At 45.0% G+C, this 72,089-nt stretch overlaps 1 protein-coding gene across 1 annotated transcript; it reads left to right on the top strand.

Moving 5' to 3' along the window:
• Positions 1-31,612: 31,612 nt before the first annotated feature.
• On the top strand, positions 31,613-66,397 carry LOC106570335 (stonustoxin subunit beta-like). The gene is made up of 6 exons (XM_082976321.1): positions 31,613-31,800; positions 49,987-50,160; positions 56,677-56,842; positions 62,881-63,054; positions 63,344-63,390; positions 64,403-66,397. The coding sequence occupies exons 3-6, from the start codon at positions 56,790-56,792 to the stop codon at positions 64,954-64,956; spliced, it is 828 nt and encodes a 275-aa protein (XP_082832447.1). The 5' UTR covers positions 31,613-31,800; positions 49,987-50,160; positions 56,677-56,789; the 3' UTR covers positions 64,957-66,397.
• The last annotated feature ends 5,692 nt before the right edge of the window (positions 66,398-72,089 follow it).

Here is a 72,089-nt window from a genome sequence, read left to right as displayed (position 1 = left end):
CAGAGTTCCCCTATCCAGAGTTCTACAGGGGTCCACCTAGTGGTATCCACACTGAGTTCCCCTGTCCAGAGTTCTATAGGGTCCACCTAGTGGTATCCACACAGAGTTCCCCTGTCCAGAGTTCTATAGGGTCCACCTAGTGGTATCCACACAGAGTTCCCCTGTCCAGAGTTCTATAAGGGTCCACCTAGTGGTATCCACGCAGAGTTCCCCTGTCCAGAGTTCTATAGGGTCCACCTAGTGGTATCCACACAGAGTTCCCCTGTCCAGAGTACTACAGGGTTCCACCTAGTGGTATCCACACAGAGTTCCCCTGTCCAGAGTTCTATAGGGTCCACCTAGTGGTATCCACACAGAGTTCCCCTGTCCAGAGTTCTATAGGGTCCACCTAGTGGTATCCACACAGAGTTCCCCTGTCCAGAGTTCTATAGGGTCCACCTAGTGGTATCCACACAGAGTTCTCCTGTCCAGAGTTCTACAGGGGTCCACCTAGTGGTATCCACACAGAGTTCCCCTGTCCAGAGTTCTATAGGGGTCCACCTAGTGGTATCCACACAGAGTTCCCCTGTCCAGAGTTCTACAGGGGTCCACCTAGTGGTACCCACACAGAGTTCCCCTGTCCAGAGTTCTATAGCGGTCCACCTAGTGGTATCCACACAGAGTTCCCCTGTCCAGAGTTCTACAGGGGTCCACCTAGTGGTATCCACACAGAGTTCCCCTGTCCAGAGTTCTATAGGGTCCACCTAGTGGTATCCACACAGACTTCTCCTGTCCAGAGTTCTATAGGGGTCCACCTAGTGGTACCCACACAGAGTTCCCCTGTCCAGAGTTCTATAGGGTCCACCTAGTTGTACCCACACAGAGTTCCCCTGTCCAGAGTTCTATAGGGGTCCACCTAGTGGTATCCACACAGAGTTCCCCTGTCCAGAGTTCTATAGGGTCCACCTAGAGGTATCCACACAGAGTTCCCCTGTCCAGAGTTCTATAGGGTCCACCTAGTGGTATCCACACAGAGTTCCCCTGTCCAGAGTTCTAAAGGGGTCCACCTAGTGGTATCCACACAGAGTTCCCCTGTTCAGAGTTCTATAGGGGTCCACCTAGTGGTATCCACACAGAGTTCCCCTGTCCAGAGTTCTATAGGGTCCACCTAGTGGTATCCACACAGAGTTCCCCTGTCCAGAGTTCTATAGGGTCCACCTAGTGGTATCCACACAGAGTTCCCCTGTCCAGAGTTCTATAGGGGTCCACCTAGTGGTATCCACACAGAGTTCCCCTGTCCAGAGTTCTATAGGGGTCCACCTAGTGGTATCCACACAGAGTTCCCCTGTCCAGAGTTCTATAGGGTCCACGTAGTGGTATCCACACAGAGTTCCCCTGTCCAGAGTTCTATAGGGTCCACCTAGTGGTATCCACACAGAGTTCCCCTGTCCAGAGTTCTATAGGGGTCCACCTAGTGGTATCCACACAGAGTTCCCCTGTCCAGAGTTCTATAGGGTCCACCTAGTGTTATCCACACAGAGTTCCCCTGTCCAGAGTTCTATAGGGTCCACCTAGTGGTATCCACACAGAGTTCCCCTGTCCAGAGTTCTACAGGGGTCCACCTAGTGGTATCCACACAGAGTTCCCCTGTCCAGAGTTCTATACGGGTCCACCAAGTGGTATCCACACAGAGTTCCCCTATCCAGAGTTCTACAGGGGTCCACCTAGTGGTATCCACACTGAGTTCCCCTGTCCAGAGTTCTATAGGGTCCACCTAGTGGTATCCACACAGAGTTCCCCTGTCCAGAGTTCTATAGGGTCCACCTAGTGGTATCCACACAGAGTTCCCCTGTCCAGAGTTCTATAAGGGTCCACCTAGTGGTATCCACGCAGAGTTCCCCTGTCCAGAGTTCTATAGGGTCCATCTAGTGGTATCCACACAGAGTTCCCCTGTCCAGAGTTCTATAGGGTCCACCTAGAGGTATCCACACAGAGTTCCCCTGTCCAGAGTTCTATAGGGTCCACCTAGTGGTATCCACACAGAGTTTCCCTGTCCAGAGTTCTAAAGGGGTCCACCTAGTGGTATCCACACAGAGTTCCCCTGTCCAGAGTTCTATAGGGGTCCACCTAGTGGTATCCACACAGAGTTCCCCTGTCCAGAGTTCTATAGGGTCCACCTAGTGGTATCCACACAGAGTTCCCCTGTCCAGAGTTCTATAGGGTCCACCTAGTGGTATCCACACAGAGTTCCCCTGTCCAGAGTTCTATAGGGGTCCACCTAGTGGTATCCACACAGAGTTCCCCTGTCCAGAGTTCTATAGGGGTCCACCTAGTGGTATCCACACAGAGTTCCCCTGTCCAGAGTTCTATAGGGTCCACGTAGTGGTATCCACACAGAGTTCCCCTGTCCAGAGTTCTATAGGGTCCACCTAGTGGTATCCACACAGAGTTCCCCTGTCCAGAGTTCTATAGGGGTCCACCTAGTGGTATCCACACAGAGTTCCCCTGTCCAGAGTTCTATAGGGTCCACCTAGTGTTATCCACACAGAGTTCCCCTGTCCAGAGTTCTATAGGGTCCACCTAGTGGTATCCACACAGAGTTCCCCTGTCCAGAGTTCTATAGGGTCCACCTAGTGGTATCCACACAGAGTTCCCCTGTCCAGAGTTCTATAGGGGTCCACCTAGTGGTATCCACACAGAGTTCCCCTGTCCAGAGTTCTATAGGGTCCACGTAGTGGTATCCACACAGAGTTCCCCTGTCCAGAGTTCTATAGGGTCCACCTAGTGGTATCCACACAGAGTTCCCCTGTCCAGAGTTCTATAGGGGTCCACCTAGTGGTATCCACACAGAGTTCCCCTGTCCAGAGTTCTATAGGGTCCACCTAGTGTTATCCACACAGAGTTCCCCTGTCCAGAGTTCTATAGGGTCCACCTAGTGGTATCCACACAGAGTTCCCCTGTCCAGAGTTCTACAGGGGTCCACCTAGTGGTATCCACACAGAGTTCCCCTGTCCAGAGTTCTATACGGGTCCATCAAGTGGTATCCACACAGAGTTCCCCTATCCAGAGTTCTACAGGGGTCCACCTAGTGGTATCCACACTGAGTTCCCCTGTCCAGAGTTCTATAGGGTCCACCTAGTGGTATCCACACAGAGTTCCCCTGTCCAGAGTTCTATAGGGTCCACCTAGTGGTATCCACACAGAGTTCCCCTGTCCAGAGTTCTATAAGGGTCCACCTAGTGGTATCCACGCAGAGTTCCCCTGTCCAGAGTTCTATAGGGTCCATCTAGTGGTATCCACACAGAGTTCCCCTGTCCAGAGTTCTATACGGGTCCACCTAGTGGTATCCACACAGAGTTCCCCTGTCCAGAGTTCTATAGGGTCCACCTAGTGGTAACCACACAGAGTTCCCCTGTCCAGAGTTCTACAGGGGTCCACCTAGTGGTATCCACACAGAGTTCCCCTGTCCAGAGTTCTACATAGGGTCCACCTAGTGGTATCCACACAGAGTTCCCCTGTCCAGAGTTCTATAGGGTCCACCTAGTGGTATCCACACAGAGTTCACCTGTCCAGAGTTCTATAGGGTCTACCTAGTGGTATCCACACAGAGTTCCCCTGTCCAGAGTTCTATACGGGTCCACCTAGTGGTATCCACACAGAGTTCCCCTGTCCAGAGTTCTACAGGGGTCCACCTAGTGGTATCCACACAGAGTTCCCCTGTCCAGAGTTCTATAGGGTCCACGTAGTGGTATCCACACAGAGTTCCCCTGTCCAGAGTTCTATAGGGTCCACCTAGTGGTATCCACACAGAGTTCCCCTGTCCAGAGTTCTATAGGGGTCCACCTAGTGGTATCCACACAGAGTTCCCCTGTCCAGAGTTCTATAGGGTCCACCTAGTGGTATCCACACAGAGTTCCCCTGTCCAGAGTTCTATAGGGTCCACCTAGTGGTATCCACACAGAGTTCCCCTGTCCAGAGTTCTATAGGGTCCACCTAGTGGTATCCACACAGAGTTCCCCTGTCCAGAGTTCTATAGGGTCCACCTAGTGGTATCCACACAGAGTTCCCCTGTCCAGAGTTCTATAGGGTCCACCTAGTGGTATCCACACAGAGTTCCCCTGTCCAGAGTTCTATAGGGGTCCACCTAGTGGTATCCACACAGAGTTCCCCTGTCCAGAGTTCTATAGGGTCCACCTAGTGGTATCCACACAGAGTTCCCCTGTCCAGAGTTCTATAGGGGTCCACCTAGTGGTATCCACACAGAGTTCCCCTGTCCAGAGTTCTATAGGGTCCACCTAGTGGTATCCACACAGAGTTCCCCTGTCCAGAGTTCTATAGGGTCCACCTAGTGGTATCCACACAGAGTTCCCCTGTCCAGAGTTCTATAGGGTCCACCTAGTGGTATCCACACAGAGTTCCCCTGTCCAGAGTTCTATAGGGGTCCACCTAGTGGTATCCACACAGAGTTCCCCTGTCCAGAGTTCTATAGGGTCCACCTAGTGGTATCCACACAGAGTTCCCCTGTCCAGAGTTCTATAGGGTCCACCTAGTGGTATCCACACAGAGTTCCCCTGTCCAGAGTTCTATAGGGGTCCACCTAGTGGTATCCACACAGAGTTCCCCTGTCCAGAGTTCTATAGGGTCCACCTAGTGGTATCCACACAGAGTTCCCCTGTCCAGAGTTCTATAGGGTCCACCTAGTGGTATCCACACAGAGTTCCCCTGTCCAGAGTTCTACAGGGGTCCACCTAGTGGTATCCACACAGAGTTCCCCTGTCCAGAGTTCTATACGGGTCCACCAAGTGGTATCCACACAGAGTTCCCCTATCCAGAGTTCTACAGGGGTCCACCTAGTGGTATCCACACAGAGTTCCCCTGTCCAGAGTTCTATAGGGTCCACCTAGTGGTATCCACACAGAGTTCCCCTGTCCAGAGTTCTATAGGGTCCACCTAGTGGTATCCACACAGAGTTCCCCTGTCCAGAGTTCTATAAGGGTCCACCTAGTGGTATCCACGCAGAGTTCCCCTGTCCAGAGTTCTATAGGGTCCATCTAGTGGTATCCACACAGAGTTCCCCTGTCCAGAGTTCTATAGGGTCCACCTAGAGGTATCCACACAGAGTTCCCCTGTCCAGAGTTCTATAGGGTCCACCTAGTGGTATCCACACAGAGTTTCCCTGTCCAGAGTTCTAAAGGGGTCCACCTAGTGGTATCCACACAGAGTTCCCCTGTCCAGAGTTCTATAGGGGTCCACCTAGTGGTATCCACACAGAGTTCCCCTGTCCAGAGTTCTATAGGGTCCACCTAGTGGTATCCACACAGAGTTCCCCTGTCCAGAGTTCTATAGGGTCCACCTAGTGGTATCCACACAGAGTTCCCCTGTCCAGAGTTCTATAGGGGTCCACCTAGTGGTATCCACACAGAGTTCCCCTGTCCAGAGTTCTATAGGGGTCCACCTAGTGGTATCCACACAGAGTTCCCCTGTCCAGAGTTCTATAGGGTCCACGTAGTGGTATCCACACAGAGTTCCCCTGTCCAGAGTTCTATAGGGTCCACCTAGTGGTATCCACACAGAGTTCCCCTGTCCAGAGTTCTATAGGGGTCCACCTAGTGGTATCCACACAGAGTTCCCCTGTCCAGAGTTCTATAGGGTCCACCTAGTGTTATCCACACAGAGTTCCCCTGTCCAGAGTTCTATAGGGTCCACCTAGTGGTATCCACACAGAGTTCCCCTGTCCAGAGTTCTATAGGGTCCACCTAGTGGTATCCACACAGAGTTCCCCTGTCCAGAGTTCTATAGGGTCCACCTAGTGGTATCCACACAGAGTTCCCCTGTCCAGAGTTCTATAGGGTCCACCTAGTGGTATCCACACAGAGTTCCCCTGTCCAGAGTTCTATAGGGGTCCACCTAGTGGTATCCACACAGAGTTCCCCTGTCCAGAGTTCTATAGGGTCCACCTAGTGGTATCCACACAGAGTTCCCCTGTCCAGAGTTCTATAGGGGTCCACCTAGTGGTATCCACACAGAGTTCCCCTGTCCAGAGTTCTATAGGGTCCACCTAGTGGTACCCACACAGAGTTCCCCTGTCCAGAGTTCTATACGGTCCACCTAGTGGTACCCACACAGAGTTCCCCTGTCCAGAGTTCTATAGGGTCCACCTAGTGGTATCCACACAGAGTTCCCCTGTCCAGAGTTCTATAGGGTCCACCTAGTGGTATCCACACAGAGTTCCCCTGTCCAGAGTTCTATAGGGTCCACCTAGTGGTATCCACACAGAGTTCCCCTGTCCAGAGTTCTACAGGGGTCCACCTAGTGGTATCCACACAGAGTTCCCCTGTCCAGAGTTCTACAGGGGTCCACCTAGTGGTATCCACACAGAGTTCCCCTGTCCAGAGTTCTATACGGGTCCACCTAGTGGTATCCACACAGAGTTCCCCTATCCAGAGTTCTACAGGGGTCCACCTAGTGGTATCCACACTGAGTTCCCCTGTCCAGAGTTCTATAGGGTCCACCTAGTGGTATCCACACAGAGTTCCCCTGTCCAGAGTTCTATAGGGTCCACCTAGTGGTATCCACACAGAGTTCCCCTGTCCAGAGTTCTATAAGGGTCCACCTAGTGGTATCCACGCAGAGTTCCCCTGTCCAGAGTTCTATAGGGTCCACCTAGTGGTATCCACACAGAGTTCCCCTGTCCAGAGTACTACAGGGGTCCACCTAGTGGTATCCACACAGAGTTCCCCTGTCCAGAGTTCTATAGGGTCCACCTAGTGGTATCCACACAGAGTTCCCCTGTCCAGAGTTCTATAGGGTCCACCTAGTGGTATCCACACAGAGTTCCCCTGTCCAGAGTTCTATAGGGTCCACCTAGTGGTATCCACACAGAGTTCTCCTGTCCAGAGTTCTACAGGGGTCCACCTAGTGGTATCCACACAGAGTTCCCCTGTCCAGAGTTCTATAGGGGTCCACCTAGTGGTATCCACACAGAGTTCCCCTGTCCAGAGTTCTACAGGGGTCCACCTAGTGGTACCCACACAGAGTTCCCCTGTCCAGAGTTCTATAGCGGTCCACCTAGTGGTATCCACACAGAGTTCCCCTGTCCAGAGTTCTACAGGGGTCCACCTAGTGGTATCCACACAGAGTTCCCCTGTCCAGAGTTCTATAGGGTCCACCTAGTGGTATCCACACAGACTTCTCCTGTCCAGAGTTCTATAGGGGTCCACCTAGTGGTACCCACACAGAGTTCCCCTGTCCAGAGTTCTATAGGGTCCACCTAGTTGTACCCACACAGAGTTCCCCTGTCCAGAGTTCTATAGGGGTCCACCTAGTGGTATCCACACAGAGTTCCCCTGTCCAGAGTTCTATAGGGTCCACCTAGAGGTATCCACACAGAGTTCCCCTGTCCAGAGTTCTATAGGGTCCACCTAGTGGTATCCACACAGAGTTCCCCTGTCCAGAGTTCTAAAGGGGTCCACCTAGTGGTATCCACACAGAGTTCCCCTGTCCAGAGTTCTATAGGGGTCCACCTAGTGGTATCCACACAGAGTTCCCCTGTCCAGAGTTCTATAGGGTCCACCTAGTGGTATCCACACAGAGTTCCCCTGTCCAGAGTTCTATAGGGTCCACCTAGTGGTATCCACACAGAGTTCCCCTGTCCAGAGTTCTATAGGGGTCCACCTAGTGGTATCCACACAGAGTTCCCCTGTCCAGAGTTCTATAGGGTCCACCTAGTGGTATCCACACAGAGTTCCCCTGTCCAGAGTTCTATAGGGTCCACCTAGTGGTATCCACACAGAGTTCCCCTGTCCAGAGTTCTATAGGGGTCCACCTAGTGGTATCCACACAGAGTTCCCCTGTCCAGAGTTCTATAGGGGTCCACCTAGTGGTATCCACACAGAGTTCCCCTGTCCAGAGTTCTATAGGGTCCACGTAGTGGTATCCACACAGAGTTCCCCTGTCCAGAGTTCTATAGGGTCCACCTAGTGGTATCCACACAGAGTTCCCCTGTCCAGAGTTCTATAGGGGTCCACCTAGTGGTATCCACACAGAGTTCCCCTGTCCAGAGTTCTATAGGGTCCACCTAGTGTTATCCACACAGAGTTCCCCTGTCCAGAGTTCTATAGGGTCCACCTAGTGGTATCCACACAGAGTTCCCCTGTCCAGAGTTCTACAGGGGTCCACCTAGTGGTATCCACACAGAGTTCCCCTGTCCAGAGTTCTATACGGGTCCATCAAGTGGTATCCACACAGAGTTCCCCTATCCAGAGTTCTACAGGGGTCCACCTAGTGGTATCCACACTGAGTTCCCCTGTCCAGAGTTCTATAGGGTCCACCTAGTGGTATCCACACAGAGTTCCCCTGTCCAGAGTTCTATAGGGTCCACCTAGTGGTATCCACACAGAGTTCCCCTGTCCAGAGTTCTATAAGGGTCCACCTAGTGGTATCCACGCAGAGTTCCCCTGTCCAGAGTTCTATAGGGTCCATCTAGTGGTATCCACACAGAGTTCCCCTGTCCAGAGTTCTATACGGGTCCACCTAGTGGTATCCACACAGAGTTCCCCTGTCCAGAGTTCTATAGGGTCCACCTAGTGGTAACCACACAGAGTTCCCCTGTCCAGAGTTCTACAGGGGTCCACCTAGTGGTATCCACACAGAGTTCCCCTGTCCAGAGTTCTACATAGGTCCACCTAGTGGTATCCACACAGAGTTCCCCTGTCCAGAGTTCTATAGGGTCCACCTAGTGGTATCCACACAGAGTTCCCCTGTCCAGAGTTCTATAGGGTCTACCTAGTGGTATCCACACAGAGTTCCCCTGTCCAGAGTTCTATACGGGTCCACCTAGTGGTATCCACACAGAGTTCCCCTGTCCAGAGTTCTACAGGGGTCCACCTAGTGGTATCCACACAGAGTTCCCCTGTCCAGAGTTCTATACGGGTCCATCAAGTGGTATCCACACAGAGTTCCCCTATCCAGAGTTCTACAGGGGTCCACCTAGTGGTATCCACACTGAGTTCCCCTGTCCAGAGTTCTATAGGGTCCACCTAGTGGTATCCACACAGAGTTCCCCTGTCCAGAGTTCTATAGGGTCCACCTAGTGGTATCCACACAGAGTTCCCCTGTCCAGAGTTCTATAAGGGTCCACCTAGTGGTATCCACGCAGAGTTCCCCTGTCCAGAGTTCTATAGGGTCCATCTAGTGGTATCCACACAGAGTTCCCCTGTCCAGAGTTCTATACGGGTCCACCTAGTGGTATCCACACAGAGTTCCCCTGTCCAGAGTTCTATAGGGTCCACCTAGTGGTAACCACACAGAGTTCCCCTGTCCAGAGTTCTACAGGGGTCCACCTAGTGGTATCCACACAGAGTTCCCCTGTCCAGAGTTCTACATAGGTCCACCTAGTGGTATCCACACAGAGTTCCCCTGTCCAGAGTTCTATAGGGTCCACCTAGTGGTATCCACACAGAGTTCCCCTGTCCAGAGTTCTATAGGGTCTACCTAGTGGTATCCACACAGAGTTCCCCTGTCCAGAGTTCTATACGGGTCCACCTAGTGGTATCCACACAGAGTTCCCCTGTCCAGAGTTCTATAGGGGTCCACCTAGTGGTATCCACACAGAGTTCCCCTGTCCAGAGTTCTATAGGGTCCACCTAGTGGAATCCACACAGAGTTCCCCTGTCCAGAGTTATATAGGGTCCACCTAGTGGTATCCACACAGAGATCCCCTGTCCAGAGTTCTATAGGGTCCACCTAGTGGTATCCACACAGAGTTCCCCTGTCCAGAGTTCTATAGGGTCCATCTAGTGGTATCCACACAGAGTTCCCCTGTCCAGAGTTCTATAGGTTCCACCTAGTGGTATCCACACAGAGTTCCCCTGTCCAGAGTTCTATAGGTTCCTACTAGTGGTATCCACACAGAGTTCCCCTGTCCAGAGTTCTATAGGGTCCACCTAGTGGTATCCACACAGAGTTCCCCTGTCCAGAGTTCTACAGGGGTCCACCTAGTGGTATCCACACAGAGTTCCCCTGTCCAGAGTTCTACAGGGGTCCACCTAGTGGTATCCACACAGAGTTCCCCTGTCCAGAGTTCTACAGGGGTCCACCTAGTGGTACCCACACAGAGTTCCCCTGTCCAGAGTTCTATAGGTTCCACCTAGTGGTATCCACACAGAGTTCCCCTGTCCAGAGTTCTACAGGGGTCCACCTAGTGGTATCCACACAGAGTTCCCCTGTCCAGAGTTCTACAGGGGTCCACCTTGTGGTACCCACACAGAGTTCCCCTGTCCAGAGTTCTATAGGGGTCCACCTAGTGGTACCCACACAGAGTTCCCCTTTCCAGAGTTCTATAGGGGTCCACCTAGTGGTATCCACACAGAGTTCCCCTGTCCAGAGTTCTATAGTGGTCCACCTAGTGGGATCCACACAGAGTTCCCCTGTCCAGAGTTCTATAGGGTCCACCTAGTGGTATCCACACAGAGTTCCCCTGTCCAGAGTTCTATAGGGGTCCACCTAGTGGTATCCACACAGAGTTCCCCTGTCCAGAGTTCTATAGGGTCCACCTAGTGGTATCCACACAGAGTTCCCCTGTCCAGAGTTCTATAGGGTCCACCTAGTGGTACCCACACAGAGTTCCCCTGTCCAGAGTTCTATACGGTCCACCTAGTGGTATCCACACAGAGGTCCCCTGTCCAGAGTTCTATAGGGTCCACCTAGTGGTATCCACACAGAGTTCCCCTGTCCAGAGTTCTACGGGGTCCACCTAGTGGTATCCACACAGAGTTCCCCTGTCCAGAGTTCTACAGGGGTCCACCTAGTGGTATCCACACAGAGTTCCCCTGTCCAGAGTTCTATACGGGTCCACCTAGTGGTATCCACACAGAGTTCCCCTATCCAGAGTTCTACAGGGGTCCACCTAGTGGTATCCACACAGAGTTCCCCTGTCCAGAGTTCTATAAGGGTCCACCTAGTGGTATCCACGCAGAGTTCCCCTGTCCAGAGTTCTATAGGGTCCATCTAGTGGTATCCACACAGAGTTCCCCTGTCCAGAGTTCTATACGGGTCCACCTAGTGGTATCCACACAGAGTTCCCCTGTCCAGAGTTCTATAGGGTCCACCTAGTGGTAACCACACAGAGTTCCCCTGTCCAGAGTTCTACAGGGGTCCACCTAGTGGTATCCACACAGAGTTCCCCTGTCCAGAGTTCTACATAGGTCCACCTAGTGGTATCCACACAGAGTTCCCCTGTCCAGAGTTCTATAGGGTCCACCTAGTGGTATCCACACAGAGTTCCCCTGTCCAGAGTTCTATAGGGTCTACCTAGTGGTATCCACACAGAGTTCCCCTGTCCAGAGTTCTATACGGGTCCACCTAGTGGTATCCACACAGAGTTCCCCTGTCCAGAGTTCTACAGGGGTCCACCTAGTGGTATCCACACAGAGTTCCCCTGTCCAGAGTTCTATACGGGTCCATCAAGTGGTATCCACACAGAGTTCCCCTATCCAGAGTTCTACAGGGGTCCACCTAGTGGTATCCACACTGAGTTCCCCTGTCCAGAGTTCTATAGGGTCCACCTAGTGGTATCCACACAGAGTTCCCCTGTCCAGAGTTCTATAGGGTCCACCTAGTGGTATCCACACAGAGTTCCCCTGTCCAGAGTTCTATAAGGGTCCACCTAGTGGTATCCACGCAGAGTTCCCCTGTCCAGAGTTCTATAGGGTCCATCTAGTGGTATCCACACAGAGTTCCCCTGTCCAGAGTTCTATACGGGTCCACCTAGTGGTATCCACACAGAGTTCCCCTGTCCAGAGTTCTATAGGGTCCACCTAGTGGTAACCACACAGAGTTCCCCTGTCCAGAGTTCTACAGGGGTCCACCTAGTGGTATCCACACAGAGTTCCCCTGTCCAGAGTTCTACATAGGTCCACCTAGTGGTATCCACACAGAGTTCCCCTGTCCAGAGTTCTATAGGGTCCACCTAGTGGTATCCACACAGAGTTCCCCTGTCCAGAGTTCTATAGGGTCTACCTAGTGGTATCCACACAGAGTTCCCCTGTCCAGAGTTCTATACGGGTCCACCTAGTGGTATCCACACAGAGTTCCCCTGTCCAGAGTTCTATAGGGGTCCACCTAGTGGTATCCACACAGAGTTCCCCTGTCCAGAGTTCTATAGGGTCCACCTAGTGGAATCCACACAGAGTTCCCCTGTCCAGAGTTATATAGGGTCCACCTAGTGGTATCCACACAGAGATCCCCTGTCCAGAGTTCTATAGGGTCCACCTAGTGGTATCCACACAGAGTTCCCCTGTCCAGAGTTCTATAGGGTCCATCTAGTGGTATCCACACAGAGTTCCCCTGTCCAGAGTTCTATAGGTTCCACCTAGTGGTATCCACACAGAGTTCCCCTGTCCAGAGTTCTATAGGTTCCTACTAGTGGTATCCACACAGAGTTCCCCTGTCCAGAGTTCTATAGGGTCCACCTAGTGGTATCCACACAGAGTTCCCCTGTCCAGAGTTCTATAGGTTCCACCTAGTGGTATCCACACAGAGTTCCCCTGTCCAGAGTTCTATAGGGTCCACCTAGTGGTATCCACACAGAGTTCCCCTGTCCAGAGTTCTACAGGGGTCCACCTAGTGGTATCCACACAGAGTTCCCCTGTCCAGAGTTCTACAGGGGTCCACCTAGTGGTATCCACACAGAGTTCCCCTGTCCAGAGTTCTACAGGGGTCCACCTAGTGGTACCCACACAGAGTTCCCCTGTCCAGAGTTCTACAGGGGTCCACACAGAGTTCCCCTGTCCAGAGTTCTATAGGGTCCACCTAGTGGTATCCACACAGAGTTCCCCTGTCCAGAGTTCTATAGGTTCCACCTAGTGGTATCCACACAGAGTTCAACTGTCCAGAGTTCTATAGGTTCCACCTAGTGGTACCCACACAGAGTTCCCCTGTCCAGAGTTCTATAGGTTCCACCTAGTGGTATCCACACAGAGTTCCCCTGTCCAGAGTTCTACAGGGGTCCACCTAGTGGTATCCACACAGAGTTCCCCTGTCCAGAGTTCTACAGGGGTCCACCTTGTGGTACCCACACAGAGTTCCCCTGTCCAGAGTTCTATAGGGGTCCACCTAGTGGTACCCACACAGAGTTCCCCTTTCCAGAGTTCTATAGGGGTCCACCTAGTGGTATCCACACAGAGTTCCCCTGTCCAGAGTTCTATAGTGGTCCACCTAGTGGGATCCACACAGAGTTCCCCTGTCCAGAGTTCTATAGGGTCCACCTAGTGGTATCCACACAGAGTTCCCCTGTCCAGAGTTCTATAGGGGTCCACCTAGTGGTATCCACACAGAGTTCCCCTGTCCAGAGTTCTATAGGGTCCACCTAGTGGTATCCACACAGAGTTCCCCTGTCCAGAGTTCTATAGGGTCCACCTAGTGGTACCCACACAGAGTTCCCCTGTCCAGAGTTCTATACGGTCCACCTAGTGGTATCCACACAGAGGTCCCCTGTCCAGAGTTCTATAGGGTCCACCTAGTGGTATCCACACAGAGTTCCCCTGTCCAGAGTTCTACAGGGGTCCACCTAGTGGTATCCACACAGAGTTCCCCTGTCCAGAGTTCTACAGGGGTCCACCTAGTGGTATCCACACAGAGTTCCCCTGTCCAGAGTTCTATACGGGTCCACCTAGTGGTATCCACACAGAGTTCCCCTATCCAGAGTTCTACAGGGGTCCACCTAGTGGTATCCACACTGAGTTCCCCTGTCCAGAGTTCTATAGGGTCCACCTAGTGGTATCCACACAGAGTTCCCCTGTCCAGAGTTGTATAGGGTCCACCTAGTGGTATCCACACAGAGTTCCCCTGTCCAGAGTTCTATAGGGTCCACCTAGTGGTATCCACACAGAGTTCCCCTGTCCAGAGTTCTACAGGGGTCCACCTAGTGGTATCCACACAGAGTTCCCCTGTCCAGAGTTCTATAGGGTCCACCTAGTGGTATCCACACAGAGTTCCCCTGTCCAGAGTTCTATAGGGTCCACCGAGTGATATCCACACAGAGTTCCCCTGTCCAGAGTTCTATAGGTTCCACCTAGTGGTATCCACACAGAGTTCCCCTGTCCAGAGTTCTATAGGGTCCACCTAGTGGTATCCACACAGAGTTCCCCTGTCCAGAGTTCTATAGGTTCCACCTAGTGGTATCCACACAGAGTTCCCCTGTCCAGAGTTCTATAGGGTCCACCTAGTGGTATCCACACAGAGTTCCCCTGTCCAGAGTTCTACAGGGGTCCACCTAGTGGTACCCACACAGAGTTCCCCTGTCCAGAGTTCTACAGGGGTCCACACAGAGTTCCCCTGTCCAGAGTTCTATAGGGGTCCACCTAGTGGTATCCACACAGAGTTCCCCTGTCCAGAGTTCTATAGGTTCCACCTAGTGGTATCCACACAGAGTTCCCCTGTCCAGAGTTCTATAGGTTCCACCTAGTGGTATCCACACAGAGTTCCCCTGTCCAGAGTTCTATAGGGTCCACCTAGTGGTACCCACACAGTGTTCCCCTGTCCAGAGTTCTATAGGGGTCCACCTAGTGGTATCCACACAGAGTTCCCCTGTCCAGAGTTCTATAGGGTCCACCTAGTGGTACCCACACAGAGTTCCCCTGTCCAGAGTTCTACAGGGGTCCACCTAGTGGTACCCACACAGAGTTCCCCTGTCCAGAGTTCTATAGGGGTCCACCTAGTGGTACCCACACAGAGTTCCCCTGTCCAGAGTTCTATAGGGGTCCACCTAGTGGTATCCACACAGAGTTCCCCTGTCCAGAGTTCTATAGGGTCCACCTAGTGGTACCCACACAGAGTTCCCCTGTCCAGAGTTCTATAGGGTCCACCTAGTGGTATCCACACAGAGTTCCCCTGTCCAGAGTTCTATAGTGGTCCACCTATTGGGATCCACACAGAGTTCCCCTGTCCAGAGTTCTATAGGGTCCACCTAGTGGTATCCACACAGAGTTCCCCTGTCCAGAGTTCTACAGGGGTCCACCTAGTGGTATCCACACAGAGTTCCCCTGTCCAGAGTTCTATAGGGTCCACCTAGTGGTATCCACACAGAGTTCCCCTGTCCAGAGTTCTATAGGGTCCACCGAGTGATATCCACACAGAGTTCCCCTGTCCAGAGTTCTATAGGTTCCACCTAGTGGTATCCACACAGAGTTCCCCTGTCCAGAGTTCTATAGGGTCCACCTAGTGGTATCCACACAGAGTTCCCCTGTCCAGAGTTCTATAGGTTCCACCTAGTGGTATCCACACAGAGTTCCCCTGTCCAGAGTTCTATAGGGTCCACCTAGTGGTATCCACACAGAGTTCCCCTGTCCAGAGTTCTACAGGGGTCCACCTAGTGGTACCCACACAGAGTTCCCCTGTCCAGAGTTCTACAGGGGTCCACACAGAGTTCCCCTGTCCAGAGTTCTATAGGGGTCCACCTAGTGGTATCCACACAGAGTTCCCCTGTCCAGAGTTCTATAGGTTCCACCTAGTGGTATCCACACAGAGTTCCCCTGTCCAGAGTTCTATAGGTTCCACCTAGTGGTATCCACACAGAGTTCCCCTGTCCAGAGTTCTATAGGGTCCACCTAGTGGTACCCACACAGAGTTCCCCTGTCCAGAGTTCTATAGGGGTCCACCTAGTGGTACCCACACAGAGTTCCCCTGTCCAGAGTTCTATAGGGGTCCACCTAGTGGTATCCACACAGAGTTCCCCTGTCCAGAGTTCTATAGGGTCCACCTAGTGGTATCCACACAGAGTTCCCCTGTCCAGAGTTCTATAGGGTCCACCTAGTGGTATCCACACAGAGTTTCCCTGTCCAGAGTTCTATAGGGGTCCACCTAGTGGTATCCACACAGAGTTCCCCTGTCCAGAGTTCTATAGGGTCCACCTAGTGGTATCCACACAGAGTTCCCCTGTCCAGAGTTCTATAGGGTCCACGTAGTGGTATCCACACAGAGTTCCCCTGTCCAGAGTTCTATAGGGTCCACCTAGTGGTATCCACACAGAGTTCCCCTGTCCAGAGTTCTATAGGGGTCCACCTAGTGGTATCCACACAGAGTTCCCCTGTCCAGAGTTCTATAGGGTCCACCTAGTGTTATCCACACAGAGTTCCCCTGTCCAGAGTTCTATAGGGTCCACCTAGTGGTATCCACACAGAGTTCCCCTGTCCAGAGTTCTACAGGGGTCCACCTAGTGGTATCCACACAGAGTTCCCCTGTCCAGAGTTCTATACGGGTCCACCAAGTGGTATCCACACAGAGTTCCCCTATCCAGAGATCTACAGGGGTCCACCTAGTGGTATCCACACTGAGTTCCCCTGTCCAGAGTTCTATAGGGTCCACCTAGTGGTATCCACACAGAGTTCCCCTGTCCAGAGTTCTATAGGGTCCACCTAGTGGTATCCACACAGAGTTCCCCTGTCCAGAGTTCTATAAGGGTCCACCTAGTGGTATCCACGCAGAGTTCCCCTGTCCAGAGTTCTATAGGGTCCATCTAGTGGTATCCACACAGAGTTCCCCTGTCCAGAGTTCTATAGGGTCCACCTAGAGGTATCCACACAGAGTTCCCCTGTCCAGAGTTCTATAGGGTCCACCTAGTGGTATCCACACAGAGTTTCCCTGTCCAGAGTTCTAAAGGGGTCCACCTAGTGGTATCCACACAGAGTTCCCCTGTCCAGAGTTCTATAGGGGTCCACCTAGTGGTATCCACACAGAGTTCCCCTGTCCAGAGTTCTATAGGGTCCACCTAGTGGTATCCACACAGAGTTCCCCTGTCCAGAGTTCTATAGGGTCCACCTAGTGGTATCCACACAGAGTTCCCCTGTCCAGAGTTCTATAGGGGTCCACCTAGTGGTATCCACACAGAGTTCCCCTGTCCAGAGTTCTATAGGGGTCCACCTAGTGGTATCCACACAGAGTTCCCCTGTCCAGAGTTCTATAGGGTCCACGTAGTGGTATCCACACAGAGTTCCCCTGTCCAGAGTTCTATAGGGTCCACCTAGTGGTATCCACACAGAGTTCCCCTGTCCAGAGTTCTATAGGGGTCCACCTAGTGGTATCCACACAGAGTTCCCCTGTCCAGAGATCTATAGGGTCCACCTAGTGTTATCCACACAGAGTTCCCCTGTCCAGAGTTCTATAGGGTCCACCTAGTGGTATCCACACAGAGTTCCCCTGTCCAGAGTTCTACAGGGGTCCACCTAGTGGTATCCACACAGAGTTCCCCTGTCCAGAGTTCTATACGGGTCCATCAAGTGGTATCCACACAGAGTTCCCCTATCCAGAGTTCTACAGGGGTCCACCTAGTGGTATCCACACTGAGTTCCCCTGTCCAGAGTTCTATAGGGTCCACCTAGTGGTATCCACACAGAGTTCCCCTGTCCAGAGTTCTATAGGGTCCACCTAGTGGTATCCACACAGAGTTCCCCTGTCCAGAGTTCTATAAGGGTCCACCTAGTGGTATCCACGCAGAGTTCCCCTGTCCAGAGTTCTATAGGGTCCATCTAGTGGTATCCACACAGAGTTCCCCTGTCCAGAGTTCTATACGGGTCCACCTAGTGGTATCCACACAGAGTTCCCCTGTCCAGAGTTCTATAGGGTCCACCTAGTGGTAACCACACAGAGTTCCCCTGTCCAGAGTTCTACAGGGGTCCACCTAGTGGTATCCACACAGAGTTCCCCTGTCCAGAGTTCTACATAGGTCCACCTAGTGGTATCCACACAGAGTTCCCCTGTCCAGAGTTCTATAGGGTCCACCTAGTGGTATCCACACAGAGTTCCCCTGTCCAGAGTTCTATAGGGTCTACCTAGTGGTATCCACACAGAGTTCCCCTGTCCAGAGTTCTATAGGGTCCACCTAGTGGTACCCACACAGAGTTCCCCTGTCCAGAGTTCTATAGGGGTCCACCTAGTGGTACCCACACAGAGTTCCCCTGTCCAGAGTTCTATAGGGGTCCACCTAGTGGTATCCACACAGAGTTCCCCTGTCCAGAGTTCTATAGGGTCCACCTAGTGGTATCCACACAGAGTTCCCCTGTCCAGAGTTCTATAGGGTCCACCTAGTGGTATCCACACAGAGTTTCCCTGTCCAGAGTTCTATAGGGGTCCACCTAGTGGTATCCACACAGAGTTCCCCTGTCCAGAGTTCTATAGGGGTCCACCTAGTGGTATCCACACAGAGTTCCCCTGTCCAGAGTTCTATAGGGTCCACGTAGTGGTATCCACACAGAGTTCCCCTGTCCAGAGTTCTATAGGGTCCACCTAGTGGTATCCACACAGAGTTCCCCTGTCCAGAGTTCTATAGGGGTCCACCTAGTGGTATCCACACAGAGTTCCCCTGTCCAGAGTTCTATAGGGTCCACCTAGTGTTATCCACACAGAGTTCCCCTGTCCAGAGTTCTATAGGGTCCACCTAGTGGTATCCACACAGAGTTCCCCTGTCCAGAGTTCTACAGGGGTCCACCTAGTGGTATCCACACAGAGTTCCCCTGTCCAGAGTTCTATACGGGTCCACCAAGTGGTATCCACACAGAGTTCCCCTATCCAGAGATCTACAGGGGTCCACCTAGTGGTATCCACACTGAGTTCCCCTGTCCAGAGTTCTATAGGGTCCACCTAGTGGTATCCACACAGAGTTCCCCTGTCCAGAGTTCTATAGGGTCCACCTAGTGGTATCCACACAGAGTTCCCCTGTCCAGAGTTCTATAAGGGTCCACCTAGTGGTATCCACGCAGAGTTCCCCTGTCCAGAGTTCTATAGGGTCCATCTAGTGGTATCCACACAGAGTTCCCCTGTCCAGAGTTCTATAGGGTCCACCTAGAGGTATCCACACAGAGTTCCCCTGTCCAGAGTTCTATAGGGTCCACCTAGTGGTATCCACACAGAGTTTCCCTGTCCAGAGTTCTAAAGGGGTCCACCTAGTGGTATCCACACAGAGTTCCCCTGTCCAGAGTTCTATAGGGGTCCACCTAGTGGTATCCACACAGAGTTCCCCTGTCCAGAGTTCTATAGGGTCCACCTAGTGGTATCCACACAGAGTTCCCCTGTCCAGAGTTCTATAGGGTCCACCTAGTGGTATCCACACAGAGTTCCCCTGTCCAGAGTTCTATAGGGGTCCACCTAGTGGTATCCACACAGAGTTCCCCTGTCCAGAGTTCTATAGGGGTCCACCTAGTGGTATCCACACAGAGTTCCCCTGTCCAGAGTTCTATAGGGTCCACGTAGTGGTATCCACACAGAGTTCCCCTGTCCAGAGTTCTATAGGGTCCACCTAGTGGTATCCACACAGAGTTCCCCTGTCCAGAGTTCTATAGGGGTCCACCTAGTGGTATCCACACAGAGTTCCCCTGTCCAGAGTTCTATAGGGTCCACCTAGTGTTATCCACACAGAGTTCCCCTGTCCAGAGTTCTATAGGGTCCACCTAGTGGTATCCACACAGAGTTCCCCTGTCCAGAGTTCTACAGGGGTCCACCTAGTGGTATCCACACAGAGTTCCCCTGTCCAGAGTTCTATACGGGTCCATCAAGTGGTATCCACACAGAGTTCCCCTATCCAGAGTTCTACAGGGGTCCACCTAGTGGTATCCACACTGAGTTCCCCTGTCCAGAGTTCTATAGGGTCCACCTAGTGGTATCCACACAGAGTTCCCCTGTCCAGAGTTCTATAGGGTCCACCTAGTGGTATCCACACAGAGTTCCCCTGTCCAGAGTTCTATAAGGGTCCACCTAGTGGTATCCACGCAGAGTTCCCCTGTCCAGAGTTCTATAGGGTCCATCTAGTGGTATCCACACAGAGTTCCCCTGTCCAGAGTTCTATACGGGTCCACCTAGTGGTATCCACACAGAGTTCCCCTGTCCAGAGTTCTATAGGGTCCACCTAGTGGTAACCACACAGAGTTCCCCTGTCCAGAGTTCTACAGGGGTCCACCTAGTGGTATCCACACAGAGTTCCCCTGTCCAGAGTTCTACATAGGTCCACCTAGTGGTATCCACACAGAGTTCCCCTGTCCAGAGTTCTATAGGGTCCACCTAGTGGTATCCACACAGAGTTCCCCTGTCCAGAGTTCTATAGGGTCTACCTAGTGGTATCCACACAGAGTTCCCCTGTCCAGAGTTCTATACGGGTCCACCTAGTGGTATCCACACAGAGTTCCCCTGTCCAGAGTTCTATAGGGGTCCACCTAGTGGTATCCACACAGAGTTCCCCTGTCCAGAGTTCTATAGGGTCCACCAAATGGTATCCACACAGAGTTCCCCTGTCCAGAGTTCTATAGGGTCCACCTAGTGGTATCCACACAGTTCCCCTGTCCAGAGTTCTATAGGGTCCACCTAGTGGTATCCACACAGAGTTCCCCTGTCCAGAGTTATATAGGGTCCACCTAGTGGTATCCACACAGAGATCCCCTGTCCAGAGTTCTATAGGGTCCACCTAGTGGTATCCACACAGAGTTCCCCTGTCCAGAGTTCTATAGGGTCCACCTAGTGGTATCCACACAGAGTTCCCCTGTCCAGAGTTCTATAGGTTCCACCTAGTGGTATCCACACAGAGTTCCCCTGTCCAGAGTTCTATAGGGTCCTACCTAGTGGTATCCACACAGAGTTCCCCTGTCCAGAGTTCTATAGGGTCCACCTAGTGGTATCCACACAGAGTTCCCCTGTCCAGAGTTCTATAGGTTCCACCTAGTGGTATCCACACAGAGTTCCCCTGTCCAGAGTTCTATAGGGTCCACCTAGTGGTATCCACACAGAGTTCCCCTGTCCAGAGTTCTACAGGGGTCCACCTAGTGGTATCCACACAGAGTTCCCCTGTCCAGAGTTCTACAGGGGTCCACCTAGTGGTATCCACACAGAGTTCCCCTGTCCAGAGTTCTACAGGGGTCCACCTAGTGGTACCCACACAGAGTTCCCCTGTCCAGAGTTCTACAGGGGTCCACACAGAGTTCCCCTGTCCAGAGTTCTATAGGGTCCACCTAGTGGTATCCACACAGAGTTCCCCTGTCCAGAGTTCTATAGGTTCCACCTAGTGGTATCCACACAGAGTTCCCCTGTCCAGAGTTCTATAGGTTCCACCTAGTGGTACCCACACAGAGTTCCCCTGTCCAGAGTTCTATAGGTTCCACCTAGTGGTATCCACACAGAGTTCCCCTGTCCAGAGTTCTACAGGGGTCCACCTAGTGGTATCCACACAGAGTTCCCCTGTCCAGAGTTCTACAGGGGTCCACCTTGTGGTACCCACACAGAGTTCCCCTGTCCAGAGTTCTATAGGGGTCCACCTAGTGGTACCCACACAGAGTTCCCCTTTCCAGAGCTCTATAGGGGTCCACCTAGTGGTATCCACACAGAGTTCCCCTGTCCAGAGTTCTATAGTGGTCCACCTAGTGGGATCCACACAGAGTTCCCCTGTCCAGAGTTCTATAGGGTCCACCTAGTGGTATCCACACAGAGTTCCCCTGTCCAGAGTTCTATAGGGGTCCACCTAGTGGTATCCACACAGAGTTCCCCTGTCCAGAGTTCTATAGGGTCCACCTAGTGGTATCCACACAGAGTTCCCCTGTCCAGAGTTCTATAGGGTCCACCTAGTGGTACCCACACAGAGTTCCCCTGTCCAGAGTTCTATACGGTCCACCTAGTGGTATCCACACAGAGGTCCCCTGTCCAGAGTTCTATAGGGTCCACCTAGTGGTATCCACACAGAGTTCCCCTGTCCAGAGTTCTACAGGGGTCCACCTAGTGGTATCCACACAGAGTTCCCCTGTCCAGAGTTCTACAGGGGTCCACCTAGTGGTATCCACACAGAGTTCCCCTGTCCAGAGTTCTATACGGGTCCACCTAGTGGTATCCACACAGAGTTCCCCTATCCAGAGTTCTACAGGGGTCCACCTAGTGGTATCCACACTGAGTTCCCCTGTCCAGAGTTCTATAGGGTCCACCTAGTGGTATCCACACAGAGTTCCCCTGTCCAGAGTTGTATAGGGTCCACCTAGTGGTATCCACACAGAGTTCCCCTGTCCAGAGTTCTATAGGGTCCACCTAGTGGTATCCACACAGAGTTCCCCTGTCCAGAGTTCTACAGGGGTCCACCTAGTGGTATCCACACAGAGTTCCCCTGTCCAGAGTTCTATAGGGTCCACCTAGTGGTATCCACACAGAGTTCCCCTGTCCAGAGTTCTATAGGGTCCACCGAGTGATATCCACACAGAGTTCCCCTGTCCAGAGTTATATAGGTTCCACCTAGTGGTATCCACACAGAGTTCCCCTGTCCAGAGTTCTATAGGGTCCACCTAGTGGTATCCACACAGAGTTCCCCTGTCCAGAGTTCTATAGGTTCCACCTAGTGGTATCCACACAGAGTTCCCCTGTCCAGAGTTCTATAGGGTCCACCTAGTGGTATCCACACAGAGTTCCCCTGTCCAGAGTTCTACAGGGGTCCACCTAGTGGTACCCACACAGAGTTCCCCTGTCCAGAGTTCTACAGGGGTCCACACAGAGTTCCCCTGTCCAGAGTTCTATAGGGGTCCACCTAGTGGTATCCACACAGAGTTCCCCTGTCCAGAGTTCTATAGGTTCCACCTAGTGGTATCCACACAGAGTTCCCCTGTCCAGAGTTCTATAGGTTCCACCTAGTGGTATCCACACAGAGTTCCCCTGTCCAGAGTTCTATAGGGTCCACCTAGTGGTACCCACACAGAGTTCCCCTGTCCAGAGTTCTATAGGGGTCCACCTAGTGGTATCCACACAGAGTTCCCCTGTCCAGAGTTCTATAGGGTCCACCTAGTGGTACCCACACAGAGTTCCCCTGTCCAGAGTTCTACAGGGGTCCACCTAGTGGTACCCACACAGAGTTCCCCTGTCCAGAGTTCTATAGGGGTCCACCTAGTGGTACCCACACAGAGTTCCCCTGTCCAGAGTTCTATAGGGGTCCACCTAGTGGTATCCACACAGAGTTCCCCTGTCCAGAGTTCTATAGGGTCCACCTAGTGGTACCCACACAGAGTTCCCCTGTCCAGAGTTCTATAGGGTCCACCTAGTGGTATCCACACAGAGTTCCCCTGTCCAGAGTTCTATAGTGGTCCACCTATTGGGATCCACACAGAGTTCCCCTGTCCAGAGTTCTATAGGGTCCACCTAGTGGTATCCACACAGAGTTCCCCTGTCCAGAGTTCTACAGGGGTCCACCTAGTGGTATCCACACAGAGTTCCCCTGTCCAGAGTTCTATAGGGTCCACCTAGTGGTATCCACACAGAGTTCCCCTGTCCAGAGTTCTATAGGGTCCACCGAGTGATATCCACACAGAGTTCCCCTGTCCAGAGTTCTATAGGTTCCACCTAGTGGTATCCACACAGAGTTCCCCTGTCCAGAGTTCTATAGGGTCCACCTAGTGGTATCCACACAGAGTTCCCCTGTCCAGAGTTCTATAGGTTCCACCTAGTGGTATCCACACAGAGTTCCCCTGTCCAGAGTTCTATAGGGTCCACCTAGTGGTATCCACACAGAGTTCCCCTGTCCAGAGTTCTACAGGGGTCCACCTAGTGGTACCCACACAGAGTTCCCCTGTCCAGAGTTCTACAGGGGTCCACACAGAGTTCCCCTGTCCAGAGTTCTATAGGGGTCCACCTAGTGGTATCCACACAGAGTTCCCCTGTCCAGAGTTCTATAGGTTCCACCTAGTGGTATCCACACAGAGTTCCCCTGTCCAGAGTTCTATAGGTTCCACCTAGTGGTATCCACACAGAGTTCCCCTGTCCAGAGTTCTATAGGGTCCACCTAGTGGTACCCACACAGAGTTCCCCTGTCCAGAGTTCTATAGGGGTCCACCTAGTGGTATCCACACAGAGTTCCCCTGTCCAGAGTTCTATAGGGTCCACCTAGTGGTACCCACACAGAGTTCCCCTGTCCAGAGTTCTACAGGGGTCCACCTAGTGGTACCCACACAGAGTTCCCCTGTCCAGAGTTCTATAGGGGTCCACCTAGTGGTACCCACACAGAGTTCCCCTGTCCAGAGTTCTATAGGGGTCCACCTAGTGGTATCCACACAGAGTTCCCCTGTCCAGAGTTCTATAGGGTCCACCTAGTGGTACCCACACAGAGTTCCCCTGTCCAGAGTTCTATAGGGTCCACCTAGTGGTATCCACACAGAGTTCCCCTGTCCAGAGTTCTATAGTGGTCCACCTATTGGGATCCACACAGAGTTCCCCTGTCCAGAGTTCTATAGGGTCCACCTAGTGGTACCCACACAGAGTTCCCCTGTCCAGAGTTCTATAGGGGTTACTTTCAGTTTCGGACTAACAGTTTTGTTTACTGACAACTGGGTTTAGAGACTGACAGAGAGACAGACATCAAATACTCATGATCTTTGACCTCCAATCATTTCAGGCTTTTGTCACAGAAATTGCATGTTAACATTTTACATGGCATATTATAGGCATTAAAATCCATTAATAAAGCCCTTGACCATTTTAAATAATAGTACTTAAAATGTACAGTGTATGATATGCAGCTTACAACAACTACAGGTGATATTATTGTGGTCATGTGGTCCAACAACAACTACAGGTGACATTATTGTGGTCATGTGGTCCAACAACAACTACAGGTGACGTTATTGTGGTCATGTGGTCCAACAACAACTACAGGTGACATTATTGTGGTCATGTGGTCCAACAACAACTACAGGTGACATTATTGTGGTCATGTGGTCCAACAACAACTACAGGTGACATTATTGTGGTCATGTGGTCCAACAACAACTACAGGTGACATTATTGTGGTCAGGAGGTCCAACAACAACTACAGGTGACATTATTGTGGTCATGTGGTCCAACAACAACTACAGGTGACATTATTGTGGTAATGTGGTCCAACAACAACTACAGGTGACATTATTGTGGTCATGTGGTCCAACAACAACTACAGGTGACATTATTGTGGTCATGTGGTCCAACAACAACTACAGGTGACATTATTGTGGTCATGTGGTCCAACAACAACTACAGGTGACATTATTGTGGTCATGTGGTCCAACAACAACTACAGGTGACATTATTGTGGTCATGTGGTCCAACAACAACTACAGGTGACATTATTGTGGTCATGTGGTCCAACAACAACTACAGGTGACATTATTGTGGTCATGTGGTCCAACAACAACTACAGGTGACATTATTGTGGTCATGTGGTCCAACAACAACTACAGGTGACATTATTGTGGTCAGGAGGTCCAACAACAACTACAGGTGACATTATTGTGGTGATGTGGTCCAACAACAACTACAGGTGACATTATTGTGGTCATGTGGTCCAACAACAACTACAGGTGACATTATTGTGGTGATGTGGTCCAACAACAACTACAGGTGACATTATTGTGGTCATGTGGTCCAACAACAACTACAGGTGACATTATTGTGGTCATGTGGTCCAACAACAACTACAGGTGACATTATTGTGGTCATGTGGTCCAACAACAACTACAGGTGATATTATTGTGGTGATGTGGTCCAATAACAACTACAGGTGACATTATTGTGGTCATGTGGTCCAACAACAACTACAGGTGATATTATTGTGGTCATGTGGTCCAACAACAACTACAGGTGATATTATTGTGGTCATGTGGTCCAACAACAACTACAGGTGACATTATTGTGGTGATGTGGTCCAACAACAACTACAGGTGACATTATTGTGGTCATGTGGTCCAACAACAACTACAGGTGACATTATTGTGGTCATGTGGTCCAACAACAACTACAGGTGACATTATTGTGGTGATGTGGTCCAACAACAACTACAGGTGATATTATTGTGGTGATGTGGTCCAATAACAACTACAGGTGACATTATTGTGGTCAGGAGGTCCAACAACAAGTACAGGTGACATTATTGTGGTCATGAGGTCCAAAAACAACTACAGGTGACATTATTGTGGTCATGAGGTCCAAAAACAACTACAGGTGATATTATTGTGGTGATGTGGTCCAACAACAACTACAGGTGATATTATTGTGGTCATGTGGTCCAGTTTAAACTGTCACTCCAACACTAAACATGTTCAAATGGTTGAGTAGTGTACACATGTAACATATGCTATGATCCCTTATTGATGTCACCTGTTAAATCCACTTCAATCAGTGTAGATGAAGGGGAGGAGACAGGTTAAAGAAGGATTTTTAAGCCTTGAGATAAGTGACACATTTCCAAGACAAAATATTGAAGTGCCTTTGAAGGGGATATGTAGTAGGTGCCAGGTGCACCGGTTTGAGTGTGTGAAGAACTGCAACGCTGCTGGGTTTTTCACACTCAACCGTTTCCTGTGTGTATCAGGAATGGTCCCCCACCCAAAGGACATCCAGACAACTTGACAAAACTATAGGAAGCATTGGAGTCAACATGGGCCAACATCCCTGTGAAACACATTTGACACCTTGTAGAGTCCATGGCCTGACAAATTGAGACTGTTCGGAGGGCAAAGGGTGCTACTCAATATTAGGAAGGTGTTCTTAATGTTTTATTCACTCAGTGTATATATTTTAACATGGTTACTATTTACAGGAACAGACTGGCCCAAAGTGGTGTATGTGTGTGTTACTCCATGTATTTAAATCAGTGGTGGTCAGTGGTATTTAAGATTTGGGAGGACACATTTTTGTTTCATGACCTTGGCCTTATTTCTATTACAGCATATTGGATGACTGTCATTCATATTCCTTTCACCCATTCAATGTAACAGCTATACAGTTGAAGTCGGAAGTTTACATACACTTAGGTTGGAGTCATTAAAACTATTTTTTCAACCACTCCACAAATGTAATGTTAAGAATCTCAAATATAAAATATATTTTGATTTGTTTAACTTCTATGGGCTAGGTGGGACGTGACCGTCCCAACTGCGGGACACACTATTCAACAGCCGAAATACAAAACTCTCATAATTTCATTTTCTCAAACAATCAACTATTTTACACCATTTTAAAGATAAACTTCTCGTTAATCTAACCACATTGTCCGATTTCAAAAAGGCTTTACGGCGAAAGCATAACATTAGATTATGTTAGGACATAAACTTCACAAGAAAAACCACACAGCCATTTTCCAAGCAAGGACATGCATAACAAAAACCAAAAATACAGCAAAAATATTCACTAACCTTTAATGATATTCATCAGATGGCACTCAGAGGACTTCATGTTACACAATACATGTATGTTTTGCTCGATAAAGTTCATATTTATATCCAAAAACCCCATTTTACATTGGCGCGTGATGTTCAGAAAATGTATTCCCACCAAAACTCCGGTGAATGTGCACATCAATTTACAAAAATACTCATCATAAACGTTGATCAAATGTACAACAGTTATTGAAAGAATTATAGATATACTTCTCCTTAATGCAACCGCTGTGTCAGATTTTAAAATAGCTTTACGGAGAAAGCACATTTTTCAATATTCTGAGTACATAGCTCAACCATCAAAGCAAGCTATACAGATAGTTCTGGGGTCAACTAAACTCAGAATTAGTATTATAAATATTCTCTTATCTTCGTCAGAATGCACTCCGAGACTCCTACTTCCACAAGAAATGTTATTTCTGTTCGAAATACTCCATATTTATGTCCAAATACCTCCGTTTTGTTCGTGCGTTCAGATCACTATCCAAAGGCACAACGCGCGAGCGTAAACCCAGACACGAAAGTCAAATAGTTCCATTACCGTTCGTAGAAACATATCAAACGTTGTTTACAATCAATCTTTAGGGTCTTTTTAAGATAAAACGTCGATAATATTCCAACCGGACGATAGCGTATTCATTACAGAGGAAAAAGAAGGAGGGGCGTGCTGGCGGGCTCGCGCATCACCAAGTCCTTTGTCCTCAGGCAGTCCACTCATTGACTGAGCTCCTATTTTCTGCCCAGTAACAGAAGGATGAAACACATTTCTAAAGGCTGTTGACAGCCAATGGAAGCCTTAGGAAGTGCAACGTGACCGACAGACACTGTAGTTTCGATAGGGATTCAAAAGAAGAACTACAATTCTCAGATTTCCCACTTCCTGGTTGGATTTTTCTCAGGTTTTTTGCCTGCCATATGAGTTCTGTTATACTCACAGACATCATTCAAACAGTTTTAGAAACGTCAGAGTGTTTTCTATCCAAATCTACTAATAATATGCATATCCTACCTCCTGGTCCCGAGTAGCAGGCAGTTTAATTTGGGTATGTTTTTCATCCGGCCGTGAAAATACTGCCCCCTATCCCGAAGAGGGTCTCCATCACACCGTGAGTGTTGCTTTACCACTCTCCATCACACCGTGAGTGTTGCTTTACCACTCTCCATCACACCGTGAGTGTTGCTTTACCACTCTCCATCACACCGGGAGTGTTGCTTTACCACTCTCCATCACACCGGGAGTGTTGCTTTACCACTCTCCATCACACCGGGAGTGTTGCTTTACCACTCTCTATCACACCGGGAGTGTTGCATTTACCACTTTGTTTGTTCACTGTTCCAAACAGGCTAGTCTTCTTTGCAATCAACTTGTCTGACAGGGAAATTGATGTGAAAAAGCTGTCCATGGTCACAATTCTGCCTTTGCCCATGTAAGGCTCCATGTGTCTCAAAACCACAATCAGGCCCGCTGGTCATATATAGAAATCAAAATGTTTTTCCTGCATGTGACTCTGATAAAGAGATGCTCCTTTCCCTGCATCTGTCAATTACAAGGTGTGCCCATCTCTTCATGTAAAATTTGGCAATTGATAGGCCTAATATTGTCACTCATCAGATTGTTGTCCATTTAATCTGGTCTATAGGCTAACTCTTATTATGTGTGAAATTAGTTTTGGTATAGTTTAGGTGTAGTTTTGATGGGCCTGCTGTGCAGGCTGACTGGCATCAGTTTGTTTCCCGCTCATCAACTTGGATAGAGTCAAAGATATGTTTTGCATTATTCTAAAATCCTACTGCAACTCATAGCATGTTTTCGTTTCCCTTACAATACATTTGATTAGTAATTTAGTTATAGTATATAAAACAGTCTCATAACAGCTTCTTTTTACAAAGTAAAACATAAAAGAGAATGTTTTATAAAATTATTTGCTGTTGATTTCAATTTATTTTATTTCACCTTTATTTAACCAGGTAGGCCAGTGGAGAACAAGTTCTCATCTGATAAATAGGCATAACACAAACTCATCATTACACTATTGTTATAAATTAAATCAACCTCTTCACCCTCCTTACCATTCAGTTATCATTCAGTTTGGCCTAAATTCAATTGTGAAGTAAGGTGTACAATTGTGGCCCATTCATCCATTTGTCATTTATTCAGTTAGGAAAGAGAGACTCAGTGCCTGGCTGGGTACAAGCACATTGTCTTGGCAGATTAAGTTGGGAATAGTTGGGATAAAGCAGGTAAAAAGTCTCTAAATACTTTTCTGTTGGTGATTTCACAATTCTGACAAATAAACAGTGTAAAATACAAACATTTAGGAAAAGTCAGGGAGCAGGACATAGCTTTTTGAGGGTCTGATTCTAGTGTTAAAAGGCAATTCTGCCACTTTTCAACCTCATATTTATCCTCTCCAGCACCAAACAGTATCTTTATTTGTGAAAACAGCACGTTTCCATGATCTGTAGTTAAAAGTGTCACACCCTGATCTCTTTCACCTGTCTTTGTGATTGTCTCCACCCCCCTCCATTATCCCCTGTGTATTTATACCTGTGTTCTCTGTTTGTCTGTTGCCAGTTTGTTTTGTTTGTAAAACCCACCAGCGTTTGTTTCCCTGCTCTTGCCTATTTTCCTGCTCCTGTTTTCTAGTCCTTCCCGGTTTTGACCCCTGCCTGCCCTGACCCTGAGACTGCCTGCCGTTGAGTACCTTACCTCACCGTTCTGGATTAATGACCCCTGCCTGCCTTGACCCTGAGACTGCCTGCCGTTTTATACCTTACCCCACCATTCTGGATTATTGACCCCTGCCTGCCCTGACCCTGAGACTGCCTGCCGTTTTGTACCTTACCCCACTGTTCTGGATTATTGACCTCTGCCTGCCCTGACCCTGAGACTGCCTGCCGTTCTGGACCCTTTACATCCTTTCTGGATTACTGACCCCTGCCTGACCTGTCATTTGCCTGCCCCTGTGGTTGTAATAGACTTGCTACTTCTACACTGTCTGCATCTGGGTCTTACCTAAACGTGATTAAAAAGATAAGAAAACTCTTTTTAAAATGTTCTCTGTGTCATAAGTTTTAAACAAAAGGGGATTTTCAATCACAATCAGATTGGCAGTGGTGTGGGGAGCAATAAAATACCCTCCATTGGGCTAGAAATTCATTGCAGGTATTAAATCACTGGTTTTAAAATGTTTAAACTTTTGATTATGTCACCGAGTAGAACTTTTTAACTTTATATTTGTTTCTACAAAACTTAGAAATGCACCATGTTCACATATCATTTTATTTTTACAGCTGCATTGGACCTTTTAAAGTCAGTTTTTTTTTTGTGTAGTTTGCCTCCACAGCAACATGGACACCAGTATACTTTCATATACACACCAGAGGAGGCTAGTGAGAGAAGCTATAGGAGGACAGGCTCATTGTAAAGACTGGAATTGAATAAATTAAACAGTATCAAACACTTAATTTATTTATTCCATTTCAGCCATTACAATGAACCTGGCCTCCTATAGCTCCTCCCACCAGCCTCCTCTAGGAAACTTCTCTGTTCTGGTAAAGAGAAGTTGAGAGTATCACATCTTGTTTTTGTTCATTTTCCTTGCCAACATTGTAGGTAGGTTGTTATTAAAAGTTTTTATTTTTTAAATATATCATTTATTTAAATGGAAGTCACCATTGAGACCAGGGTCTCTTCCACAAGGGAGCCCTGCTCGTACAACTCATAGACAAAATGCAGCTCAACAAACAATCAAGAAAAACACATTCCTTAGCAAATAGTTCCCCAATTCATGTTTGAAATGGCCCAATCATCCAAGTGATGTGTATTTTGAAGTTGGTTCCAGCAATGAGCTGCATTAACTTATGTTGTCCTTATGTTACATGCATCTACATTAATCCACAAGTTTTGATCTTGAGACCGGTGGGGAAGAATGGAATGGGGTGTAGGGACTTTTGCAACACAACCTCATGATTTACTTAACTTCCTGTTTGTCTTTGTGATACAAGTGGGGGGGGGGGGGGGGGGGGGGTTGCCTTTGTGCAGTTAACCTTCCCAATACCTTCCCCCATGTCTCATATTCACTGTTATCTTTCCACCTACCTCCATGTCTCATATTCACTGTTATCTTTCTACCTTCATCCATGTCTCATATTCACTGTTATCTTTCTACCTTCCCCCATGTCTCATATTCACTGTCATCTTTCTACCTTCCCCCATGTCTCATATTCACTGTTATCTTTCTATCTTCCCCCATGTCTCATATTCACTGTCATCTTTCTACCTTCCCCCATGTCTCATATTCACTGTCATCTTTCTACCTTCCCCCATGTCTCATATTCACTGTTATCTTTCCGTCTTCCCAATACCTTCCCCCAGTTCAGAGATGGCATGATGTGGTGTGCAGCATAGAGTGCATAGTTCTTTAGTCTCTATGAGCCAGATGGCCGGTTGGTGTAAGAGAGGCTACTTCCTCTTCAGGACCGTCAGAAGTTACGTGAATTCCTCGTGTGTCATTGTCAGTAACTTTAAAACTTACAGTTACAAAATGGCTGTTGAAACTGTGGGACACATTTCTCTGTAACATTAGAAGTTGGATAAATGTGTTGATTTGAAGGAAAGACGAGCAGAATGGTAAGTCCAGGCTACATAGAACTATTACAGTTAGATCATTGTCAGACATTCAATAGACAGAAAGCTTAAGATATGATCCATTATCATGCTGACCAACCTGATGGTCTCCATAGGAAATGCTGTGAAAATATCACTACATTCCCTGTTATTGAGACTTAAAACTGGTTTGTAGGTGACCAGTCCTGCCACTGATAGCCTATGTGAACTGATCTGAACAGGTTTAGGCTGGTCATCTATGATAGGTCGATCTGTATATCACTAACAAACCGCTATTATACATTATAGCCTAGCCTACTTTACATAATATAAAATATCTTTCTTGTTGCAAAAACCTTTCTGAATGGATCAATGATTTCCCCCTCAGATCAATCATGTCCATTTTAGCCCTTCTGTCTACATTCTCAGATACGTTTAGAAAATAACAGATTAAAAGACATTAAATAGCCTACTTTTAATGAATACAAATAAGTGTGAGACATGGCCTTGTGTTGCTGCACTTTCTAGAACTACCTTAACAAACAGTGAATTATTATTATTATTATTATTATTATTATTGTCAGTTACCATGGAGAAGAGATGTCAAACTACATGCCTCTAAAATGAGTCTCTCTGGGGAGAGAGAGGAGGGGGGGCCTGCCTCTAAAAAGAGTCTCTCTGGGGAGAGAGAGGAGGGGGGGCCTGCCTCTAAAAAGAGTCTCTCTGGGGAGAGAGAGGAGGGGGGGCCTGCCTCTAAAATGAGTCTCTCTGGGGAGAGAGAGGAGGGGGGGCCTGCCTCTAAAAAGAGTCTCTCTGGGGAGAGAGAGGAGGGGGGGCCTGCCTCTAAAAAGAGTCTCTCTGGGGAGAGAGAGGAGGGGGGGCCTGCCTCTAAAAAGAGTCTCTCTGGGGAGAGAGAGGAGGGGGGGCCTGCCTCTAAAAAGAGTCTCTCTGGGGAGAGAGAGGAGGGGGGGCCTGCCTCTAAAAAGAGTCTCTCTGGGGAGAGAGAGGAGGGGGGGCCTGCCTCTAAAAAGAGTCTCTCTGGGGAGAGAGAGGAGGGGGGGCCTGCCTCTAAAAAGAGTCTCTCTGGGGAGAGAGAGGAGGGGGGGGCCTGCCTCTAAAATGAGTCTCTCTGGGGAGAGAGAGGAGGGGGGGCCTGCCTCTAAAAAGAGTCTCTCTGGGGAGAGAGAGGAGGGGGGCCTGCCTCTAAAAAGAGTCTCTCTGGGGAGAGAGAGGAGGGGGGGCCTGCCTCTAAAAAGAGTCTCTCTGGGGAGAGAGAGGAGGGGGGGCCTGCCTCTAAAATGAGTCTCTCTGGGGAGGGAGAGGAGGGGGGGCCTGCCTCTAAAAAGAGTCTCTCTGGGGAGAGAGAGGAGGGGGGGCCTGCCTCTAAAATGAGTCTCTCTGGGGAGAGAGAGGAGGGGGGGCCTGCCTCTAAAAAGAGTCTCTCTGGGGAAGATTACTCCAAAGCGAGAAGACAATTTTGAGATGACAATTTTGTTTAATTATTTAATACGTTTTTTTCCAAAACGCTTTATCCACAATTGTTTCACGTGTTTTTTCATCAGAAATTACTGCTTATGGGTAGCCTTCAATGTTATTGTTCTCAGATGTTTAATTCATAGATTTTAGATGTGTATGAAAATGTTAATTTTGTCAAAACGCTATATATCCATTGTTTAGCTGGAATGGAATGTTCGCATCCTGTATATTTGACTATGATATGTGGTTGTCTCACCTAGCTATCCTAAAATGTCTGCCTTTTTAAACCTTGAATACACTACAATGTGCATTTCCTGCTGTACGGCAACTGCACTGCAAGTCTCTCTGCGGCTGGTTTCCTGACAGAGATGGAATTTAGGATTATGAGTATTTTAACGATGCATCTTTCCTACATCGGCCGAAGATGTAACATCCGTTTCCCAAAACACCACTAAATGCGTCATTAGAGCATGTGTTGGTACTGATAGGATCGAAAGAAAGGGAGCGCTGCTCTCCGATCAGCTTTCTCCATTCAAATCTTTCCTTAACATTATAATTAACAACCTAATAATTCCCAGCTTCCAATTGGCTCATTCATCCCCCCTCATCTCTCCTGTAACTATTCCCCAGATCGTTGCTGTAAATGAGAATCTGTTCTCAGTCAACTTACCTGGTAAAATAAGTCTTAAATAAAATAAGTAAATAAAATAATTATTCCCAATAATGACAATGGATCAGCTCCTAGAGATGTTTACCCAATAAAAATCCACTAAATCACATCCCTCCATGGAATGAGTTTGATGTAGGGCAGGGGAAGACACTTAGGGAGAAACTCTCTTCAGCTGGTGGTGCTAATGAGAGAGGGTGTGGTAGACTATAGAGCCCCATAGTGGAGGTGTCATAATACCCATCAGTCAAACAGGGAAATGGTTCCAATCATTTTTCCACCGTACATTTTTTTAAACATCAAAGCAGACATCATGCTAGACTACAAATCCCTGCAAGCTCCTGCATGTCATCTCTAGCTGACACTTTTGCTAACAGATATTGTGTCAATTTAAAACTTGCACAAGACAGTTCATAGAATTGTCCATTTAAAGAAATGTAGCCCATGTATTCATTACTACAGTACCAGTCAAAAGTTTGGACACACCTACTCATTCCAGGGTTTTTCTTTATTTTTACTATTTTCTACATTGTAGAAGGAAAGAAATTCCACAAATTAACTTTTAACAAGGCACACCTGTTAATTGAAATGCATTCAAGGTGACTACTTCATGAAGTTGGTTGAGAGAATGCCAACAGTGTGCAAAGCTGTCATCAAGGCAGAAGAATCTGTCACAGCTACTCTAAATAGCAGGAGGGTGAAGTCAAGCGCAGGAGACCGAGGTACGTGAAAACACGTTTAATAAATAAGTCCACAAATGCCAACACAAGGCAGGGTAAACAACACTCCAAAAACAACAGGAACAAAATAATCCTGGAAAGAGTCAGGACGCAGCCCAGCAAACCTAATGCCCAAAATGACAGCGGCAGAGGAAGAACAAATCCCCAACCTACTAATAGGACGACACGAAAATAATCCCACACAAACCCCAACAAAAACAGACAAAATACCCCACTAATGACCTAACACAAAACAGGTGCTAACCAAGACAGACATAACCAAATGACACAGAAACAGAGATCGGTGGCAGCTAGTAGGCCGGCGACAACGACCGCCGAGCGCTGCCCTACCGGGGAGAGGCGCCACCTTCTGTGGATGTTGTGACAGAATCAAAAATGAAGAATCAAAAATCTAAAATATTTTTTGATTTGTTTAACACTTTTTTGGTTACTACATGATTCCATGTGTTATTTCATAATTTTGATGTTTTCACTATTATTCTACAATGTCGTAAAAATAAAGAAAAACCCTTGAATGAGTAGGTGTGTCCAAACCTTTGACTGGTACTGTACATTTAGCTAACATTAGATAGTTAATCCAGAGATTCTTACCTTTGCCTCGATTCGGCAGTCTGGTCCAGATCATCATGGTATTTGTAGTTATTTTTCAGTTTGGGGGGTAAATATATTAAAATATATTGTCCTAGAGAGAATAACACAGTTATCGAAGTGTCATGCCAAGGTAAGCCTACACGAAACACGGCCCTTATTTTAAGTGTTTCTAAAATACCCTATGGGAAATATTTATGGTGGAAAAATGATTGGAACCATTTCTTTATTTGACCGCTAGGTTTTATGGGTATTATGACTCATACTGTGGTACTGGTACTCTACAGGTTGGTCATCTCATCAGGGTGAATGTTACTGTTGTCAATGTTTCCACCTAGTGGTCAAATACACAAGCGGAACCAGTAAAAGCCTACTACCTATTCCCCCCAGCAAATACAAGTGCGGCAATTGCACTCAATACCAGTAAACCGAACGTATGTAAGGTTTCTCCTAACCCAGATTGGGTCAATGTGATCTAAATGATCTAAATTCTCGCAATCTGATCTACATGATTCCCTGCCTGTGTGGCTTATTTTACACATGATAGACCAAGTTACTCACTACAATTTGTGAGTACTGAAGTGCCATTTGATGTGCTGACCCCAACACCCCAGTGACCCTTCATTTCAAAGAGAGAGGACACTTGCTTTGTGAGTTATTTTATTTGGGAATTGAACAAGTTAGCAAAAACAAACACGTTGGAGACATCCAGAGAGAAATGTTCTGGATCCCTTCCTTGGATAGTTTAGTCCCCAGAGTTCTTAACCTACAGAAGGACTATAGTATGTTTTTGTGAAGGGCCCTTCCCTTTGTTAGTGTAGGCTTACCCTGGAATGATGTTTTGATAATCGTGTAAATCTCTCGGACGAGTGGACTTTTAGCAATATATCCGGCTCCATTTACTCTCAGATTCAAAAATGTTAATTAGCATCAAAGTAGAACTACTAGCTCCTGCAGGTGATCTCTAGCTGACACCTTTGCTAACAGGTATTGTGTCAAATTAAAACTTGCACAAGACAATTCACACAATTGTCCATTTAAGAAATGTAGCCAATTTATTATTTTCTTAGAGAGTTTTACACGGTTATCAAAACTTCACGCCAGGGGAAACACAGCCCTTATTTTAAATGTTTCTAAAATCCCTTATGGGAAAAATTATTGGAACCATTTCCCTGTTTGACTGCTAGGTTTTATGGGTACTATGACTCATAATGTGGCACTCTATAGTCTACCACACCCTCTCTCATTAGCACCACCAGGGCTGCATTCAGTATGTTTTACCTTCATGAACCTTAAATTGAACGGAAACGGAGCTGTACCGAAGGACCAGTTGAAAAACAGGGGAAGGGTTGGGTTGTAGGTTGTGGAACGTTGTCAGCTTGGCCACAGCTGTTTAAATACGTCACTCATTGCTTCAAGCCACACCTCGCCAAACCCAACAAACGGGACCTAATGTACCTTAAAATCCATTCAAGAATGTTCAAGAAAGATTTGTGGAAATGTGTCCTTCACTTCAAATCGTTATGGAATGTAGAAAACTTTCAAGCAAACTGAACACAACTGTCATGACGTTGCCCTCTCTCTGGGAACAGGGAGCACAGTTGACCCCCTCCCCCTTGCACCATCCCCCTACCTACCTCTCCCTACCCAGGCCCTGTGAAGGCGGTCGTAAAAATTCCAAAGGAGAATGTCCTGCCTCATGGCCCAGTTTTGAGACAGAGAGTGGTTTCATAGAGAGACAAAGGAAATTCTTCCAACTCACAGAATTGGGGAACCGAACGACATTTATGTTCTGGAGAAGGTATAAAAGATCGGTGAAGAATCCAGCTACGAACTGGTCCGCTTGGTACAATTTTGTGAGGCTCATTAGAAACTATATAGCCATATTACCATAATAATGTTTATATAATAGCCTCAGCTATGGGACTTACATCTAAATGGTTATATACAATGATTTAATAAGATTAAAGCTATTTGGAATATGTAGAGAGGCTATGTACTGATGTTAATGTGATAGAATTGTATTTCTGTTCAAAGCTTAACTCAGTCATCGGCACGCCCCCAGGGACACAGACAAGACCTGGCGTCATGAGACAGCCTTTTTCTGTCATTCCGAATAAAACCCCCACCCAGGGTTACTTTCTTCAGACCAGGCCTCCACTCCATTGCGAGTTGGCCAATAGGTTTGACCATCCAATTCCTCTACTGAAAGTTAACTTTAGACTACCGACACCGACAGAATAAGAACAAGTCTTTGATATTAATTATTAGTCTGCAGCTAAGTACTCGATATCATCGAACGTGAAGACCGACGAAAAATCCATTCTATAACGACATTAATGAATGTCGCTTTCAAAGATCCATTCTAACAGAGAGAGAACGCGGACAAAACTCTCCAACAGAACAGAACTCTCCAACAAGGATCCCGACACACACTGAGCGTAAATATATATTGATTGCAGTTGTTCCCGAATGAGTGAGCGTTCATGTGCAAAGGATTAGCATATCAATTGTTAATATTAATGAACTCTGTGTGCCTTCTCAGCTGCCCTTTATGACCGTTTGTTTTAACAAGACACCAGCCATGCCTGTTTAGCCCACTAGGGCACATTACTCTACCAATTCTTTGGGACGATAATTACTGTTTGTATGCTTTCTGTGAATTACTTAGTTTAGTAAATAAATGATTTTAAGACAATTGATGTATGGATGACTTTTAGCAAAGGCTGGATTCGTGCAGATACAACAATTTACGACGTTTGGAATGAGACTGGACGCGAGGTAAAATACACCATTTAAACCAGAAGATAATCGGCCTATACTATAATATAATATAGGAAGGTTATATTACGAAAATTATAACTTTGTAATCTGAATATTTTCCTTGGTGCCCCGATCTCCTAGTTAATTACAGTTAAACGATTAATCAGTTTAATCACGTAATAATTACAGGGAGTTATTTTGATAAACATGTCTTCAGTTTAACGGTGCCCAAAGACACGACACAACTCAGCGGGAGACAATTGCAGACACTCACCCCGTGGATTATGAGTTTGACACATGTGCCCTCCATGAACTTGTCCATTCCCTTTGTGTGATTATTCTGATGAAGGCCATTGAAGGCAGAAACTTTCATCTTTTAATCTTGCTTCAATAAACAAGTCATGTTTAATGGTGAGCGAGTGTTGCAAATGTTTTTTTCCAATGATGATCACATTTTTTGGTTGCATTAGTTGAGCGCCTTCCACTACTTTCCATGCTGCACATCATGAAATATAATGAAACCAATTACATACAGTAGCTTACAAGTAGCAAATATAACTGAATTGATTGAACATGAAATGCATTTCAATATGAGTGAAATAGGCCTATAGCCTTCTGTTTATATTTTAATGCAGTCATCCCAGTTTTAATTTGAAGCATGTTTGTATTAATTGCAAAGACATTGGTAACTTTATATTTGTAATCAACTTTGTTCTGAAGTTATCGGCGGTCACAGAGAGACGGATAAACCATGTGATTTTTTGGGGTTTAGCAGAGATCATCTGTATATCAGGTGACGTGGGAAGGCAAAAAAGTGATGCACCTAGCTGTTCTAATAGTGGTCTGAGGCAGGCGTTAGACTACGAGCGTTTTCAAGTGCAACGTTAATAACAATGGTTTCGGGAAACAGCTCAGGGATTTATCGATGCTCCTCCCAAAATGCCTTTGGGAAACCAGGCCCTGGATAAGAGCATCTCCTAAATTACAAAAATGTTGATGTTTTAGGGGCTCCTGAGTAGCACAGTGGTCTAAGGCACTGCATCTCAGTGCTGGAGGTGTCACTACAGCACACTACAGCACGGCTGTGATACAGCCTCTGGCCGTGATTGGGAGTCCCATAGGATGGCGCACAATTGGCCTGGCGTTGTCCAGATTTGGCCGGTGTAGTCTGTCATTGTAAATAAGAATTTGTTCTTAACTGAATAGCCTAGTTTAATAAAAAAATATGTTTTACAAACAGTTATTTATTAAAAACATAGTTATTTGTTACATTTGAATGTGTAAAACCTAGCAGTACTACTTTTTTCTCTGAGAGTGAGGCAGATACATAGCATTTAGCCAAAAAAAAAACATTATTATTTGTATCTCTGAAATGAAATGAAGATTTTAAACAAATACATGTCTGTCATTGAACAATCGCATGTCTTGATTAGAGAGTGAAAAAACACACCAATCTCTTTAATAATTTCTTTAAACAATGAAAGCTAATTTACCTACATTTCTGAAAATAGATATATAGTGTTTAGGAAGGAAACTCTTCTTATTGGGCTCCTGAGTGGTGCAGTGGTCTAAGGCACTGCATCTCAGTGCTAGAGGTGTCACTACAGATATGTCACTGTATCACAACTGGATGTGTTTGGGAGTCCCATAGGGTGGTGAAACCAGGCCCCAGGCCCTGTGTCATCTGGGTTGGGCCGGTGTAGGCGGGCCAGTGTAGGCCACATTGTAAATAAGAATATGTTTTTAACTGACTTGCCAAAATAAATGAAGGATTAAAAAAAGATATGTCTCCCCATCTGAGCTCAGAGTAGATGAGAGATGGAATGATTGTCTCTGTTGTGTTGAAGCCCAATCAAGCAGGAGAGACCAGCCTCCCCTTTACCCAGCTGTGTGTCAATGAAGAGTGACTGGTCTATGGATCAACCTAGAAACTTCAGAGAGGGAGACTTTTCTACTGAACAAAGGTAAGAAGAACTCATGGGTCATGGTCTGTGATTTAAACAACACTGCCTCTAGTCATTTCTCCTCTCCCATTTTCCCATTTATTTATTTTAATAATCCATAGGCTAATCCTTTTTTAAAATGTTATAGTCCTAAAACAATATTAAACAAACACAACATTCCCTGTGTGTGTGTGTGCACTCCATGGATGAGGAAATGTAATCTCAGGTTTTGTCCACAGAAGCCAACAGGAGAGATCAGAGTCAGAGATTCTCAGTGGTCAGTCTTCCCAGAGTCATCAAACAGATGACCTGGCCTCCATATTCAGTGTATGTGGTCCTGTTATGAACATTTGTTTTTGTTTACCTAGTCAAATTTATCTGTCAATAATTCATTAATGTGTTCATGCGAAGGCATATCTTCTCTTGCTTAATTAACTTATTTACTTTATTTCAGTTGCTTGAAGAGAATATTATGACATTTGTGAAGAACAAGCTGAAGATGGTCAAGAAGATTCTTAGTCCAGAACTCCCAGAAGGCTTTGAGAGTCAGATGCAGGATAAGGAAGTTGATGCTGAAGATGAGAAGCAGGAGAGCAGTGCCAGAGAGGGGGCTCTGAAGATCACACTGCACGTCCTGAGGAAAATGAACCAGAAGGAGCTTGCTGACACACTGGAGAAAAGTAAGAGCTGTCTGCTTCATGTTGAATGCTGTTTTATAACAAACATTTAAAAGCTGTAGCTAAATTACAGCTAAAGTAGCTGTGTAACTCAAAGATATTGTAGAAGCCTTAACACAACACCGAGTGAACTCGTCAAGTAGCAGCAGGGATGTGTTGTGTTGGAGAGAGAGAGAGAGAGAAAGAAAGAGAGAGTGTGAGAGAGAAGATAAACAGAGAGAGAACATTAATAATACCGTAAATAATATCAATAATAATATAATCAGTCACACCAGTGTGTAATGCATTCTGAAAACATTTACACATTTATACAGGCAGTTAATATATAAAAATGGTTATAATATACAATTTTACAACATAGTTCTAAAACCACTGTAGATTTAAATCAGACGTAATATTAATATAATCTGTTATTTTTTCATTCAGATGAGCTTGCTGTGATTTGCCAACGTGAACTCAAATCTAATCTAAAGAAGAAGTTTCAATGTGTATTTGAGGGGATTGCTAAACAAGGAAACCCAACACTTCTCAATAAGATCTACACAGAGCTCTACATCACAGAGGGTGGAACAGGAGAGGTCAATAATGAACATGAGCTGAGACAGATTGAGACAACAACCAGGAAACAAACAAGACCAGAGACTGCAATCAAATGTAACGACATCTTCAAACCCTTAACTGGACAAGACAAACTTATCAGAACTGTGCTGACAAAGGGAGTTGCAGGCATTGGGAAAAGAGTCTCTGTGCAGAAGTTCATTCTGGACTGGGCTGAAGGAAAAGCAAATCAGGATGTCCAATTTGTATTTTCATTCCCATTTCGGGAGCTGAATTTGATGAAAGGGGAAAAACACACTTTGATTGAACTTCTCAACCACTTCTCAATGGAAACCAAACAATCAAGAATCTCCAACTATGACAAGTACAAAGTTCTGTTCATCTTTGATGGTCTGGATGAGTGCCGACTGCCCCTCGACTTCCAGAAGAACAAGATGTGTTGTGACGTCACAGAGTCAACCTCAGTGGATGTTCTGCTGACAAATTTCATCAAGGGAAATCTGCTTCCCTCTACTCTCCTCTGGATAACTACCCGACCAGCAGCAGCCAGTAAGATCCCTTCAGGGTGTGTTGACCAGGTGACAGAGGTATGAGGGTTCAATGACCCACAGAAGGAGGAGTACTTCAGGAAGAGATTCAGTGATGAGGACCTGGCCAGCAGAATCATCTCACACATAAAGACATCAAGGAGCCTCCACATCATGTGCCACATCCCAGTCTTCTGTTGGATTTCTGCAATAGTCCTTGAACACATGCTGAAACATAAGAGAGAAGAGATGCCCAAGACTCTGACTGAGATGTACATACACCTTGTGGTGTTTCATACCAAAAAGAAGAATGAAAAGTATCTTGGGACAGAAGAGACAGGTCTACACTGGAATAAAGAGAGCATTCTGTCACTGGGAAAACTGGCTTTTCAACAGTTTGTCAAGGGCAATCTGATTTTCTATGAAGAAGACCTGAAAGAGGCTGGCATAGATGTCAATGAAGCCTCAGTGTACTCGGGATTGTGCACACAGATCTTTAAAGAGGAATGTGGGCTGTACCAGGACAAGGTGTACTGCTTTGTGCATCGGAGCATTCAGGAGTTTCTGGCTGCTGTATATGTGTTTCTCTCATTCATCAACAACAATGAGAATCTAATGGCCAAACCGCAATCAACATCCAGAAACATTTTTGCGCTCTTCAGAGACAAGCCTGCGGTTACTCTCTACAAGAGTGCTGTGGATAAAGCCTTACAAAGTGAGACGGGAAACTTGGACCTTTTCCTTCGCTTCCTTCTGGGCCTCTCACTGAAGTCCAATCAGAAGCACTTACGAGGTCTACTGACAAAGACAAGAAGCAGCTCACAGAGCCATGAAGAAACAGTCAAGTACATCAAGGAGAAGATCAGGGAGAATCCCTCTCCAGAGAGGTGCATCAATCTGTTCCACTGTCTGAATGAACTGAATGACCATTCTCTAGTGGAGGAGATCCAAAGCTTCCTGAGCTCAGGAAGTCTCTCAGAAGCCAAACTGTCACCTGCACAGTGGTCAGCTCTGGTCTTTGTGTTGCTGACTTCAGAAAAGGAGTTGGATGTGTTTGACCTGAAGAAATACTCCAGGTCAGAGGAAGGTCTTCTGAGGCTTCTGCCAGTGGTCATAGCATCCAGAGCTGCTCTGTGAGTACATAAAATGACATTTGAGTACTAATCATCAGAAAGAAATATTCAGTTTAGAGAGAAATATGTATTATTGAAAAACATATTGAATCAATGCATTGATGTTCACATTAGTATGACAATATGACCAATGAATTCTAGGAGACGGAAGATGAATCTATATGTTGTTGGAGAAAATTCATCAAATGCATCTGCCATTGTCCTTTTACACTACTGGTGTTAAATTAGCAGTGTGTTTGTGAAATAATGATGATCTCTTTGTCAGGCTGTCAGGCTGTGGAGTCACAGAGAAAGGCTGTGCTTCTCTGGTCTCAGCTCTCAGTTCAAACCCTTCACACCTGAGAGAGCTGGATCTGAGTAACAATGACCTGAAGGATTCAGGAGTGGAGCATCTCTCTGCTGGACTGGGGAATCCCCACTGTAAACTGGAGACTGTGAGGTCAGTATTCCTGTAGTTGGTCTCAAATATTTGTATTGTACATTTTTCTCTCTACAAGCAATACTTTGATAATTTGTCATTTATAAAAACGATATATTGATTTATGAATACATATGGCAGGTTTCACCACTCTATTTTCACAGCCAAAGAATAGCAGTGTGATGTTAAAATTATTTTACTCTTTGCAGGCTGTCTGGCTGTCTAGTCACTGAGAAAAGCTGTTATTCTCTGGTCTCAGCTCTGAAGTCAAATCCCTCACACCTGAGAGAGTTGGATCTGAGTAACAATGAACTGAAGGATTCAGGAGTGATGGTTCTCTCTGTTGTACTGGGGAATCCCCACTGTAAACTGGAGACTCTGAGGTCAGTATTCCTGTAGTTGGTCAACAAGTGATAACTGTTCACCAGATCCACATGTGTTTACCAGACACACATAGTCCACACCATATGTGTTTGGACAGTGAAGCTTACTGTTTTAACTTTGGCGCTATGCCCCAGCATTTTGGATTTCAGATTGTTTCATTTTAGGCGACAGTACAGAATGTCACCTTTAATTTGAGGGTATTTTCATAAATATCTGTTTTACCATTTAGAAATGAAGCACTTTATGTATCTAGTCCCCCCATTTGAAGAAGTCATAAGTATTCTGACCAATTAACTTATAGTGTATTAAAGTCGTCAAAAGTGTAGTATTTGGTCCCATTTTGTTTACCTGCAGTGATTACATCAGTCTTGTGATTCTTCAAACTTGTTGAATACATTTGCTGTTTGTTTTGGTTGTCTTTTGGATGATGTTTTTCCCAATAGAAACTGAATGGTGAATAAAGTCCTGTCATTTTGGAGTCACTTCACTTGTATTGTCAGTGAGAATAGCAGATGTTTCTGAACACTTCTACATTCATGTGGATACTACCATGTTTATGAATAGTCTTGAATGAATTGTGAATGATGATGAAAGAGTAAGTTACAGAGGCACAAATGTCATACCACCTCTGTTATTGGTAATGGTGAGAGGTTGGCTGTTTTGTTGTAGCCTCTGAAACCTTCTCACTCACCATAATTCATGATTCATTCATGATTTTTCTTAATCGTGGCATCATCAGGATTTATTTAGTAGCGTTTAGAAACATGTTATCTACTCACTTAGACAGAAGATTAATCCAGTCATCCTCCACCATTCAGTTACTATTGGGCAAAACATAACCCCAAACACAACCAAAACAAACGGAAAATGGAACCAATGAGTTTGGGACCAAATACTACAATTTTGACTACTTTAATACACTGTATGTGAATTTCTCAGAATATTTATGACTTCTTCAAATGTGGGGACTAGATACATAAAGTGCTTTCATTTCTAAACAGTGAAACATATGTATGAAAATACCCTCAAATAAAAGGTGACATTATATACTGTCATCTCATATGAAACATTTGATCTCAAATCCAAAATGCTGGGGTATAGAGCCACATTTAAAATGTTAGTTTCACTGTCAAAATAGATATGGTGAGGACTGTATATTCAATACAATCTAAATCTGATACCTCACTGTCTGTCTTTTGACTGGTACTGCTTTTTAAACTGGTCTGCTCAGTTCACTCAAATATTTGTACTATACGTTTGTCTCTCTACAAGCAATACTTTATAAAAAATGTATTTTTAAAACCAATAAATCGATTTGTGAATAAATATTGAACGTTTCAGGACACGGATGTATCTGAAAATATTCAACCACTCTATTTTCACAGCCAAAGAATAGTAGTGTGGTTTTTAAATTATTTTACTCATTGCAGACTGTCAGGCTGTCTAGTCACAGAGGAAGGCTGTGGTTATCTGGTCTCAGCTCTGAAGTCAAACCCCTCACACCTGAGAGAGCTGGATCTGAGTAACAATGACCTGAAGGATTCAGGAGTGAAGCGTCTCTCTGCTGGACTGGGGAATCCACACTGTAAACTGGAGACTCTGAGGTCAGTATTGCTGTAGTTGGTCAACAAGGGATAACTGTTCACCAGATCCAAATGCGTTTAGAGGCACACATACAGTACTCCACATCATATGTGTTTGGACAGTCAAGCTTACACTTTTAAATTTGTTGCTATGCTCCAGCATTTTGTATTTGAGATAGAACGTTTCATATTAGGCTACAATACAGAATGTCACCTTTTATTTGAGGGTATTTTCATACATACATGACATCAATAAAAGTATGTGGACACGCCTTCAAATTAGTGTTTTCGGCTTTACTTGTATTGTAAGTAAGAATGGAAGATGTTTCTGAACACTTCGACATTCATGTGGATGCTACCATGACTATGAATAATCATTAATGAATCATGAATGGTGATGAATGAGAAAGTTGCAGAGGCCCAAAGATCATACCCCCACTGCTATTGGTAATGGTGAGAGGTTAGCTATTTTGTTGTAGCCTTTGTTATTGGTAATGGTGATCATGATGACTGGAGCAAACTTCTGGTGAATTTACTAAATTACTCATGATTAACGTTCACAAAATACATAACAATTATTTTAAGAATTATAGATACAGAACCCCTTTATGCAATCGCGGTGTCAGATTTTAAAATAGCTTTTCGGCGACAGCACATTTTGCAATATTCTGAGTAGATAGCTCGGCCATCACAGGTCACTATCCGAAGGGTGACGCGCGAGTGCACTTCGTGACAAAAAATTACAAAATATTCCATTACCGTACTTCGAAGCATGTCAAACGCTGTTTAAAATCAATTTTTATGCTATTTATCTCGTTAAAATGGCGATAATATTCCAACCGGGCGACATTGTATTCATTCAAAGGCTGAAAGAAAAAAATGGAGAATTCTCGTGAATGCGCCTCTCAGTCTCACTGTTCCCAGGCTGACCACTAACAAATTCTCCTGCTGTTTTTTGCCCAGAGACAGCAGACACCCCATTACACTTTCTGGCGCCTTCTGAGAGCCAATGGAAGCCTTAGAAAATGTCACGTTACAGCACAGATGCTGTATTTTTGATAGAGATGCTACAGAAGGAAAACAAATTGTCAGACAGGGCACTTCCTGTATGGAATCTTCTCAGGTTTTGGCCTGCCATATGAGTGCAGTTATACTCACAGACACCATTCAAACAGTTTTAGAAACTTTGGAGTGTTTTCTATCCAAATCCACTAATTATATGCATATTCTAGTTTCTGGAGCAGGAGTAGTAACCAGATTAAATCGGGTATGTGTTTTATCCGGCCGTGAAAATACTGCCCCCTATCCCAAACAGGTTAATGGTGAGAGGTTAGTCTGTTTTTTTGCATCCTCTGTGTCTCTCTCACTCATTATTATTAATGATTCATTCATGCTTTTCTTAAGATGTTTCTAAAAACTACTAAATTAACATTGATGCCATGATTATCTACTCACTTAGAAAGAAAATTACTCCAGTCATCATCGTCCATGCAGTTACTATTGGGCAAACACAACTCAAAACACAACAGAAACTAACTGATAATGTGTCAATAACACCTCACATTGAACATTTGATCTCAAATCCAAAATGCTGGAGTATAGAGCCAAATGTTATCTTCACTGTCAAGCTAGATACAGTGAGGGAAAAAAGTATTTGATCCCCTGCTGATTTTGTATTTTTGCCCACTGACAAAGAAATGATCAGTCTATAATTTTAATGGTAGGTTTATTTGAACAGTGAGAGACAGAATAACAACAAAAATATCCAGAAAAACGCATGTCAAACATTGTAAAATTTTTATCGCATATTAAATCCTGTTTAGGATAGGGGGCAGTATTTTCACGGCCGGATGAAAAAACTTACCCGATTTAAACTGGTTACTACTCTTGCCCAGAAACGAGAATATGCATATTATTAGTAGATTTGGATATAAAACACTCTGAAGTTTCTAAAACTGTTTGAATGGTGTCTGTGAGTATAAAAGAACTCATATGGCAGGCAAAAACCTGAGAATATTCCAAGCAGAAAGTGGCCTGTCTGAGAATTTGAAGTTCTTCTTTTGATTCTCTATCGAAACTACAGTATCTGTGGGGTTACTTTGCACTTTCTAAGCCTTCCATTGGCTGTCTAAAGCATTCAGAAAGCAGATAGAGGCGTCTTCTGTCTCTTGGCAGAGTATAGTAGCTCAGTTTCTCAGTCGTCTGCCTGAGGACAAAGAAATTGGATATGCGCTTTCACGCGAGCATGCTGTTTTTTCTTTTCCTCTTTGAATGAATACACTATTGTCCGGTTGGAATATTATCGCTATTTTACGAGAAAAATACCATAAAAATGGATTTTAACCTCTTACATCTAGATGTTCCTCTAGCGGAACACCTGCTCCAATATCCAATGATAGGCGTGGCGCGAATGACAAATTCCTCAAAAATACAAAAACTTCAATTTTTCAAACATATGACTATTTCACAGCATTTTAAAGACAAGACTCCTCTTTATCTAACCACACTGTCCGATTTCAAAAAAGGCTTTACAGCGAAAGCAAAACATTAGATTATGTCAGCAGAGTACTCCAGCCAGAAATGATCAGACACCCATTTTTCAAACTTCCGGGAAATTTGCTAACAATTTACTAAATTACTCACGATAAACGTTCACAAAAAGCATAACAATTATTTTAAGAATTATAGATACAGAACTCCTCTATGCACTCGATATGTCCGATTTTAAAATAGCTTTTTGGTGAAAGCACATTTTGCAATATTCTCAGTAGATAGCCCGGCATCACAGGGCTAGCTATTTAGACACCCGGCAAGTTTAGCACTCACCAATATCAGATTTACTATTATAAAAGTTTGATTACCTTTTGTTGTCTTCGTCAGAATGCACTCCCAGGACTTCTACTTCAATAACAAATGTTGGTTTGGTCCAAAATAATCCATCGTTATATCCGAATAGCGGCGTTTTGTTCGTGCGTCCCAGACACTATCCGAAATGGTAAATCAGGGTCATGCGCATGGCGCAATTCGTGACAAAAAAAATCGAAATATTCCATTACCGTACTTCGAAGCATGTCAACCGCTGTTTAAAATCCATTTTTATGCAATTTTTCTCGTAAAAAAGCGATAATATTACCGACCAGGAATGTCCATTTAGCTAAACAGAGGAAAGAAAACAAAGCTTTCGGTCGACGCGGGCACGAGCCTGAGTCTCACAGTACTGTAACCAGCCACTACCCAAACGCGCTACTTTTTTTCAGCCAGAGCCTGCAAAGCCACGATTCAGCGTTTTGCCGCCTTCTGAGAGCCTATGGCAGCCGTAGGAAGTGTCACGGGACAGCTAAGATCCTCACTCTTCAATAAACAGAGACAAGAAGAACGACACCTTGTCAGACAGGCCACTTCCTGCATGAAATCTTCTCAGGTTTTTGCCTGCCATATGAGTTCTGTTATACTCACAGACACCATTCAAACAGTTTTAGAAACTTTAGGGTGTTTTCTATCCAAAGCCAATAATTATATGCATATTCTAGTTACTGGGCAGGAGTAGTAACCAGATTAAATCGGGTACGTTTTTTATCCAGCCGTGAAAATACTGCCCCCTAGCCATAACAGGTTAAACAGCATTTGACATGCTTCTAAGTACGGTAATGGAACATTTTGAATTTTTTGTCTCGAAATGCGCTCGCGCGTTACTCTTTGGGTAGTGACCTGAACGCACAAACAAAACGGAGGTATTTGGACATAACTATGGATTATTTGGAACAAAAACAACATTTCTTGTGGAAGTAGCAGTCCTGGCAGTGCATTCTGACAAAGAACAGCAAAGGTAATACAATATTTCAAATAGTAATTCTGAGTTTACTGATGCCCGAACTTGGCGGGTGTCAAAATAGCTCGCCGTGATGGCTGAGCTATGTACTCAGAATATTGAAAAATGTGCTTTCGCCGAAAAGCTATTTTAAAATCTGACATTGCGATTGCATAAAAGAGTTCTGTATCTATAATAATTAAAATAATTGTTATGTATTTTGTCAGCGTTTATGAGGAGTAATTTTGTAAATTCATCTGAAGTTTTTGGTGGGAATGCATGTTCTGAACATCACACGCCAATGTAAAAAGCTGTTTCTGGATATAAATATGAACTTTATCGAGCAAAACATACATGTATTGTGTAACATGAAGTCCTATGAGTGCCATCTGGTGAAGATCATCAAAGGTTAGTGAATATTTTAGCTGTATTTTTGGTTTTTGTGATGCATGTCCTTGCTTGGAAAATGGCTGTGTGGTTTTTCTTGTGAAGTTTATGTCCTAACATAATCTAATTTTATGCTTTCGCCGTAAAGCCTTTTTGAAATCGGACAATGTGGATAGATTAACAAGAAGTTTATCTTTATAATGGTGTAAAATAGTTGATTGTTTGAGAAAATGAAATTATGAGATTTTTGCTGTTTTGTATTTCGCGCCATGCCATTTCACTGGCTGTTGAATAGTGTGTCCCGCAGTTGGGACGCTAGCGTCCCACGTAGCCCATAGAAGTTAAACTGGTCTGGTCAGTCTACTAAACTATTTGTACTATACATGTTTCTCTCTACAAGCAATACTTTGATAAAAAAATGATACTTTCATTTATGAATAGATATGGCAGGTTTCAGGACACTGATATATCGGAAAATGTTACAAAATATATACTGCCACTCTATTTTCACAGCCAAAGAATAGCAGTTTGATTTTTAAATGATTTTACTCTTCGCAGGCTGTCACACTGTCAAGTCACAGAGGAAGGCTGTGCTTCTCTGGTCTCAGCTTTGAGGTCAAACCCCTCACACCTTAGAGAGCTGGATCTGAGTAACAACGACCTGAAGGATTCAGGAGTGAAGCTGCTGTCTGCTGGACTGAGGAATCTCCACTGTAAACTGCAGACTCTGAGGTCAGTATTCCTGTGTTTGGTCAACAAATCAAATCAAATCAAATGTATTTATATAGCCATTCTTACATCAGCTGATATCTCAAAGTGCTGTACAGAAACCCAGCCTAAAACCCAAAACAGCAAGCAATGCAGGTGTAGAAGCACGGTGGCTAGGAAAAACTCCCTAGAAAGGCCAGAACATAGGAAGAAACCTAGAGAGGAACCAGACTATGAGGGGTGGCCAGTCCTCTTCTGGCTGTGCCGGGTGGAGATTATAACAGCACATGGCCAAGATGTTCAAATGTTCATAAATGACCAGCATGGTCAAATAATAATAATCATAGTAGTTGTCGAGGGTGCAACAAGTCAGTAACACAAGAGTAAGTGTCAGTTGGCTTTTTCATAGCGGATCTTTGAGAGTATCTCTACCGCTCCTGCTGTCTCTAGAGAGTTGAAAACAGCAGGTCTGGGACAGGTAGCACGTCCGGTGAACAGGTCAGGGTTCCAGCAGGTCTGGGACAGCAGGTCTGGGACAGGTTGCATGTCCGGTGAACAGGTCAGGCTTCCATAACTGCAGGCAGAACAGTTGGAACTGGAGCAGCAGCACGGCCAGGTGAACTGGGGACAGCAAGGAGTCATCAAGCCAGGTAGTCCTGAGGCATGGTCCTAGGGCTCAGGTCCTCCTCCGAGAGAAAGAAAGAATGAAAGAGAAAGAGAGAATTAGAGAGAGCATATTTAAATTCACACAGGACACCAGAAAAGACAAGAGAAATACTCCAGATGTGACAGACTGACCCTAGCCCCCCGACACATAAACTACTGCAGCATAAATACTAGAGGCTGAGACAGGAGGGGTCAGGAGACACTGTGGCCCCATCCGATGAAACCCCCGGACAGGGCCAAACAGGTAGGATAAAACCCCACCCACTTTGCCAAAGCACAGCCTCCACACCACTGGAGGGATATCTCCAACCACCAACATACCATCCCGGGACAAGGCCGAGTATAGCCCACAAAGATCTCCGCCTCGGCACAGCCCAAGGGGGGGCGCCAACCCAGACAGGAAGACCACGTCAGTGACTCAACCCACTCAAGTGACGCACCCCTCCCAGGGACGGCATGGAAGAACACCAGTAAGCCAGTGACTCAGCCCCCGTAATAGGGGTAGAGGCAGAGAATCCCAGTGGAAAGAGGGGAAGCGGCCAGGCAGAGACAGCAAGGGCGGTTCGTTGCTCCAGCCTTTCCGTTCACCTTCACACCCCTGGGCAAGACTACACTTAATCATAGGACCTACTGAAGAGATGTGTCTTCAGTAAAGACTTAAAGGTTGAGACTGAGTCTGTGTCTCTCACATGGGTAGGCAGACTATTCCATAAAAATGGAGCTCTATAGGAGAAAGCCCTGCCTCCAGCTGTTTGCTTAGAAATTCTAGGAACAATTAGGAGGCCCACGTCTTGTGACCGTAGAGTACGTGTAGGTGATGTACGGCAGGACCAAATCGGAAAGATAGGTAGGAGCAAGCCCATGTAATGCTTTGTAGGTTAGCAGTAAAACCTTGAAATCAGCCCTTGCCTTAACAGGAAGCCAGTGTAGGGAGGCTAGCACTGGAGTAATATGATCAAATTTTTGGGTTCTAGTCAGGATTCTAGCAGCTGTATTTAGCACTAATGGAAGTTTATTTAGTGCTTTATCCGGGTAGCCGGAAAGTAGAGCATTGCAGTAGTCCAACCTAGAAGTAACAAAGGCATGGATTAATTTTTCTGCATCATTTTTGGACAGAAAGTTTCTGATTTTTGCAATGTTACGTACATGGAAAAAAAGCTGTCCTTGAAACAGTCTTGATATGTTCTTCAAAAGAGAGATCAGGGTCCAGAGTAACGCCGAGGTCCTTCACAGTTTTATTTGAGACGACTGTACAACCATCCAGATTAATTGTCAGATTCAACAGAAGATCTCTTTGTTTCTTGGGACCTAGAACAAGCTTCTCTGTTTTGTCCGAGTTTAAGAGTAGAAAGTTTGCAGCCATCCACTTCCTTATGTCTGAGACACAGGCTTCTAGCGAGGGCAATTTTGGGGCTTCACCATGTTTCATTGAAATATACAGCTGTGTGTCATCCGCATAGCAGTGAAATTTAACATTATGTTTTCGAATGACATCCCCAAGAGGTAAAATATATAGTGAAAACAATAGTGGTCCTATTACGGAGCCTTGAGGAACACCGAAATTTACAGTTGATTTGTCAGAGGACAAACCATTCACAGAGACAAACTGATATCTTTCCGACAGATAAGACCTAAACCAGGCCAGAACTTGTCCATGTAGACCAATTTGGGTTTCCAATCTCTCCAAAAGAATGTGGTGATCGATGGTATCAAAAGCAGCACTAAGATCTAGGAGCACGAGAACAGATGCAGAGCCTCGGTCTGACGTCATTAAAAGGTCATTTACCACCTTCACAAGTGCAGTCTCAGTGCTATGATGGGGTCTAAAACCAGACTGAAGCGTTTCGTAAACATTGTTTGTCTTCAGGAAGGCAGTGAGTTGCTGCGCAACAGCTTTTTCTAACATTTTTGAGAGGAATGGAAGATTCGATATAGGCCGATAGTTTTTTAAAATAATTTCTGGGTCAAGATTTGGCTTTTTCAAGAGAGGCTTTATTACTGCCACTTTTAGTGAGTTTGGTACACATCCGGTGGATAGAGACCCGTTTATTATGTTCAACATAGGAGGGCCAAGCACAGAAAGCAGCTCTTTCAGTAGTTTAGTTGGAATAGGGTCCAGTATGCAGCATGAAGGTTTAGAGGCCATGATTATTTTCATCATTGTGTCAAGAGATATAGTACTAAAACACTTTAGTGTCTCCCTTGATCCTAGGTCCTGGCAGGGTTGTGCAGACTCAGGACAATGGCGCTTTGGAGGAATACGCAGATTTAAAGAGGAGTCCGTAATTTGCTTTGATCATGATCTTTTTCTCAAAGAAGTTCATGAATTCATTACTGCTGAAGTGAGAGCCATCCTCTCTTGGGGAATGCTGCTTTTTAGTTAACCTTGCGACAGTATCAAAAATAAATTTCGGATCGTTCTTATTTTCCTCAATTAAGTTGGAAAAATAGGATGATCGAGGAGCAGTGAGGGCTCTTCGATACTGCAAGGTACTGTCTTTCCAAGCTAGTCGGAAGACTTCCAGTTTGGTGTGGCGCCATTTCCGTTCCAATTTTCTGGAAGCTTGCTTCAGAGCTCGTGTATTTTCTGTATACCAGGGAGCTAGTTTCTTATGACAAATGTTTTTAGTTTTTAGGGGTGCAACTGCATCTTGGGTATTGTGCAAGGTTAAATTGAGTTCCTCAGATAGGTGGATAACTGATTTTTGTCCTCTGACGTCCTTGGGTAGGCAGAGGGAGTCTGGAAGGGCATCAAGGAATCTTTGGGTTGTCTGAGAATTTATAGCACGACTTTTAATGCTTCTTGGTTGGGGTCTGAGCAGATTGTTTGTTGCGATTGCGAACGTAATAAAATGGTGGTCCGATAGTCCAGGATTATGAGGAAAAACATTAAGATCCACAACATTTATTCCATGGGACAAAACTAGGTCCAGAGTATGACTGTGGCAGTGAGTAGGTCCAGAGACATGTTGGACAAAACCCACTGAGTCGATGATGGCTCCGAAAGCCTTTTGGAGTGGGTCTGTGGACTTTTCCATGTGAATATTAAAGTCACCAAAAATTTGAATATTATCTGCGATGACTACAAGGTCCGATAGGAATTCAGAGAACTCAGTGAGGAACGCTGCATATGGCCCAGGAGGCCTGTAAACAGTAGCTATAAAAAGTGATTGAGTAGGCTGCATAGATTTCATGACTAGAAGCTCAAAAGACGAAAAACGTCGTTGTTGTTTTTTTTGTTGGTAAATTTAAATTTGCTATCATAAATGTTAGCAACACCTCCGCCTTTGCGGGATGCGCGGGGGATATGGTCACTAGTGTAACCAGGGGGTGAGGCCTCATTTAACACAGTAAATTCATCAGACTTAAGCCATGTTTCAGTCAGGCCAATCACATCAAGATTATGATCAGTGATTAGTTCATTGACTATAACTGCCTTTGAAGTGAGGGATCTAACATTAAGTAGTCTTATTTTGAGATGTGAGGTATCACAATCTCTTTCAATAATGGCAGGGATGGAGGAGGTCTTTATACTAGTGAGATTGCTAAAGCGAACACCGCCATCTTTAATTTTGCCCAACCTAGGTCGAGGCACAGACATGGTCTCAATGGGGATAGCTGAGCTGACTACACTGACTGTGCTAGTGGCAGACTCCACTAAGCTGGCAGGCTGGCTAACAGCCTGCTGCCTGGCCTGCACCCTATTTCATTGTGGAGCTAGAGGAGTTAGAGCCCTGTCTATGTTCGTAGATAAGATGAGAGCACCCCTCCAGCTAGGATGGAGTCCGTCACTCCTCAACAGGCCAGGCTTGGTGCTGTTTGTGGGTGAGTCCCAGAAAGAGGGCCAATTATCTACAAATTCTATCTTTTGAGAGGGGCAGAAAACAGTTTTCAAACAGCGATTGAGTTGTGAGACTGCTGTAGAGCTCATCACTCCCCCTAACTGGGAGGGGGCCAGAGACAATTAATCGATGCCGCCACATCTTTCTAGCTGATTTACACGCTGAAGCTATGTTGCGCTTGGTGACCTCTGACTGTTTCATCCTAACATCGTTGGTGCCGACGTGGATAACAATATCTCTATACTCTCTACACTCGCCAGTTTTAGCTTTAGCCAGCACCGTCTTTAGATTAGCCTCAACGTCGGTAGCCCTGCCCCCTGGTAAACAGTGTATGATCGCTGGATGATTAGTTTTTAGTCTAATACTGCGGGTAATGGAGTCGCCAATGACTAGGGTTTTCAATTTGTCAGTGCTAATGGTGAGAGGCTTCGGCGTCTCAGACCCCACAACGGGTGGAGCAGAGACCAGAGAAGTTTCGGCCTCCGATTCCGACTCGCTTAATGGGGAAAACCGGTTGAAAGTTTCTGTCGGCTGAATAAGCGACACCGGTTGAGCATTCCTACAGCGTTTCCCTCCAGAAGCCATGAGAAAGTTGTCCGGCTGCGGGGACCGTGCGAGGGGGTTTATACTAACGTTACTATCTGTACTTACTGGTGGCACAGACGCTGTTTCATCCTTTCCTACACTGAAATTGCCCTTGCCTAACGATTGCGTCTGAAGCTGGGCTTGCAGCACAGCTATCCTCGCCGTAAGGCGATCGTTCTCCTGTATATTATAAGTACAACGACTGCAATTAGAAGGCATCATGTTAATGTTACTTAGCTTCGGCTGTTTGAAGTCCTGACGAACCATGTCCAGATAAAACCTCCGGGGTGAAAAAGTTGAACGAAAAAAGTTGAGTGAGGGAAAAACTAAAAATATACGGTAATGAAAAAGTAAAAACCGAGGAGTAGTCAGGTAGCAAAGTAAGATCGGCAACAAAACGCACAGCAGCACGTAAACAAGTCTGCAAGTTGTGACCGGAAACAGGAAGCACCGCAGTTACATACTGACCTCCCTCTGGTGAACATGTAGATCTGGTGACAACTGTTCACCAGATCTACATGTGTTTACCAGACACACATAGTCCACACCATATGTGTTTGGACAGTGAAGCGTACAGTTTTAAATTTGGCGCTATGCTCCAGCATTTTGGATTTGAGATAGAATGTTTCATATTAGGCTACAGTACAGAATGTCATCTTTAATTTGAGGGTAATGGTGAGAGGTCAGCATTTTTTATTGGAGCCTCTGTAACTCTCTCACCCATTATTTTTCATGATTAATTCATGATTGTCTTAATCACAGCATTGTCAGGATGAATTTAGTAGTGTTTAGAAACACGTTATCTACTCAGACAGAAGATTTATCCAGTCATCATCCACCATTCAGTTACTATTGGCCAAAAAACATAACACAAAGCACAACCAAAACTAACTGCAAATGCAATCAACGAGTTTGGGACCAAATACTAAACTTTTGGCTACTTTAATGCACGATAAGTGAATCGGTCGGAATACTTATTACATCTTCAAATGGGGGGACTAGATAGATAAAGTGATTTTATTTTTCTAAACGGTAAAACAGATATGTATGAAAATAGCCTCATATGTAACACTTGATCTGAAATCCAAAATGCTGGAGTATCGAGACAGATTTCAAGTGTTAGCTTCACTGTCAAAATAGATATGGTGTGGACTGTATCCTCAATACAATCTAAATCTGATACCTCACTGTTTGTCTTTTGACTGGTACTGCTTTTTAAACTGGTCTGCTCAGTCTACTCAAATATTCGTACTATAAATGTTTCTATCTTCAAGCAATAATTTGATAATTTGTCATTTATAAAAAAAATACATCAGTTATGATATGGCAGGTTTCAGGACACTGATATATCTGAAAATGTAAAAAAGAAATTATACAACCACTCTATTTTCACCACCAAAGAAAATCTGTTTAATTTGAAATGATTTTACTCTTTGCAGGCTGTCAGGCTGTCAAGTCACAGAGGAAGGCTGTGGTTCTCTGGTCTCAGCTCTGAGGTCAAACCCCTCACTCCTGAGAGAGCTGCATCTGAGTAACAATGACCTGAAGGATTCAGGAGTGATGCTGCTCTCTGCTGGACTTGGGAATCCCCACTGTAAACTGGAGACTCTGAGGTCAGTATTCCTGTACTTGGTCAACAAGTGGTAACTGTTCACCAGATCCACATGTTTACCAGACACCCATAGTCCACACCATATGTGTTTTGACAGTGAAGCGTACAGTTTTAAATTTTACGCTATGCTCCAGCATTTTGGATTTGAGATAGAATGTTTCATATTAGGCTACAGTACAGAATGTCACCTTTTATTTGAGGGTATTCATACATACATGACATGGCCAAAGGTATGTGGACACCCCTTCAAATTATTGGATTTGGCTATTTCAGCTGCTCCGGTCAACTGTTAGTGTTGGTATTGTGAAGTGGAAACATGTAGGAGTGTAACAGTATTGCTTCCCGTCTCTCTCTTCGCCCCTACCTGGGCTCGAAACATTGACCCTCTGCACACATCAACAACTGCCTCCCACAAAGCATCGATACCTATCGCTCCACAAAAGCCGCGGCCCTTGCAGAGCACTACTTCAAGGTCTCAGAGTGAATTAACATGGGTTCAGCCGCAAAGTGGTAGGCCACACAAGCTCACAGAACGGCACCGCTGAGTGCTGAAGCAAGTAGCATGTAAAAATAATTTGTCCTCGGTTGCAACAGTCACTATCGAGTTCCAAACGGCCTCTGGAAGCAACGTCAGCACAATAACTGTTTGTCGGGAGCTTCAGGAAATGGGTTTCCAATGCTAAGCAGCTGCACACAAGCCTAAGATCACCATGCACAATACAAAGCGTCGGCTTGAGTGGTGTAATGCTCGCCGCCATTTGACTCTGGAGCAGTGGAAACGCGTTCTCTGGAGTGATAATTCACGCTTGGCGAACTTGGCGGGTATCTGTATAGCTTGCTTTGATGGCTGAGCTATGTACTCAGAATATTGAAAAATGTGCTTTCTCCGTAAAGCTATTTTAAAATCTGACACAGCGGTTGCATTAAGGAGAAGTATATCTATAATTCTTTCAATAACTGTTGTAAATTTTATCAACGTTAATGATGAGTATTTTTGTAAATTGATGTGCACATTCACCGGGGGTTTTGGTGGGAATACTTTTTCTGAACATCACGCGCCAATGTAAAATTGGGTTTTTGGATATAAATATGAACTTTATTGAGCAAAACATATATGTATTGTGTAACATGAAGTCCTATGAGTGCCATCTGATGAAGATCATCAAAGGTTAGTGAATATTTTAGATGTATTTTTGGTTTTTGTGATGCATGTCCTTGCTTGGAAAATGGCTGTGTGGTTTTTCTTGTGAAGTTTATGTCCTAACATAATCTACTTTTATGCTTTCGCCGTAAAGCCTTTTTGAAATCGGACAATGTGGTTAGATTAACGAGAAGTTTATCTTTAAAATGGTGTAAAATAGTTGATTGTTTGAGAAAATGAAATTATGAGATTTTTGCTGTTTTGTATTTCACGCCATGCTATTTCACTGGCTGTTGATTAGTGTGTCCCGCAGGTGGGACGCTAGCGTCCCACGTAGCCCTGAGAAGTTAACCTGTTGGGGCTAGGGGTCAGTATTTGCATGGCCGGATAAAAAACGTACCCGATTTAAACTGGTTACTACTCCTGCCCAGAAACAAGAATATGCATATTATTAGTAGATTTGGATAGAAAACACTATAAAGTTTCTAAAACTGTTTGAATGCTGTCTGTGAGTATAACAGAACTCATATGACAGACCAAAACCTGGGAAGATTCCATACTGGAAGTGCCCTGTCTGACAATTTGTTGTCCTTCAGTTGCATCTCTATCAAAAATACAGCATCTCTGCTGTAATGTGACATTTTCTAAGGCTTCCATTGGCTCTCAGAAGGCGCCAGAAAGTGTAATGGGGTGTCTGCAGTCTCTGGGCGAAGAACAGCAGGAGAATTTGTGAGTAGTCAGCCTGGGAACAGTGACACTAAGAGGCGCGTTCATGAGAATTCTCAATTTTTTTCTTTCAGTCTTTGAATGAATACCACGTCGCCCGGTTGGAATATTACCACTATTTTACGAAAAAATAGCATAAAAATTTATTTTAAACAGCGTTTGACATGCTTCGAAGTACGGTAATGGAATATTTTGAATTTTTTTGTCACGAAATGCGCTCATGCGTCACCCTTCGGATAGTGACCTGAATGCACGAACAAAACGGAGGTATTTGAATATAACTATGGATTATTTGGAACCAAAACAACATTTTTTGTTGAAGTAGAAGTCATGGGAGTGCATTCTGACGAAGAACAGCAAAGGTAATCCAATTTTTCTTATAGTAAATCTGAGTTTGGTTAGGGCCAAACTTGGTGGGTGTCAAAATAGCTAGCCTTGATGGCCGGGCTATGTACTCAGAATATTGCAAAATGTGTTTTCGCCGAAAAGCTATTTTAAAATCTGACACCGCGATTGCATAAAGGGGTTCTGTATTTATAATTCTTAATATGTATTTTGTGAACGTTAATCATGAGTAATTTAGTAAATTCACCAGAAGTTTGCAGTGGGTATGCTAGTTCTGAACATCACCTGCTAATGTAAAAAGCTGGTTTTTGATATAAATATGAACTTGATTGAACAAAACATGCATGTATTGTATAACATAATGTCCTAGGAGTGTCATCTGATGAAGATCATCAAAGGTTAGTGCTGCATTTAGCTGTGGTTCTGGTTTTTGTGACATATATGCTTGCTTTGAAAATGGCTGTGTGATTATTTTTGGCAGGGTACTCTCCTGACATAATCTAATGTTTTGCTTTCGCTGTAAAGCCTTTTTGAAATCGGACAATGTGGTTAGATTAACGAGAGTCAAGCGTCCCACCTCGCCCAGACAGGTTAAAACATTAGCTTCACTGTCAAACTAGATATGGTGTGGACTGTATACTCAATACAATCTAAATATGATACCTCAGTGTCTGTCTTTTGACTGATATTGCTTTTTGAACTGACCTGGTCAGTCTACTCAAATATTTGTACTATACATTTTTCTCTCTACAAGAAATACTGTGATAATTTGTCATTACTAATAATTATACATCCATTTATGAGTAGATATGGCAGGTTTCAGGATACTTATGTATCTGAGTATGTTGAAAAAATATACTGCCACTATTTTCACCATCATTTCACAAATCAATCAATCAATCACATTTATTTATAAATCCCTTCTTACATCAGCTGATGTCACAAAGTGCTGTACAGAAACCCAGCCTAAAACCCCAAACAGCAAGCCATGCAGGTGTAGAAGCACGGTGCCTAGGAAAAACTCCCCAGAAAGGCCAGAACCTAGGAAGAAACCAAGAGAGGAAACAGGCTATGAGGGGTGGCCAGTCCTCTTCTGGCTGTGCCGGGTGGAGATTATAACAGAACATGGCGAAGATGTTCAAATGTTCATAGATGGCCAGCAGGGTCAAATAATAATAATCACAGTGGATGTCGAGGGTGCAACAGGTCAGCACCTCAGGAGTAAATGTCAGTTGGCTTTTCATAGCCGATCATTCAGAGTATCTCTACCGCTCCTGCTGTCTCTAGAGAGTTGAAACAGCAGGTCGGGACAGGTAGCACGTCCGGTGAACAGGTCAGGCTTCCATAGTCGCAGGCAGAACAGTTGAAACTGGAGCAGCAGCACGGCAAGGTGGACTGGGGACAGCAAAGAGTCATCAGGCCAGGTAGTCCTGAGGCTTTGCTCTCGGGCTCAGGTCCTCCTAGAGAGAGAGAGAAAGAGAGAAAGAGAGAAAAAGAGAGAGAACTAGAGAGAGCATACTCCAGATATAACAGACTGACCATAGCCCTTCGACACATAAACTACTGCAGCAAAAATACTGGAGACTGAGACAGGAGGGGTCAGGAGACACTGCGGCCCCGTCCGACAATACCCCCGGACAGGGCCAAACAGGCAGGATATAACCCCACCCACTTTGCCAAAGCACAGACCCCCACACCACTAGAGGGATATCTTCAACCACCAACTTACCATCCTGAGACAAGGCCGAGTATAGCCCACAAAGATCTCCGTCACGGCACAACCCAAGGGGGGGCACCAAACCGGACAGGAAGATCACGTCAGTGACTCAACCCACCCAAGTGACGCACCCCTCCAAGGGACGGCATGGAAGAGCACCAGTAAGCCAGTGACTCAGCCCCTGTAATAGGGTTAGAGGCAGAGAATCCCAGTGGAGAGGGGAACCGGCCAGGCAGAGACAGCAAGGGCGGTTCGTTGCTCCAGTTCCTTTCCGTTCACCTTCACACTCCTGGGCCAGACTACACTCAATCATAGGACCTACTGAAGAGATGAGTCTTCAATAAAGACTTAAAGGTTGAGACCGAGTCTGCGTCTCTCACATGGATAGGCAGATCATTCCATAAAAACGGAGCTCTATAGGAGAAAGCCCTGCCTCCAGCTGTTTGCTTAGAAATTCTAGGGACAGTAAGGCGGCAGGACCAAATCGGAAAGATGGGTAGGAGCAAGCCCATGTAATGCTTTGTAGGTTAGTAGTAAAACCTTGAAATCAGCCCTTGCCTAACAGGAAGCCAGTGTAGAGAGGCTAGCACTGGAGTAATATGATCAAATTGTTTGGTTCTAGTCAAGATTCTAGCAGCCGTGTTTAGCACTAACTGAAGTTTATTTAGTGCTTTATCCGGGTGGCCGGACGGTAGAGCATTGCAGTAGTCTAACCTAGAAGTGACAAAAGCATGGATTCATTTTTCTGCATCATTTTTGGACAAAAACGTTCTGATTTTTGCAATGTTACGTCGATGGAAAAAAGCTGTCCTTGAAGCAGTCTTGATATGTTCGTCAAAAGAGAGATCAGGGTCCAGAGTAACACAGAGGTCCTTTACACTTTTATTTGAGATGACTGTACAACCATCACGAATAATTGTCAGATTCAACAGAAGATCTCTTTGTTTCTTGGGACCTAGAACAAGCATCTCTGTTTTATCCGAGTTTAAAAGTAGAACATTTCCCGCCATCCACTTCCTTATGTCTGAAACACAGGCTTCCAGCGAGGGCAATTTTGGGGCTTCACCATGTTTCATCGAAATGTACAGCTGTGTGTCATCTGCATAGCAGTGAAAGTTAACATTATGTTTCAAATGACATCACCAATAGGTAAAATATATATTGAAAACAATAGTGGTCCTAAAACGGAGCCTTGAGGAACACCGAAATGTACAGTTGATTTGTCAGAGGACAAACCATCCACAGAGACAAACATATCTTTCCGACAGATAAGCTCTAAACCAGGCCAGAACTTGTCCATGTAGACCAATTTGGGTTTCCAATCTCTCCAAAAGAATGTGGTGATCGATGGTATCAAAATCAGCACTAAGGTCTAGAAGCACGAGGACAGATGCAGAGCCTCGGTCTGACTCCATTAAAAGGTAATTTACCACCTTCACAAGTGCAGTCTCAGTGCTATGATGGGGTCCAAAACCAGACTGAAGTGGTTCGTATACATTGTTTGTCTTCAGGAAGGCAGAGAGTTACTGCGCAACAGCTTTTTCTAACATTTTTGAGAGGAATGGGAGATTCGATATTGGCCGATAGTTTTTTATATTTTCTGGGTCAAGGTTTGGCTTTTTCAAGAGAGGCTTTATTACTGCCACTTTTAGTGAGTTTGGTACACATCCAGGGGATAGAGAGCCGTTTATTAAGTTCAAGATGGGAGGGCCAAGCACAGGAAGCAGCTCTTTAAGTAGTTTTGTTAGAATAGGGTCCAGTATGCAGCTTGAAGGTTTAGAGGCAATGACTATTTTCATAAATGTGTCAAGAGATATAGTACTAAAAACGTGAGTGTCTTCCTTGATCCTATGTCCTGGCAGAGATGTGCAGACTCAGGACAACTGAGCTTTGGAGGAATACGCAGATTTAAAGAGGAGTCCGTAATTTGCTTTCTAATGATCATGATCTTTTCTTCAAAGAAGTTCATGAATTTATCACTGCTGAAGTGAAATCCATCCTCTCTTGGGGAATGCTGCTTTTTTGTTAGCTTTGCGGCATTATCAAAAATAAATTTGGGATTGTTCTTATTTTCCTCAATTACATTGGAAAATAATTTTACTCTTTGCAGGCTGTCAGGCTGTCTAGTCACAGAGGAAGGCTGTGATTCTCTGGTCTCAGCTGTGAGGTTAAACCCCTCACACCTGAGAGAGCTGGACCTGAGCTACAATCACCCAGGAGACTCAGGAGTCAAACTACTCTCTGCTGGACTGGAGGATCCCCACTGCAGACTGGAGAAACTGAAGTATGTAGAGGGTTTATGTCAATGTTCATATCAGACATGTTTGAATTATCAGGCTAGTTAGACAAACATTATTACCACCACTTAGACAAAGTTATATGCTGACTGTGTGTGTGTGTGTGTGTGTGTGTGTGTGTGTGTGTGTGTGTGTGTGTGTGTGTGTGTGTGTGTGTGTGTGTGTGTGGTGTGTGTGTGTGTGTGTGTGTGTGTGTGTGTGTGTGTGTGTGTGTGTGTGTGTGTAGGTTTACATGTATCATTCATTGACTGTCTGTTCTTCTGCTTACCGCTACAGTGTGGAACATGGTGGAGAGAACACGATGAAACCTGGGTTTAGAAAATGTGAGTGTTGACTACTGTGAAGAATATGAGTAAGAATAATTCTTAAATGGAGTTAAGTCGAAGTCAAAGACTACCATCATTACTTACTTGGTCATATTAAATGTAAGCTATAGTTCTACAGAAGCAGAAATCAGGAACACCAACGTTTAGAAAGAGTTGCTTTGACAATGTGTGTGTCTATTTATGTGTGTGGCTCGTATTTGTTACATTATAATGTGTGTGTGTGTGTGTTCATGCAGAATGTGAATGTGTTTGTGCTCATGCATGCATACAGGTGTGTGTGTGTGTGTTCAGGATGTGTGTGTGTGTCTGGTGTGTTTCTGACTGAAATGACATACCCAATTTAACTGCCTGTAGCTCAGGACCTGAAGCAAGGATATGCATATTCTTGATACCATTTGAAAGGAAACACTTTGAAGTTTGTGAAAATGTGAAATTAATTTAGGAGAATATAACACATTAGATCTGGTAAAAAAGTAATACAAAGTAATACAAGAAAACATACGTATGTGTGTCCAAGTTTTAGACTGATCCAATGAACCATTTTATATCTGTACAAAATTCTGTATCAAGACTGCCCAAATGTACCTAATTGGTTTATTAATACATTTTCAAGTTCATAATTGTGCACTCTCCTCAAACGGTATTCTTTCACTGTAATAGCTACTGTAAATTGAACAATGCAGTTAGAATAACGATAATTTAAGCTTTCTGCCCATATTAGATATGTCTATGTCCTGGGATTTCTTTTTGGTACTTACACCTCATGCTAATCACATTAGCCTACGTTAGCTCGCAGGGGGGACACCGATCCCGTAGAGGTTAATGGGAAAAAGTGTGTTAAATATTACCATACAGTATCACATATGATCATTCAACAAGTCTCAAGTTACCTTAACTTCTCCTTTTGATACCTAGAAACATCCACATTAAATGAATTAGTGAAAAGTGAGTTAACATTCTAATGTGATTGATTATGACTTCTAATATTGTGTCTGGTTTCTTCCATCAGATGTCTGTGATCTCACATTGGACCCAAACACAGTAAACAGACTCCTCTCTCTGTCTGAGGAGAACAGAAAGGTGACATGTAAGACAGAGGAGCAGCCATATCCTGATCACCCAGAGAGATTTCTGGACTGGCAGCAGGTGCTGTGTAGAGAGGGTCTGACTGGACGCTGTTACTGGGAGGTAGAGAGGAGTGGGAGAAGGGCTGTTATAGGAGTGGCTTATAAAGGAATCAGTAGAAGAGGAGAGGGAAATGACTGTGTTATTGGATACAATGACAGGTCCTGGAGTTTGTTCTGCTATGACAACCGTTACTTTGCCTGGCACAATAATAACCCCTCTACCATAGCCATCCCCTCCTCCGGCTCACACAGAGTAGGAGTGTATCTGGACTGGCCAGCCGGCACTCTGTCCTTCTACAAACTCTCCTCTGACACACTGACCCACCTGTACACATTCTACACCACATTCACTGAGCCCCTCTACCCAGCGTTTCATGTTTGGGATGACTCCTCAGTGTCCCTGAGTCAGGTGGTCCCTGTGTCAAACACAGCATGATGTTTCACTCTAATCATATGTTTTAAATTTGATCACAATATGACATTTAATTAGCGGTTCTGGTGAAAATTTTGCTTTAAGTATCTCCACAATATACCCATATGTCGTGGGCGGGAGGTAGCGTAGTGGTTAGAGCGTTGGGCCAGTAACCGGAAGGTTGCTGGATTGAATCCCAGAGCTGACAAGGTCAAAATATGTTGTTCTGCCCTTGAGCAAGGCAGTTAACCCACTGTTCCCCGTGCGCCGTGGATGTCGATTATGGCAGCCCCCCGCACCTCTCTGATTCAGGGTTGGGTTAAATGTGGAAGACGCATTTCAGATGAATGCACTTGCCTCTGCTAGCAATACACTCTGATAACATTAGCTGACACTGTACCACAGAAAATAACAGTTGTAAAAACCGACTTCTTACAGACAATAGTTCGTATAGATTCAGACTTACTTACCACCTATCTTTTGTTATGTCTCGTGGGTTTCATTACCACGTCTGTATAACAATTCAATAATGATTAGACAGGAGACAGGAATCAGTTCAAACGTTTATCTGGAACATGATCATCTCAAAATATACAAACCCCCATGATGCTCTGCAGCACAACCCCAATATACAACAAATACATACACAAATAAGCAAATGGACACTAAACAAAACTCATAGAGGAATTTAAATGTTAAGTTCTAGAATGTAGGTCCATGGGATAGGGTCAGAAAGGTCAGCATGTTTGATAACTGGTTACAGAGGTGACATAACAAGCATAAGGTTCATAATAACACAGTGAAGTGGAGGTGGGAGCTAAAAGCAGACATGGACAGTGGGACGGTGTGAGGAGGTCAGGGGTGAAACACTAGATCAGGACAGGTAGAAGTGGCAGGGCTGTAAATAGACACAGAGACACATTCTGATCATGGCTCAGACCTGACCTGAGACCAGTGGCGACCAGTCATTCAGGGCAGGTGGGGCAGAGCATCTGTTTTGAGCCCCACATTTTTAACAATAATAAATAATACATTTTGGGCTTGACTGTTTTGCATGTTATTTTGGCATTAATACGTGTTACATAACAGTTTGCAAACAATGTAAAAAAATAAATACACTACCGGTCAAAAGTTTTAGAACACATTTACATTTACGTCATTTAGCAGACGCTCTTATCCAGAGCGACTTACAAATTGGTGCATTCACCTTATGATATCACGTACTCAATCCAATATGTTTCTTTATTTTTACTATTTTATACGTTGTAGAGTAATAGTGAAGACATCAATACTATGAAATAACACATGAAATCATGTAAAACCAAAAAAGTGTTAAACAAATCAAAATATATTTTATATTTGAGATTCTTCAAATAGCCACCCTTTGCCTTGATGACAGCTTTGCACACTCTTGGCATTCTTGGTAGTGTATATCATTGAGTTAATAAAGCTGCATACAAACATGGTCTCTTTTTTGTTTTCTTGAGTAAGGGAGCTCCAAAATGCTTTCTGTGGTGGTGGGGCAAGCCAGCAGAAAATACGGAGCGTTGCTCCGTGATTGGCTCAGTGTTCTGTCACTCATGGGGACACTACGTCACCACCAAGTCTAAGGGTAGACTTCGAAAATTCTAGCCCCCTGGGTGCTGCCACAGAGTTACATTAGAAGTGCCCATCCTAGAAGGCTCAAGATCAATCATAAAATTACGTCAAATCACGTTATATCTACAGCAGCTTTGATTGGACTGAAATCTTAGCTAGAAGTCATCATCATGAATAAAGTTGACAATCTACTGGAAAATCCTTTTTAATCCATTCATACGAAGATAAATAATGAGAAATTATAGATAAAATGAATCAGTGCTCATAGGCCATTGGACATAAACATTACACAACAAGATGGAAATCAAAAAATCAACAATGAGTGGTTTGGAAGGAATCAGTGGCTAACTGTGAGTTCAAGACAACTGGGAACTCGGGGAAAAACGACTGGGAAAATACATTTTAAACTTTCATCCAACTCGGAATGGTAAATCGGAGACACAGGCCTCTTTCTAGAGCTACGACCTGTAGATCACTGACGTCATCATGATTCAACCTTTTTTTCCCAGTTGTCTTGAAAGTACCATAAATCCAGAGAATGCCAGAATTTGATGACAAAGTTTGATGGCAGAATTTGCCCACGAAGGACGGTCGCGCTACCTTCCTGTTCAAGTGAGCACAGCACAACAAGGTGAGTCCAAAATTGTATTGTATGCTGCTGCATAAATGATGTAACATGCCAAGGAGATATGTATACTGCAGCTAAGTAAGTCAAATCAAATCAAATTTTATTGGTCACATACACATGTTTAGCAGATGTTAATGCGAGTGTAGCGAAATGCTTGTGCTTCTCGTTCCGACCATGCAGTAATATCTAACAAGTAATCTAACAATTTCACAACAACTACCTTATACACACAAGTGTAAAGGAATTAATAAGAATATGTATATATAAATATATGGATGAGCGATGGCCGAACGGCATGGGCAAGATGCAGTAGATGGTATAGAGTACAGTATATTCATATGAGATGAGTAATGTAGGGTATGTAAACATTATATAAAATGCATTGTTTAAAGGGACTAGTGATACATTTATTACATCCAATTTTTTATTATTAAAGTGGCTAGAGATTTGAGTCAGTATGTTGGCAGCAGCCACTCAATGTTATTGATGGCTGTTTAACAGTCTGATGGCCTTGAGATAGAAGCTGTTAGAAGCTGGTCCCAGTTTTGATGCACCTGTACTGACCTCGCCATCTGGATGATAGCGGGGTGAACAGGCAGTAGCTCGGGTGGTTGTTGTCCTTGATGATCTTTTTGGCCTTCCTGTGACATCGTGTGGTGTAGGTGTCCTGGAGAGCAGGTTGTTTGCCCCTGTTGTGAAGACCTCACTACCCTATGGAGAGCCTTATGATTGTGGGCAGAGCAGTTGCCGTACCAGGCGGTGATACAGCCCAACAGGATGCTCTCGATTGTGCATCTGTAAAAGTTTGTGAGTGTTTTTGGTGACAAGCCAAATTTCTTCAGCCTCCTGAGGTTGAAGAGGCGCTGTTGCGCCTTCTTCACCACGCTGTCTAGGTGGGTGGACCAGAATTCTCTTCGATTATAATCACAGCCGTGTATATCCCCCCCAAGCAGACACCTCGACTGCTGTGAAAGAACTTCATTGGACTCTATGTAAACTGGAAACCATATATCCTGAGGCTGCATTTATTGTAGCTGGGGATTGTAACCTGTTTAGGATAGGGGGCAGTATTTTCACGGCCGGATAAAAAACGTACCCGATTTAATCTGGTTATTACTCCTGCCCAGAAACTAGAATATGCATATAATTTTTTGGTTTGGATAGAAAACACCCTAAAGTTTCTAAAACTGTTTGAATGGTGTCTGTGAGTATAACAGAACTCATATGGCAGGCCAAAACCTGAGAAGATTGCATACAGGAAGTGCCCTCTCTGACCATTTCTTGGCCCTCTATAGCCTCTTTATGGAAAATAGAGGATCTCTGCTGTAACGTGACATTTTCTAAGGCTCCCATAGGCTCTCAGAAGGCGCCAGAACGGGGAATGATGACTCTGCAGTCCCTGGGCGAAAAACAGTAGCGCATTTGGATAGTGGTCGATCTCAGAACAATGAAACGGGTGTGCGTGTGCATGCTTCGAAGTACGGTAATGGAATATTTTGACATTTTTTGTCACGATATGCGCCGGCGCGTCACCCTTCGGATAGTGTCTTGAACGCAAGAACAAAACGCCGCTATTTGGATATAACTATGGATTATTTGGAACCAAAACAACATTGGATGTAAACTAGAAGTCCTGGGAGTGCATTCTGACGAAGAACAGCAAAGGTAATCCAATTTTTCTAATAGTAAATCTGAGTTTGGTGAGTGCCAAACTTGGTGGGTGTCAAAATAGCTAGCCATGATGGCCGGGCATTCTACTCAGAATATTGCAAAATGTGCTTTCATCGAAAAGCTATTTTAAAATCTGACACCGCGATTGCATAAAGGAGTTCTGTATCTATAATTCTTAAAATAATTGTTATGTTTTTTGTGAAAGTTTATCGTGAGTAATTTAGTAAATTCACCGGAAGTTTTGGTGGGTATGCTAGTTCTGAACGTCACATGCTAATGTAAAAAGCTGGTTTTTGATATAAATATGAACTTGATTGAACAAAACATGCATGTATTGTATAACATAATGTCCTAGGAGTGTCATCTGATGAAGATCATCAAAGGTTAGTGCTGCATTTAGCTGTGCTTTTGGTTTTTGTGACATTATATGTTAGCTTGAAAAATGAGTGTGTGATTATTTCTGGCTGGGTACTCTCCTGACATAATCTAATGTTTTGCTTTCGTTGTAAAGCCTTTTTGAAATCGGACAATGTGGTTAGACAAAGGAGAGTCTTGTCTTTAAAATGGTGTAAAATAGTCATATGTTTGAAAAATTGAAGTTTTTGGATTTTGAGGAGTTTGTAATTCGCGCCACGCCCTATCATTGGATATTGGAGCGGTGTTCCGCTAGCGGAACATCTAGATGTAAGATTAATTAACAAGGCTAATCTGAAAACAAGGCTTCCTAAATTTTATCAGCATATCGAATGCGTGACCCGGGCTGGCAAAATTCTGGATCCTTGCTACTCTAACTCTGCAAAGCATACAAAGCCCTCCCTCATCCTCCTTTTGGCAAATCTGACCATGACTACATTTTGTTGCTCCCAGCCTATATACAGAAACTAAAACTGGAAACGCCCGTACTCAGGTCAATACAATGCTGGTCTGACCAATCGGATTCCACGCTTCAAGGTTGCTTCGATCACGTGGACTGGGATATATTCCAGATAGCCTCAGACAACAACATTGATGTATAAGCTGATTCGTTGAGCGAGTTTATTAGCAAGTGCATCGGTGATGTTTTACCCATGGTGACTATTTAAACCTTCCCCAACCAGAATGATTGGCTTGATGGCAGCATTCGCACAAAACTGAAAGCGCAAACCACTGCTTTTAATCATGGTAAGGCGACTAGAAACATTACCGAATACAAACAGTGTAGCTATTCCCTCCACAAGGCAATCAAACAAGCTAAGCGTCAGTACAGAGACAAAATAGAGTCGCAATTCAAAGGCTTAGACACGAGACGTATGTGGCAAGGTCTACAGTCAATCACGGATTACAAAAAGAAAACCAGCCCCATCGCGGATACCGATGTCTTGCTCCCAGACAAACTAAACAACTTCTTTGCTCGCTTTGAGGACAATACAATGCCACTGACAAGGCCCGCTACCAAAACCTGTGGGCTCTCCTTCACCGCAGCCAACGTGAGTAAAACATATGTTTTAACCCTCGCAAGGCTGCCGGCCCAGACGGCATCCCTAGCCACGTCCTCAGAGCATGCGCAGACCAGCTGGCTAGTGTGTTTACGGACATAATCAATCAATCCCTATCCCAGTTTGCTGTTCCCACATGCTTCAAGAGGGCCACCATTGTTCCTGTTCCCAAGAAAGATAAGGTAACTGAGCAAAATGACTATTGCCTCGTAGCACAAATTTCCGCCATCCTGAAGTAATACTAATTGTATGTTGTGTAATAAGCTGTTAGTAGCCCATGTGCCTCACCCTAATGATTTGGTATATTTTCAACCCCTTAATTTCATCTACTGTTCTCAGTTGGTGGTAGCCTATAAACTGTTTTTGAGAAATGAAATCATTGAATATTGTAGGAACTTCATTGTCTGTTCATATGCCCCCTTTATTTATCGTACGGTTCTGACTTGTTGTACAGGGAGTACACTGTAAGAATAGCCCATGTTCTGAATTCTGTCGCTGCACATTTCAAAAGTGCTGTACAAATAGTTATATTGACTACGTCCGTCCTAGCTCGCTCATTAATGTCTTAATTTTGAAAATGTTCTGTCTTAAGTAGTTTAACAAACTGACACATTTTCATGTTAGTCAAAAACTACTTTAGGAGTGCCTTTGATTTGATGGTGCGTTTGATTTGACAGCCTGCACATGAGCAGTTCGGCACAAGGTTACCGTTAGACTCAATGACGTTTTTCTGCGCATGAGCTTCAAATCAAATCAAATGAAATTGTATTTCTCACATGCGCCAAATACAATAGTGGTACACTTTACCGTGAATTGCTTACTGAAGAGCTCTTTCCCAACAATGCAGTTCAAAAGTAACAAACATTTGGTAAATAAAAAAAAGAAATAGTAACACAATAAAACAACAATAATGAGTCGATAAGGAATACCAGTACTGAGTCAATGTGCAGGGGTATGAGGTAGTTGAGGTAATATGTACATGTAGGTAGGTTGTAAAAGTGTCTAGGCAATCAGGATAGAGATTACAACTCCTCATCCAGCGAGTGCACACAGACACGCACACACACACACACACACACACACACACACACACACACACACACACACACACACACACACACACACACACACACACACACACACACACACACACACACACACACACACCCCTGTGGTGGCTAATTTCCGCATTACCAAATGAGGAGTTACAAACACACCAGTTCGAGTTAAACTACATCTTTAATACTTAAGATACTTTTGCAAAAGTACTTGACCTTCAATAATGCACACTCGAATGAACCAGGAAGGTGATTACCCAATGGCTACAGGGATCTTTTATAGCAACGATACACCCCCTTCAACGTACATTGACAAACCACAGATACTTAGTAACAGTTCACAAAGGTTAAGTTTTGTATGACAGATATCAATAAAACACATCAGACAGTAACTGCTATGTCAACAGGATTAATGGTATAGCCCAGTATCTGGTCTCCTTAGAACCGTCCCTCCCTGGTACGGTATTGAACAGAACTATTTCATCCAATGGCATATATCAATTGTCAACTCTAGATACTCCCATCTCAAGCAAACCCCCTCTTGACCCCACTCCTGGACAGGCTCACTGGGGGGAGTGAGCCTCTAGGCCATATATTATCACAGGATAAGTGTGAGATCTAAGAGAGTACATACAAGGGTCCATTTACTGCCATAATCCTCCCCACAATAAAGAAAAGGAGGGAGTGACTTGCTCACAGACATTGTGGAGACAAGTCATTGGTTCC

Source organism: Salmo salar, chromosome 06 (assembly GCF_965601325.2).
Source record: "Salmo salar chromosome 06, fSalSal1, whole genome shotgun sequence".
NCBI classification, from domain to species: Eukaryota; Metazoa; Chordata; class Actinopteri; order Salmoniformes; family Salmonidae; genus Salmo; species Salmo salar.
Note: the sequence above shows the minus strand (reverse complement) of the source record. Positions and strands in the feature narration are given on the sequence as shown.

Coding starts and splice junctions, on each gene's coding strand:
- LOC106570335 (XM_082976321.1), top strand. CDS start 56,790: ATGCTGCTCTCTGCTGGACTTGGGAATCCCCACTGTAAACTGGAGACT. Junction 63,055..63,343: donor TGCAGACTGGAGAAACTGAA/GTATGTAGAGGG, acceptor TTACCGCTACAG/TGTGGAACATGGTGGAGAGA. Junction 63,391..64,402: donor GAAACCTGGGTTTAGAAAAT/GTGAGTGTTGAC, acceptor TTCTTCCATCAG/ATGTCTGTGATCTCACATTG.